At 37.7% G+C, this 63,827-nt stretch overlaps 6 protein-coding genes and 1 pseudogene across 8 annotated transcripts; 5 read left to right on the top strand and 2 right to left on the bottom strand.

The window, feature by feature from the left end:
• Positions 1-348: 348 nt before the first annotated feature.
• Positions 349-1,980, top strand: LOC122302332. Of its 2 annotated transcripts, XM_043113537.1 has the most exons (3): positions 349-469; positions 646-750; positions 880-1,980. In XM_043113537.1, the coding sequence occupies exon 3, from the start codon at positions 914-916 to the stop codon at positions 1,829-1,831; it is 918 nt and encodes a 305-aa protein (XP_042969471.1). In that variant the 5' UTR covers positions 349-469; positions 646-750; positions 880-913; the 3' UTR covers positions 1,832-1,980. The 2 variants fall into 2 exon arrangements, with proteins under 2 accessions (XP_042969471.1, XP_042969472.1); XM_043113538.1 differs by having other exon boundaries at positions 399-750.
• A 1,486-nt stretch (positions 1,981-3,466) lies between these two features.
• Positions 3,467-6,403, top strand: LOC122304809. The gene is made up of 4 exons (XM_043117073.1): positions 3,467-3,951; positions 4,137-4,469; positions 4,742-5,383; positions 5,638-6,403. Exons 1-4 carry the CDS (start codon positions 3,467-3,469, stop codon positions 6,401-6,403), a joined length of 2,226 nt encoding a protein of 741 aa, XP_042973007.1.
• Positions 6,404-14,435: 8,032 nt separating this feature from the next.
• On the top strand, positions 14,436-16,464 carry LOC122304282. The gene has a single exon (XM_043116455.1). It carries the CDS (start codon positions 14,485-14,487, stop codon positions 15,112-15,114), a length of 630 nt encoding a protein of 209 aa, XP_042972389.1. The 5' UTR covers positions 14,436-14,484; the 3' UTR covers positions 15,115-16,464.
• An 8,520-nt stretch (positions 16,465-24,984) lies between these two features.
• LOC122304283 lies at positions 24,985-27,683 on the top strand. 2 transcript variants are annotated; one of them, XM_043116456.1, is made up of 9 exons: positions 24,985-25,293; positions 25,465-25,675; positions 25,863-25,915; positions 26,401-26,437; positions 26,537-26,602; positions 26,813-26,917; positions 27,022-27,175; positions 27,294-27,373; positions 27,473-27,683. In XM_043116456.1, the coding sequence occupies exons 1-9, from the start codon at positions 25,193-25,195 to the stop codon at positions 27,536-27,538; spliced, it is 873 nt and encodes a 290-aa protein (XP_042972390.1). In that variant the 5' UTR covers positions 24,985-25,192; the 3' UTR covers positions 27,539-27,683. The 2 variants fall into 2 exon arrangements, with proteins under 2 accessions (XP_042972390.1, XP_042972391.1); XM_043116457.1 differs by having other exon boundaries at positions 24,988-25,293; positions 27,297-27,373.
• A 1,187-nt stretch (positions 27,684-28,870) lies between these two features.
• LOC122304810 lies at positions 28,871-34,623 on the bottom strand (annotated as a pseudogene).
• A 1,112-nt stretch (positions 34,624-35,735) lies between these two features.
• LOC122304811 (protein FAR1-RELATED SEQUENCE 5-like) lies at positions 35,736-37,571 on the top strand. The gene is made up of 2 exons (XM_043117074.1): positions 35,736-35,816; positions 36,831-37,571. The coding sequence occupies exons 1-2, from the start codon at positions 35,736-35,738 to the stop codon at positions 37,569-37,571; spliced, it is 822 nt and encodes a 273-aa protein (XP_042973008.1).
• A 12,587-nt stretch (positions 37,572-50,158) lies between these two features.
• On the bottom strand, positions 50,159-55,525 carry LOC122304284. Its single transcript, XM_043116458.1, has 6 exons — positions 53,579-55,525; positions 52,104-52,537; positions 51,821-51,982; positions 51,419-51,494; positions 50,723-50,878; positions 50,159-50,546 (listed from the first exon to the last, which is right to left on the bottom strand). The coding sequence occupies exons 1-6, from the start codon at positions 55,385-55,387 to the stop codon at positions 50,424-50,426; spliced, it is 2,760 nt and encodes a 919-aa protein (XP_042972392.1). The 5' UTR covers positions 55,388-55,525; the 3' UTR covers positions 50,159-50,423.
• Between the last annotated feature and the right edge of the window lie 8,302 nt (positions 55,526-63,827).

Consider the following 63,827-nt stretch of genomic DNA (forward strand, 5'->3'; position numbering starts at 1 on the left):
TATATCTATGTAGATCCGCCTAATGAACCGCCAATGTATGAACTTATTCAAAGCACAGTCAAAAAATCCTTTGGTGAAATAGACATGAGTGCCATGCCCTTTGTCCCTCGGACTGTTACGAAAATTTGATTTCCAAACAAGGAAAGTGTATTAATCAGTCTAACTGAAATTTCCATACAAAGATTCGTAACATTAATCGTGCCTTGTCATAAACAAGTTCTTACTTAAAAAATGATGTTGATGCCAACAAAGTCATTATTGTCCAGAGAGCACATTGATAAGGACAACATTATGGAACTTCCTCATTTTAGTTTGCACCTCTGGTCAGATGGTCCCTATAAATTTTCTGGGATTGAGAAGTCGTATTTGTGTGAATTTGAGGAGCCTCTTGACCCCTGCTACACTACTTGGTTGTGAAAGATCGGCTGCATATTGGAAACAAGTCCTACTTGAGAAGAATTACCTTCAGGTTTCTCTATGCTTCTTAAATCAGTTTATGGCACTAACAGACATTGCTATGAGTTATCAGACAGTCTCCATAAAGATCAGTATTATATGTTATATTGCTTTGAAAATTAGTGAAACTTTTTGCATCAGGCTTCATTTTTCTTGTTCTCCTCAGATGCTCAAACTAATTTTTTGCAGCCACAAAGTTCAATGTAAATTTTTTCAGAACGCATTGATCCTGGCCAAGTTGACTTCTCTAGAATGTTGCTATGCAGTGAAACCCCCTTTCTCCTAAGTCTTTTGGTACTGGGGCGAAAAACTTCTTTTCTTCTTTGGTTCCTATTTTGTTCTTAACTTGAAATTTCATGTATGATTTTGATGCTGGTGATAACAACAACATGAGCAATATTGAAGATTTCATTGATTTAGCAGGATCTTACTGCCTATTGGTGGAGTCCAGAATAGGATGGCTTCTTCATCTTCTTTTGTCTCTCAAGAGGAGTTCCACATATTCCATTCCATTGACCGAGAGCTCTACACCATTCTTGTGATGAACCTCTGGCGAGATCCAGTGGAGTCTATTCAAGTTATGGCCTTATGGCTTTGGTTGGAGAAATTGGGATTTGATAATGTTGTGAAGAAGATGACATCCTTGCCTTACATTTTGATCAATGAACTTGCAGACGAGGCTATAATATGCCTCAACTGCATTCACAGGAACCTAACATCTTCCTCATCCGAGAACTATGATATTCCTCTCCTTCAAGTGCTGGTGGAGAAAGAGATCTCTCTCCCGTTTTTCCTCGATGATCGGCTAAATGGCATTGCAGGAGTCGCGAAAATTGTGAACGATGTATGCATCAGAGCATTCTCAGATATAATGCAGAAAGCCATTGAAAGAAATGCTGCTCAAAGCTTAGCAGAAAGCCAGATGGTAATGCCATCTTCGATTCAGCAGTCCTTAGCTGTTCACTCAGGACTCCATCTTTTGGGTGCTGCTGGAGGCGATCTGATTCATCAGCAAACCTCAGGAAATCCTGAGATTCCAGCAGATGACAGGACCATGTTTGTTACATTCTCCAAAGGCTATCCCGTACAAGAATGGGAAGTGAGAGAGTTCATTACAAGATCATATGGAGATTGTATAGAGTCATTGCACATGCAAGAAGTGCAACCACATGAGCAAGCCTTGTTTGCTCGTATTGTTTTTCACAAGGCTTCAGCCATGGAAATGATACTCGGCGGCATCGGAAAGGTAAAATTTACCATTAATGGTAAGCATGTTTGGGCTCGAAAGTTCGTACCAAAACGTAACAAGTCCTCTTCATTGCTGCCATCGTTGATGCCATCTCATTTGCCCGCCGGCACCTCATTCCGGCCTTGAATTTTCTTTCCCTCCTGAATCTCATGTTGTCTAGTTATTAATGCATTATTGTTCGCCGTTCAAACAATAATTTTTTTTTTTGAACTAGTCCTAAACTATTTAATGCATAGAAATATGTAAATTTTCTAAATGAATAATACTCATGCTAATATATACCTATAAATTTGGTGGGAGACCTCACTTCTACTTTATAATAAAATAAATTTTACATTTTGTAATACATCACCCAATTATATCAATTTGTAAGTTTATTTTCTTAAAACTTTTGTATAGACCAAATATCTCTTTGCATCTGAAGTGTTTGGATACAAGAAATATTTCATCTTGTTTCATCTCATCTCATTTTATCATTACAAATTTTTCAAATTTTCACACAAAATATAATAAATAATTCAACATTTTCAAATCTCAAAACAATAATAATATTATAATATTCTAATAATATTTTATTCAATTTTTGACTTTCATCTTAACTCATCTCATCTCATCTCACTCATTATCCAAAAGGCATCTAAATTTGCTAAAAGTATTAGCATTTGATTTCCACAATTTTGCTTGAGCAACTTAATTTTCTATCTTCTTATTCTCATAATTTGTTTACATCCTAATAATGGAGAAGCTCACCAAATGACACCAATATTTTATATTTTGGGCCAAAACAATACTGGTAATCAAGAATCATGGTGAATAGGGAACTTTTAACTTTTTTATTTGAAATTCAATAACATTTATAGATATGTTGCGTATGAAACTTAAAACAAGTTTTTTTTTTTTTTTTTTTTTGGAATCAAATGCCTAAGTTTAGAAAACATAAAATACACCCATTAAGAGAACTAAAAGACAGTTAATTTTGAATAAAAAGTATTAATTTAACTGATATATTATTTTTAATTTAATAAATTTATCTAATGACATAATTTAATGTTTCTTTAAAAATAACAACGTTGCAGGTGAATGGCGTGGCTTTACACTACTAATCTATATTTATTAATTGTATAATAAAATAGAAAGATAATACTATAATTAAAAAATAATAAATTTGAAGTTATTTGAATTCAAACGAGCTTATAAGAGTTGAGTTGAGTTTTATATAGTTTGTATCTTTTAATAATCAATCATTAATTTTATATTAGAACAATTCATTCACAAAACAAATCGAGTCGAACTCAAATTTGATGATCAAGTTGATTCCAAGTAATTTGTTGAGTAGTCTTATTTATTTATAATCCTATTTGTTTAAGTTGAATGCATGGAGATTATTTATAATTATTATGTTGTTAAGAATGATTGGATTGTTTCAAAAAAAGTAAAAAATAATATAAGTTAGAGGGCTAATTACCAAAATAATTGTTCAAACAGAGGATGATTACGTTAATTAGATGGGTATTGTAGATCTTGAAAGCTATTTCTTTGCCCATGATTTCGATTACTTCCCCTGAAAATGTTCATTAGCTCGCTTTGCTTGGAAGAAGACAATGTAAACATGGGCAACCAAGTTTTGTGGGAAGAACTATATATATATACATATATATATATATATATATATATATATATATGCGACATTAATTTGATGCCATTGGAGTTGTTTTTGGACAAAGTAGTTTGCATAATGTGAAACAGGCACTAAACAATTGTATGTTGCTTCTGCATTTGCAAGAGCTTAATGTGGGAGATCTTAATGGGCCAATCAAAGACATTCAAGAGGAAGTTGACCTCCTTTTGCAAGAGGTGGAGCTAAAATGGTGCCAAAGGGCCAAGCAACAGTGGTTAAAATGGGGAGATAGGAATTCTAAGTTTTTTCATAAGTGTGCCTCTCACCGAAGGAAGGTCAATATGATTAATAGGATTATAGATGAGAGGGGAGTTTTGGCTACTACTTATCGGGCAGTAAGCAAGGCGTTTCAGTCTTACTATCAGAACTTGTTTACTTCTTCATCTCTTTCTTGTTGTGAGGAAATGGTGCAGGTTGTGGATAAAGTCATTACTTCTGAGATGAACAGGCAGCTGATGAAGAGATGCTCTTTGGAGGAAGTAAGACGAGCAGTCTTTGATATGAATCCTTATGGCTCTCCTGGGCCAATGGGTTCTCAGCAAGTTTCTATCAGGATAACTGGCTTGATGTGAGAGTGAAGGTGACAGCTGCAGTGCAGGAAATTTTTTATACGAGGAGTGGTTTGGCTGAGATTAATGATACTCACATTGCATTGATTCCCAAGAAGAAAAACCTTACTCTAGTCATTGAGTTTAGGCCCATTAATTTATACAATGTACTCTACAAAGTGGTCTCTAAAGTTCTGGCTAACAGACTTAAACAGTTTCTGCCTTCTATTGTTTCTCCCTCCCAGAGTGCTTTTGTACCCAGGAGATTAATAATTGATAGTATCATTGTGGCCTATGATGCGATGCATTCAATGAAAAATAGAATGAGAGGCAAGAGGGAAGGGTATATGACACTAAAGCTAGATATAAGTAAGGCCTATGACAGGATTGAGTGGGTTTTTTTGGAAGCTGTCTTACTTAAAATGGGGTTCAGTGAGGAGTGGACTGCATTGGTTTTACAGTGTGTAAGCACAGTTAATTACTCCATTATGCTTAATGGAAGACCTTTGCAAAAATTCCATCCAATGAGGGGTCTGAGGCAAGGGGATCCCTTATCCCCTTATCTCTTTATCCTTTGCTTTGAAGTGCTTGGAAAGTTGTTGGATCAAGCTGAGCAAAAAGGGCTCATTACAGGCTTTCCTTTTGCGAGAGGAAGTTTACTAGTTAATCATTTATTTTTTTGCAGATGATAGCTTGTTGTTTTGTAAGGCAAATGCTTTGGAGTGGCGTAGGCTGTGTGGTATTCTCAAAGATTATGAAAATGCTTCTGGTCAGAGACTAAACATGGACAAAAACAACTATTTATTTTAGTTGTAACACAAGGAGTGAAGCAAAGGAGGGTATTTTGGCAGCTGCAGGTCTGGTGGAAGCCAAGTCTTATGAGAAGTATCTAGGCCTTCCAGCTTATGTGGGAAAACAAAAATTGAATGCTTTTAAACCTGTTTTGGATAGCATAAGGGCAAGAATGCAAAGTTGGTCAGTGAGGTTCTTATCTCAGGCAGGGAAGGAGGTCTTGCTTAAATCTGTTGTGCAAGCTATTCCCACCTATTGTATGAGCATCTTCAAACTCCCTAAAGCAATTTTGAATGCAATTAACTCTTTAATGCATAAATTTTGGTGGGGAATGAAATGGGACAGATCTAAAGTTAAATGGATTCCTTGGAAAATTTTGGGCATATCTAAAGAAGAGGGAGGACTTGGCTATAGAGATTTTGAGAAGTTTAATGTGGCTCTCCTAGCTAAGCAAGGGTGGAGACTCTTAAAGCATTCAGATTCTCTAGCTGCAAAAGTGTTAAAGGCAAAATATTTTCATAGAACTGGTTTTATGAAGGCAAAAGTGGGTAGCAACACCTTTTACTTATGGAGGAGTTTTATTGCAGGTAGAGAGGTTTTAAGGGAAGGAATGTTCTGGTGTATTGGCAATGGTGACTCAGTCAAAATATGGCATGATAGGTGGGTTCCCAGACCAACCTCTTTTAAAGTTCAATCATCAAGGAAGGTATTGGGAGAAGATTCGAAAGTTAGTTGTTTAATTAATTAGCAAGAAGGTGGATGGAAGATACCATTAGTGCAAGAAGTTTTTGATCCAGAAGAGGCTGCAGTTATAAGTTGAATTCCTTTGAGTATAACTAATGCTAGTGACTTATTGACTTGGAGATGTACTAGTGATGGCAAGTTCTCAGTTAAGAGTGCTTACCATTTATTAGGCACAATGGAGATAGAGGATCAAGGTCAATCCTCCTATTCTGTCCAAAAGAACAAAATCTGGTCCAAACTTTGGAAGCTGGGAGTCACTATGCAGATAGAATGCTACTTTGGAGGGCTTGTCATGAGTCATTGGCCACAAAGTTTAATCTTTTTAAGAAGAGGATAGTTGATTCGTCACAATGTCCAGTCTGTAATCAAGAGCCAGAGTCTGTTATGCATGCTCTATGGTCGTGCAACTCAGTACAGGATGTGTGGGGCATGAGTTTAAGGAAATTGCAGAAAAGAACAGTTATGGATAGTACTTTTAAGGAGTTATGGATGCACTTAATTTCTGTGCTGGAAGATGATGAACTTGATGAATTTGCAGCAACTATTTACCAGATTTGGAAGAGAATGAACATCCTAGTTTTTGAAAACAAGTTTTGGGACCCAGGGAAGATAGTAGAGGCTGCCCGAAATGCTGTTTCAAAATTCAGGACAGTAAATGAGACCTCTAATGCTATTCAGGTAGGAATTAACCAAAGTGTTTCTAGCTGGAGCCGTCCACCATTGAATGTCTTCAAAGCCAATTGCGATGCGGCTGTTGATAAAGGAAGGAGTAAGATTGGAGCAGGTGTAGTGATCAGGGATTGGGAGGGAAGAGTGGTGGCTTCTTTGAGTTCACCAAAATATTTTTTTTCAGATGCTCATCTAGCAGAAACCTATGGAGTCGTGAAAGCAGTCCTTTTGTGCAAACAGTTGGGTATTAAACAGGTTATTTTTTAGGGAGATGCAAAACAGGTTGTTATGGATCTTACTAGCTCAAACCAGAAAGGGACCTCAGCAGGGATTATTTTATCAAATGTCAAAGCCTTGTTGATTCATTTTGATAGTTGGTCTGTTATTCATGTATCACGAGATTGTAATAGATTGGCTCATGATTTAGCCAAGGATGCAATTAAACTCTCTCAGGAGAGCATTGCTTTGGTGGACATTCCCTCATGTATTCATCCATTGGTTCATGTGAGTTGAATAAAGATGTCCTGTTCTCAAAAAGAAAAGGAAAGAAGTAGAAGATATTTGTGTCAGTCTTTATTAATTTATAGGTATCCTTCCATGCTTGACATGATCATTAAATTGGTATTTTGGCGGCCAATTCAAATGCTTTCAATTTCTGACTAAGTTTAATTCTTTGTTTGTCAATGCCAGTGAAGGCAATTTATTATGGACAATGTATTTGATGGGTTATTAGGTTGTTATTGCACCACTTTAGGTAACTATACTTACATTACTGCAAAAAGTGCTTTTTGGTTAAATGTTATGGATTTTAAACGTATATATAATCGTGTATAGCAAATGTTTTGGATTCAAACAGGTATAGACTTTCTCTTGCCTTATAAAGAAATTTGGAATTGATGCTTCCTTATATATAATATGAGGATTGATCTATTATGGGAATTATTTAGCTTTTTGACGATCATGTGTCATGTGCTTTATTTTTTTTTTCCCAAAGCGTCGAAGGTCATATGTTTAAGAGTCACCGTCTCTCTATTTTATTAAACTCCCTCACTTTTGACGGATGAATACCTTATACACAACTTAAACTGCAAAAATTGTAAAAATAAATAAATCAGTGCAACGTAAAACAAATCAAAAGCACTAAAAAACTGTGTAAACCTCAACCAACTTTCTTGGACTTGTCCAAATAAGGCAAGTCGCTACGATCAGTTTGAAGGATGCCCTTAAGCAAAAATGGAAGGTCCTCTTGTGAAAACTATTCTTCACTGCAGCCACTACTTCCCATCCTAGCCAGAAAATCTGCTGCCATATTTCCCTCCCTGAAAACATGTTGAAACTGGAAATTAAGCTGTGATAAAATCTCACTGATTTCCTCCCAGAAATCCTCCAAATACCATAAGCTACACTTCCCATCTTTCAACCACTTGACTACCAACAAGGAATCAAGCTCCAAAATAATGTTATCAAAACCCAAGTTACGGCATTTACATAATCCCATTAACAAAGCCCGAAGCTCTACGTGATTATTAGTTCCCCTTCCCAGGTGAGCAGCAAACGCAAATTTCATGTTTCCATGTTCATCTTGAAATATTCCACCAGCGCCTAACTCACCTGGAATTTGTAAACTACCGCCATCAATATTTAACTTAACGCATCCAGTACATGGTTTTTGCTAAGAAACTGCCATGATTCTTTCCTTTATCCTTATCTTAATCGGCAACTGCAACAACATAAGCACCTCAACGCCCCTCCGTCGTAGCCCAGAGCCATCCTTTAGTTTTAGACCAAGCCAATTAATCCAAAATTTGACAGATCTCCACAACGAACCAATGGATTCCTTTTTTCCTTCCATTCTTGCCAAACACCCCCAACACCACAACCTCCAAGTTATAATACTTGGAACAGACTAATTAGATTACCAACATGTGACGACCTCGTTGTGCGTCTAAACCAAGCCTCAACCGTTCCTCTCCATGATCTGTTAGTTACGTATGGAACACCCAGAGCACGTGAACAAAATTTCCACAGCTATCTCTCCCCCATATAATACATGATTCAAATCTTTAAAGGTCCTCTGATGACAGCACTCACACTTGGACACTATAGGAAGACCAAGACGCTTGATACGTTCATCCACACTAAGACTCTGTTAAAGAGCTTTCCACATTAATACCGAAATCTTCTTTGGTAGTGCAGCATGCCAGATCTACTCAGACCACTGTGATTTTGGAACCACCACACGAACAAGATTCCACGCACTCTTTGTCGTAAAACAACCATGCGAAGTGCCCATCCAAACCAGTTTATCCTAACCTGCTCTTGTTCCATGAACCTTTGAAACAATTAAGTCCTTATTTCCTTGCCCCACCAGATGTATTAAATAATCTATATCCCATCTATTGCCCTCCATGCATTCTTTCACAACTAAAATCGGTTATGCCACAATCCTTTGTTGGTCACATAATGGACCTGAGTCCATCCATTTGTCCCGCCAAAAAGAAAGGTTGCCTTCTCTGACCAACCATTTAGAATGCTTAAGCACAAAAGGCACTTCACGCACCACCATCTTCCAGAAACAAGTTCCCCTCGAATGAGAGACTAAAGAAATATGCTGCCCTTTCACATACTTTGATTGAAAATATCTTGTCCACAAAGAGTCTGTAGTCACCAGATTCCATGCAAACTTCAAGTGCAATGACTTTTGGACCTCATTTAAATTCCTCAAACCAATGCCCCCCTCATCAACTAGTCTACACATGTTTTCCCACCTCACCCATTTTCTTTTAGATTTACCATCAACTGAACCCCAGAAAAGGAGCTAAACAACCCGTGTAACGTTTCAATAATCAATTTCAGAGCCTTAAGGACAGCCAACAAATGCACCGGCATACTAGAAAGAACATGCTTCAATAACATCAGCCGAGCCCCTGAAGAAAGAAATTTAACTCTCCATCCTTCAATCCTTTGGCGTATCTGTTGCACCAACTCCTCAAAATAAATTCCTTTGATCCTTCCAGATATAATAGGCACCCCTAAGTACTTAGCTGGAAATTTTCCTTCCAATAAACCCGTTAGAGCCAGCAGTTCACGATGCATACGAAGTGGAATTTTCTGAGAGAAAAAAATTGAGGAATTCGATTCATTCACTTTCTGTCCCAACCACGATGCATATAAACCGAGTGTAGCTTTAATCTCCTGAACCGATTGTTTACTCCCATATGTAAATATCACCATATCATCCACATAGAGTAAATGAGAAATGAATGGCCCATTTCTTGGATAAGTAAAACCACCAACTATTCCTCCCACAAATCCTTGTTTAAGAAGCCGAGAAAAAACTTCCTCCACAAGAATGAACAAATAAGGAGAAAGGGAGTCCCCTTGGTGAAGCCCCCTACCACCCTTAAAAAATCATTTAGCCCTCCCATTCATAACCACCAAATACCATGGCGTAGTAACACATTGAAAGACCAGTTGACAAACTTTTGCAGAGAAACCGAAAGCACTTAACACATGGAATAAGAACTTCCAATCAATAGTATCATATTCCTTAGCAATATCTACTTTCATCAATATATTTCCCCCACGAACTGGCTTATTTAAATCATACACCAACTCTTGAGTTAGACTTATGTTTTCAAAAATACTTGGAACCGGGGAGGAACGCACCTTGCTCCAAAGAAATAGGATGACCCAATACTGCAGATAATCGAGCCACTAATATTTTGGAGCAAATCTTATACACCACAGAGCAAAAGCTTATAGGCCTAAATGTTTCAAAGGACGAAAGGTTTGAAACTTTAGGCACTAAAACAATAAATGAGGAAGCATAAAACCTGGGAAAAGGAGAACCCCGAAAAAAATCACAAACCGCCTCCCTCACATCAGACTTCACTAATTCCGAGCAATGTTGGAAAAACCCTAAGCCAAACCCATCAGGCCCCAGACTACTATCTACCAGAATAGAGAACAAAGCACTTTTTATTTCAAAATGTACTTCACATAGAAGTTGATTTTCCTTCTCCACCACCTCAAGCTAAATTAATGCCGATAAATCAGGAAGAGTATTTCCCGGATGCTCTTTAATGAACTCCTCAAAATACACCACAGCAGCATCATGGATAGATTTTGGAGAAGCCAATATACGGGCATCACTCAATTGCATCTCCCTAACAAGATTAGCTTTTTGAACCTGCATAGCTTTGAACAGCCCAGAGTTCACCTCACCATGCTCCGCCCAGTTAGACTTTACTTGTTGTGCCAAACAAAACTTCTCCCTTTTCAACCAAGAAGAAAGCTCAATTCTAGAAACCAACAAATCAACTTCCACCTCTTCCGAAAAACCTGATTGCAACCGAGCCTCCCCTTCTTCCACCTTTGCCTCTAGATTTTTTATATGCTCACCGGTCAAACCAAATACCTCCTTATTCCAGCTCCTAAGCACCACCTTTAATCTTTTTAATTTGCAAGCAAGTCTCCATAAACCCGTGCCACCTGCACTTCCCTGCCAAGAACTAGAGACACATCTCTAAAAATCCTCACGCAGAGTCCACATTTGCTGGAATTTAAATGGTGATGTACCATACGTTACACACGAAACCGACAAGCCCAGTAGCATTGGAGCATGATCTGTCGTCCTACGGGCAAATATTTCAACGACAATGAAGGAAATAGTTCCAAGCACCTGACACAGTATAGTGCACGATCAAGTCTAGCCCAGCTTCGTGCCATCCCACCCTGACCATTACACTAGCAGAATTTATTTCCATTAAACGGGACCTCAATCAAACCCCCATCATCAATGAAGGTACAAAAAATCCTCCATAGCACCAACCAACTGCAAATGACCACCCCCCCACCCCCCCTTACGTCTCTCCCAATCGTTTCGAATAACATTGAAATCACCAATTACAACACGTGAAAAAGGTAATGTGCTAAATGCAAGAAGCTCGGCCCAAAGAACTCGACGATCCAAATACAAGCATTTCGCATAAACCATCGAAACCACCATTGAAGAATTAATTAACAATGTAATCTGCTGACTAGAGGCCCCGATTATGTTAACTTGACACTCCTCATCCCAGAACACCCAAACCTTGCTTGACTGATCTGCATTTGAAAAACATTCATTAAAATGCAACATATGCTTCCAACGTACTAGATGATCCTCTGCCCGAAAAGGTATTGCTACCACTAATACTTTTGGTTTATACATAAACAGTAACGACCAAAGTCATTTTTTCGAGGTGCCAAGCCCCCAAACATTCCAATACATAATTGAACTAATCATAGATCCATCCTCGAGGGTGTGCTTGGAGCCCTAGACAAACTACGCAAAACTCGTCCTCTATTCGCACCCTTTGCCATAGTTTCCGAATCGAATAAACCATCCCACTCCTACCCTAAAGGAGGAAGCCCCCCTTCACCATCAGACCTCGAAGCCACTAGATCTGCACCTTCCTCAAACACACCAATCAGACCCGAAATATTCTTTAGAAAAGCTCCATGATAAAAGTTTGGCGGCAGCCCAGGTAGTGTAATCCATACCGGCACCAAGGCTGGTTCAGAGTTCTTGTTAAAATCAATTGTCCATTGAAATGGCTGATAACCAATACCATCTACATCACAAATCTCCCTTGACAATGCTTTAATAAAGTCCTCCTCATTAGATAATCTCACAAACACATGCCTAGATTTCCTCATAGCAGACACGACTGGTTGATGCGCTAGCCCCCAACGCCCATGTATGAAAGTTCAAATCCTATCCAACGATGGTCTTTGACATAAAAATTTCAAAACAACAACAAATTTAAAAGGTATAGCTGATTTTTCCAGTTCTTCCGTGGAGAATTGAACAAACACTTCACCATCTACAATTTCCAATTGCCTAAACGGAACACTCACCTCAGGGAGAGCCTGAGGGGATTGCAAAACTAAATCTGCAAACGTCTAAGACCCCCCTACCGACATTAAAGGCCCTGTTGACCCCCAACAGTAGCCATACGTGCAACCCCACAAGAAACCTTAGCAGAGAAATTTTTTTTATGCCACGTCAGCCAATCAAAAAGGTTTTCGAGCCACGACACTGGTCAAACACTTGTGTCATGTGCTTTTCGTACTTTGGCCTAATTAATTATTGATGCGGTATCTATTCTTGGTCTCTTCAATGCATATACTATATATAGCAATAAAATAGTGTCTGATATGTGCATCTTTGTTATGTTTTGAGGTTTATGTGTTGCAAATTAAGGACGAATATTGATGAATAGTTTGACATCTCTAGGATGGAAGAATTATTTGTATTGGTACTGTTATTTTCTATGGGGATTCTCATAGATCAATGGCACGACTTGTCTAGTTTCTAAGGGGCTTCTCATGTATACCTTATTTTGAAAAAGACCCCCTCACCACCAAATTTCTGATTCTCTAGATTTGATGATTTATGTTATCACTTCTTATACAAAAGAAAAGAAAGACCATTAAGAGTGAGTGGGACCATTTCCAAATCTCCCCTCCCATAACCCAAGACCCTTCTTTGCTGGGGCCACCATAGTGATCCTTTTTAGGATTGTATAATATTATGTGTGATGCATACAACATTATAAATAGGTTTCAAATGTTCGCGAGCTCCTATACTCAAACTTATATAAATATTCTTCATGTTAGCATAGACCACAACTAGCTTTCAGTTGAATGCAACTACTTGGAATTGGAAGCTTAGATTTATGAGTAACTCTTCAATCTTGCATTTGGGTGGAGGGCTGATCATGTTCTTCCAGAAATGACTGCATGGATGGGTAACTCCTTAATCTTGTATACATTTACGATGGAATAAATGTAAGAAAGAACTGTGATATGGGATTAAGAATTTTTAAGAAAACCAAGAGAAACAATTTACTAGATAATAAGTGATATATCTTCCTAATCTAATGATTCTTAGCATTACATGCAATATTGTTATTTATGCTAACTGAGCGTGAACAAACGGATGTTCTTATTGACTTGACCATGGAAGAGGTGGCACTGAGAAGAGGCAACATGAGCCTGCTTAGGCTTGTCATAACAGAGAAAGTGATAAACAACGAAGCTTTCAAAGCATCAATGGGAAAAATATGGAAGCTGTGAGGAGGTTTACAAATCAAAGGAGTGGGCAAAAACCTTTTCTTGCTTGAGTTCGAGAAAGTTGCTGACATGCAAAAGGTTAAGCAAGGAAGGCCGTGGACCTTTGATCGCCAACTTCTGTGTTTAAAGGACTATAATGGTCTAGTCTCCCCAAAGGATATGGTTTTTGAAAAAGAACCAATATGGGTACAAGTTCACAACATCCCACTGGATGGAATGACCAAGAAAGTAGGAGAACAGACAGGAAGACAGGTGGGAGAAGTCCTAGATGTTGATGTAGACGAGGAAGACGTGGGTCGGGGGCCTTACCTACGTATCAAAATCTCAATTAACATCACAAAGCCTCTAATGCATGGAGTTATGGGTTCCTTCAACGGCACCAGAGTGTGGTTACCTTTCCAGTACGAACGACTACCTTCTTTCTGTTTTAACTGTGGAATCATCAAACACGGTTCAAAAGGATGCCAAAAACCAAAATCAGAGAGATTGATGCATGGTAAGGAAGAGAGCCAATTGGCAAAACCAATTAAAAATATATTTGAATTGGGAGAATTTTTAAAAATATTTTTATTGGAGTTCGAAAGTTTTGTTACTTGCCAAAATTATGTTTGAGAATAAAATTTTTGAGAGTGTTAAGTTATCTTGGTTTTCTTTTATTGTTATGGAAATTGAGGTAAACGTTTAAACGAAAATTTATTTTTGATAATGTTTTAGAATTGAAGGAAAAATAAATTTTAAATAAATTTAAAAAATATTTTATTTTCAAATATCGCCTAAAGCAAATTAATGTTAAGGTAAATTTAGGTGTAACTTCCTTTGCCTTTTGAAATTCTCTACAATCAAATGGCTGGGATAATTTTTTTATTTACATTACTCTTTTATAATTTAATTATAAATGAGTAATGTTAGATACAATATTAAAATTAGTCTCAAATTTACTAATTTTTTTTTTTAAAATACATGAATTACATACCCTAAAACTACAAATATCATTTCTCACGTTTAAAACATCAACCAGATCATCCAAATTCCAAATTCATAATATTGTTCGAAACCCTGAGGAGGGAATTTAATAATTTATTACATCTTTTAAGGTAAAATCATGGGTCCTCCCTCGCCTAGCCGTTGTAGCCTCCAACGGCCCAATTCCACCAGCTTTATAAATTCAAAATCTCCATGGACACCCCCGATCAAGCAATTCTGACTTTACAGTATCAATCACAAAAATGGCTTCCTCTAAGCTCGGAAGCTCATGTTCCTTCTCCAGTCTTCTACTTTCCTGCTTGAATTTCACACTGTTCATCCTCTCTGCAGCCTCTCTTGCTCCCATAATACTCCTCAGGTTGCCTCCGACTTCGATGGGAATGGCATTACTCATGGTCTCTTGCATCTCAATGCTCTCCTCCTTTGCGGGCTTCTATTCTCAGCTCTCCCACTTTTGTTTCACAACCCACATCTCACTTCTGCTGGCTTCAGTTATCGGCCAATTACTCAGTATTTTGGCCTTATTTACAAAAGAAAGATCCAGCCTTTCCTCGCTCAAGTCGACAAGGGACCCCAGAGAGGCAAAGCTTTTGGTGAGGCTCGAATGTGGGGTTTTGATGGGAATGTTCTTGATGCAGTTGGTTGTGTTGGTGTTGAGCTGTGCAGTACACAGCTGTTGGGTGAGAGAATACGAGGGACTGGAGGCAGAGAGAGAGGCAACAGCAAGGAAGAGAAGTAAGAGGATTGCGAAAGTGCAGGAGGAATCCATGGTCAATTTAGCAAAAATTGCAGAGGTTAGAGCAAACGAGTTGGATGAGAAAATGAAGAACAAGTATCATGTGCAGTGGGTTAAGACTGATTTTGAAGGCTAAAATCATGTCCTAGCTGGATCGTATAAATGTGAGTTTTCTGTCCATTTTTTTGTGTTTCTGGGGATCACTATTGGTGTGGCCAATTTGAGTATGTGTTAGTGGGGATGCAACAGCTAGGGGGGCTGTTCTTTTGGGATGTGAGGGCTGTGTACCAGTTATGTACTATTGTGTCTATTGCCTCATAGTTTTAACATTTCTCTGTTCATTGCACTCTATTCCTAACCCCAAATCTTCTATTCTTTATTAGTTGAAGTTCTGACCAATTGGCAGAAGAGAATAATGAATATAAATTAGATGGTCCAATGCACATTAAATATTCGATCCAAAACTGTCCAAAAATCTTGAACATGTAATTAAACGTTGTAGAGTCCACATGATGTATCTATTTTTCTCTACATTTGAACTCAATTTGATCGGATAGATTTCTGCTCGAGTTTATATTAAGCAAAAGAAAAAGTTCTCACGTGAATTGAAGCTGAACACTTTCAAGTTTTGTCTGCCCACCACCCTCGCCAGTTGGGCCACTTCCTTATCCCAATTCATACGGTAAGGATTGAAAAGAAGGCCCAAATCCCGTTATATTGATGCAACCGAAGAAGTTGTACCAGATGAAGAAGAAGAGGATGGATATCTGTTATGCAACTACATGCGACACACAATTACATCATAAGGAAAGATGGAATTCTGGAGTCTGAAGCCAATGAACGGAAATTCAAAGTTTTGAAGAAGCTAATGGAGGGAATGAAAAAGGCAACAACTCTGGAATTAGGGGTCGCTGGGTGTCTGTCTCCATCACATTCCTAGCTCTCAGAGGACAATCTGAGTGCACATAAAACTTGGTTTCTGCATGAATGAGAGAAATCATTACTAAAAGGTGAAATAGGTTTGCGATAGCTGTATTTATGTTATAAATGGTGCTAGATATGGTAAGGTGCTGGTGTAACCATTCAACACAACCTTCGTGTCCAAAACTAAAATCCCACATCGATGAAAAGCAACAAATTTCCATACTTTATATAGCCACATAGAGGCAGAGTGGATTGCCGGGCTTGGTAACGCGAGCCTGCAACCCGAGTGGGGGCACCAAAGTGATGGGACGCTCGCATATTCTACCGGGTTGGGCTCCAGTGGCTTCTAACTGGCCTGCCCGTTCCAAGCCAAGAGTTGAGTCAGGTGGCTTGGGCTAAGGCCCTCGGGTCACGTGGTTCCTAGAGTTGGAGGGCACAGCGTGAGGCTGGTTTCACAGAGCAGCGACTACCTCCCGCTCCTGGCAGTGGAAGGACAACGGGCTAGTGCCGCTCGGACCCATCAAAGACCCGGTGGATTTGATCCTGCTGGACCATCACTTTTTTTGTTGATTTACTTCCTTTTTGTACTCCCGTGGCAATCATTCTATATTGCTAGCAATCATTTGGTTTCCAACATCATTCTAAATTGTCCTTTGCTAGTGCTGAGTAATTCTTTTCTTTGGATGATGTTCTGATTCATCAGTGTTTGATTTTTAATTTTTAGTGATGAAAAGTAATTGATACCCCAGTGACAAATAATGCTCTAGGAGTCGTAGAATTTTTACTAATGAACCGTCCATTGGATTGTCCGATCTGTGACCAAGGTGGAGAATGTGATTCCCAAGGATCAATCTATGGCATTTGGATCTGATCGTGCTTGGTTCTCTGAGATGAAGAGATCGGTGGTGGATAAGAATCTTGGTCCTCTGGTGAAGACTCTGATGACTCGGTGCATCCAGTATATAGGGTCAGAATCAGGGATTTCTTATATTTTTAACTAGAGTGCTGATCATTTGAGTGCCCGCAAAAAACTTTTCTCCTCTTCATAGAATGCCATATGGCGCTTCCAATCCACAGAAGAATGGCAAGTAAGAGATTGCTGGGTTCCTGGATCTTGGCATGTTAGGTCATGGCAGCGGAGAGGAAATTGGAACCCATGTTGAAAAACTTGCGACGAGCGAGCTTTATAGAAATGTGATCGATGAAAAATGATTTATAGTCTTTCATGACCCACATAAAGAAATCCACTTCTTCATAGTGGAATCCCAGTTATGAATAGTATCAGCTGATGCTAATCCGCAATCAAGACATCTGATGAGAACTAGCATTGCTGGTCTTGGAAAAGCAGATTGTTCCTCTCGGTCGATACCCAGGTAAATTTCTGATGTAGTCAATTCTTCGAGTAGGGGACACATGGTCCTAACTAATGCTTCCCTAACTAAAACTTCTTCTAAATTAATCCATCACATTGTCCAAAGTATCAGCGTCCATTTGTTTGCTATTCATGTGAGGTTCCAAAGGTGTTCTTTGTTAGGGAATTACACATCTGTGCACCCTTTACCCTTCTTGTTCTCTCTCTACTCCATTATTCAGCATCTCCATCACAAAACCCCAGTTTCCTATTACTTCGATTGTGGGGTAACCTGCGACCTCTTTATCATTTTTTTTTTTCGATGAAAGATGATGAATATATTATGAAACGCAGTACAAGAAAACAAAAGGCGTATTCATTGACAAAGCAAGGTTTCGGGTTTTGGACGAGTCTAAAGAGCCATCTCATTATAAAGGCTTGAAACCCAGTGGGGGTACAAGCGTCTGGACGTGTTTTTGGGAGAAATTTCAGCGAGCTTTTAGCTGTGAATTGAACCCAACAATTGATTCACATATTACTGACATCGTCACAAACTCAAAAGGATCGTCTTGAGCTTTGACTTAGGCACTCTTTCCCACATGGCTTCTTGCTTTATTTCCTATTTCGTGTGCCGATTGGAACGATTAGATAAAAACAGAGTCAGAATATTTAAAATTAAAAAATATGTTATGAAATCATTAAAAAGAGAGAGCTATAACGTGTTATAAAACTTTCAAAAGGAGAGAGAAAAAGATAGATTTCAGAAAGATTATGAAAACTTATATATTTCTTAAATGATTCAACGATATATATAGGAGTACAAATGGGATTATACTTTTTACGACTAGCATTATGCATTTTGCGGCTAGCTCACTATGCTAATACTATGCACTATATATTTTACGGCTAGCTCACTATGCTAGTACTATGCACTATGCATTTTGCAGCTAACTCACTATGCTAGCACTATGCACTATGCATTTAACGACTAGTACTATGCATTTGACGGCTAGCTAAATGTCGTCATACAATTCAATATAGTTTATAACACTTCCTCTTTGGATGACCATATTTAAAGAATATGTCTCGTTAAAACCTTACCAAGAAAAAACCCTGTGGGAAAAAACCAATGGCGAAGGAAAAAGAGTACAATATTCATGTGTATCGCCGAGTGCTCTAGGATTGCCTCATTAAAACCTTGCAAAGGAAAACCCAGTAGGATAAAACCTTAGCGAAGGAAAAAGAGTACAATTAACACAAGTCTTCAAAACATTACGTCTCCTGAAAAGTGTATGATAACAGGTCTTCGAACCTCCGCATTCTAATGTTCTGCATAATCTTCTTAAATGTTGCAGTTGGTAATGCTTTAGTGAATAAATCTGCCAGATTTTTACTTGACCGTACCTTCTTGATATCAATTTCAACTTTTTTCTCATGAATTGCAATGATATTCTTGTGTGTATCTGAAAGATAACTCGCATCTGGTACATCCAACTAACTATGGACTTGATCCATGTTGATAAAATAATCATAACTGGATCTTTCTGCTCATCACTACTCTTATGGAGTTATACTCTTCTGGAGTTCTTGTAAATAACACGGTTAGTGGAGAATTCATCAACATTAAACCGCTAACCTCATTTTTTAATAAAAACGGTGGCCAGCCTTTTAAGATCAGACAAGCACCGCGGATTTTCAACTCCTCTGTAGGTGTCAGGCGTGCTGTCAGGCACCCCAGCTGTCAAGCGTGCTGTCAGGCGCCGCAGAGTTATGAAGATATATTTCGTCTCTTTTCTCTTGCTTCACGAGAGATGTTGTATCATAATTTTCTCTATAAAAGAGATATTCAGCTCATCTTCATTCGCATCTCATCTTCTTCACTTTTTTGTAATCATACTGCATTTTTACTTTGCAATTTCTTTATGCATTCTTATCCTACAATAGGTCAACGATCTTCTCATTGCCAATATATGAGGTATTCTGCACCTCGTTCATCAGCTGTTCCTGCTTCTACCACAGGTGCTATCATGCAATATAATGATCTGACTCATAGGTCAGATAATGAAGCTATCTATGAGCTTGTGAGTCTCGGTACCCGATACTCATCATCCATTGTTGCATTTTCTCAGCGACTGCAATCCAAAACTTGTGGAGTTGACAATCTCCACGAGAATATTGCTATACTTCAGCGACTTCTTCTGGAGTCCAACATGAAGATAGAATCAATAAAGTAAGAGAATAGGAATTTAAAATCCTTGCTTAAATCTTCTTTTCGATTGCCCACCCCTTTAGATAGGGATGCCATGTAGATTCTTGAAAAACAAGAGCGTTTGAAGAATGAGGCAAAGTGCCTCAAATTTCTGTAATTCTTACTTTAAGATAATAAAATAATATTTCACAAATATTCATATTTGTGTTTTTATCTTTTGGTAGATGTTCTGTGTGCTCCCTTTTATTTCTTCTTTAATAATGCATACTTCATATCAAACCCATAATATGAATATGAAATACTAATTGTATTAAAAGATGGTATTTCATGACTAATAACATCATCCATCTTCCCCTTGAAGTCGCAAGGGTTTCAGATTTATATTTCAAATATGTGCAGTTTTCATGAGCTCTTCTGGAGCCTCAATAACATTTAAATCATATATATAAACTGTAATAATAGCTTGTTTCCATTTGCGTTTGGATTGCTTTAGATCATATAAGGATCTTTGAAACTTGATAGAATACATATTTCCAGATGTATTCATATTAGAAGCTTCAGACATTTTCTATCCTTCAGGGATTTTCATATATATATCATGATCCAATGATCTATATAAATATGTAGTTAATCATGCATATCCAAACTCTCGGTAACTTTCAAGCTAATAAAAATCTCAATATGATTTCAACCACTTTAAAATCATATCAATATTGTTTCTTCGAGAAACTAACTTGTGATTTCTATATCACATTTTCATATTAAAAGTTTCAGACTTTTTATATCATGTATATAAATATCCACTGATATTTAACAAAAATCACCTCTTTAGATGTTTAGATTTGAAGTCCATATTTATCACATTTTACTTAGTGATATCAATTTTGCAGGAATTGAGAAACTGACTCGTGATTTATATATCACATTTTTATTTTCTTTTCATAAATACCCACTGACATTCAACAAGCATCACCTCTTTAGGTGTTTGGACTATAAGTCCCGATGCATCATATTTTACTAGTGAATCAATTCTGCATGAATTGTTTCTTTCAAATTTGGCCAATATTTTACGTCATATTCTTTGACGATTCTTGATTCACTTTCATCATTATTTCTGGTAATGTCAATTGTCATCTCATATGGAAATACGTTGTCGACAACGATTTTATTTCTATCCATAATTTCTCTATTATTCATGAAATGTAACGAGATCTCGTTATTTTCAGGTACCTGTCCCTCTTCAAGGGAAGACATTTTCATGAAAAACCTTTTCAGGAGGCACTCTTCAATAGTTTATATAGGAGAATTTTATACAGAGAATTTGGATGGCTTTATTGCTTGTTTTGTGAGTATGACCTCTTCAGGAGCACCAAATTATTTGTGTCTTTCTCTTTTGAGATGCAGTACCTTTTGTATCAATAGGTCTACATGCTTTCAAACTGCTGAATTTCTTAATTGTCCTACAAGGATTTCAATCCTCACTGGGATTTTAGCAGCTAGAATATGAGACATTTTTATCTTATTGCATCCAAAATTTAATTATCATCTGAACTTCTGATTTACATATGATAATCAAGATAATATCGAATAATTTTATCTTATTTGCTTCAAGCAAATTTTTCTTTCCACTTCTGGTGATAAGACTTTATAGTAAAAGAATCTTCTGGTTCTTTTATGGACGTCCATATGAAAATCATTCGACTTATCGTAATTGATTTTGGATGATCAAGATAACCATGAAAAGATACAAATATTTTGAATCATATCACATTTTTATGCATCATAATATTTGATTCAATAATTTGTATAATATCATCTCAAAGAGAAAGCTTACAGTTTTTCCAATACGAGCTTCTGGCCCGAAAAGATATTTATTATCACGTCCAATCTCTTAGTTTCTTTGAATGAAACGCATCATTCTTTTCACTTCAGGGAATAAAATGATATAAATTCATTATCATTCACTTCAGTGAATGATATAGATCTAGTAAGACGTGACTAATGATTCTTATCAAAAGCTCATTATTTTGCTCAGTCACTGAAAGACCTGATATAAATTTAGAATACATTGTGAACGTTTGCATTTCATATTGCTACTTCAGGAGCATACTCGATATTGCTATTGCAGGAGCACATTCGAGACGTTCATTTAAATATATATTCTTTCCACAATTTCAATTATGCAACTTCAGGTACATAAATCATAATGAGCTTTTGTACAAGTATCACTCATATGAGATACTCAATAAAATTATTGATTTAGGGCGATCCTTCAGGGATGCTCCATTTCAATTCTCAGATAAATCATATCATCAATAATTTATAACAAGTATAAAAGAATAAATAAAACTTTCATTACTACAAAATATTGCAGAATATAAAAATATTTTATAATAAGATAAAGAAAATATATTAATTAAAAAGGAACACTTCCATGATCAACTCTACCATTAGAAAAAGAAATCAGAAACATCAGGGCTTGTAATATCTTCTCCATCTATAGAATCTAAAGCATATGATGGTTCAACAAAATTTGTTTTAAATTTTTTTATTTTTTCTTTTATAGAAGATTGGTATAAGTCAACCAAGTGCTTATCTGTACGACAGACACGAGCCCAATGTCCAGTCATACCACATCTATGGCATCCATCTTCATCTTTCTTTAAAAATTTGTTTTGAGGACCTTTGCTCTTCTCTGAGTTGAACCACTTCTGGTGGTACAGTGTATATCTATTATTGTCCCTTTTAGTGTGGTCACTTCTAGAACCTCCACTTCTATAGTTTTTCCTACCACATTCACGCCCTCGTTTTCTTTGAAAAGATGCACCATTCACTTCTGGGAATGATGTAAATCTAGTACCATTCACTTCAGGGAATGATATAGAACCAGTAGGACGTGACTGGTGATTTCTTAACAAAAGCTCATTATTTTGCTCAGCTAATAGAAGAAAAGATATAAGTTCAAAATATTTTTTGAACTTTCGCTCTCGATACTGCTGCTGCAGGAGCACATTGGAGGCATGAAAAGTAGTATATGTCTTCTCTAACAAGTCATCATCAGTAACTTTTTCACCACATAATTTCAATAGCGAGCTAATTTTAAAGAGTGCAGAGTTATACTCACTAACACTTTTGAAGTCTTGCAACCTCAGGTGCATCCAATCATGACGAGCTTTTGGGAAGATTACAGTTTTCTGGTGTTCATATCTCTCTCTTAAATCATTTCACAAAATAAGTGTATCTTTCATCGTTAGATACTCAGTTTTTAATTCTTCATGAAGATGGTGCCGAAAGAAAATTATTGCCTTAGCACGGTCCTGCAGGGACCCTTGATTTCATTCTTTAATTGTATCTCTCAGGTTCATCGCATCCAGATGGATCTCAGCATCAAGAATCCAAGATAAATAATTTTTCCCAGAAATGTCAAGAGCAACGAATTCTAATTTTGTAAGATTTGATATTTTTTACATATATAAATCAGGAACATAAGTATAGAGTTTTCATTAAGTAATGTAACATTTCATATTCATTTTGGAAACTACAAAAATATATTGAAAAACTTACTTGAAGTAGAGGACTACTAGCTTCAAAATCGTCAGAACTTTCGTGCTGATAACGTGTTATGAAATTATTGAAAAGAGAGAGATATAACGTGTTATAAAACTTTCAAAATGAGAGAGAAAGAGATAGAGCTCAGAGAGGTTATGAAAACTTATATATTTCTTAAATGATTTAACGATATATATAGGAGTACAAATGGGACTATACTTTTTACGACTAGCACTATGTATTTTACGACTAACTTTCTATGCTAGCACTATGCACTATATATTTTACAGCTAACTCACTATGTTAGTACTATGCATTTGACGACTAGCACTATACATTTAACGGCTAGCTAAATGTGGTCATACAATTCAAGATAGTTTATAACAAAATATTTATATTTGAACGATATTTAGATAAGAGATGCCTTCATCTAATCATCCAAACAAATCCTAAATAATTTCGTATCACAAGAACAATTGTAAATGTGTAAGAATAATAACGTTATGTGTTTTAAATATTATCATTCCAATCATACTTGATAAATGATTTATAAAAGAATTGAAATATAGCATATTGCCAAAGAGTAATGTTATATACAGTTGTAGAATTATAAATATTGCTCAATTACTTTAAAAATAAGTGAGATCTACGATTAAAAAATTAATTTTTTTTATATAAGTTCCATATTAATTTATTTATTTTTAAATAATTACATATCATTTATATAATAATGACTGTAAATATCATTTTTCATTACGAAATACTCAATATCAATGTCTGATGTTAGGTTTGATCAGAAAGGAGGGGAGGTCAGAGGTGGCTTCTAAGGATCCACTTGTTATGTCTGGCAACGAAATCCAAAACACGAAAGCCGCAACCGGTTTTGTTCCACCCAACTGTATGGAGTTTGACTTTGCGCCCCCAAATTTGTGCAGTCATTCAAAAACCACCTTCATTCTCCCACACACAAACCTTAACATGCGAATAAAAAGACAAAACACCATTTATGGTACTCATGTGCAGTGCCGGTAGTTACTGTTTCCAAAACTTAAAACGAGAGAGCTGGACGCAACCATTCATCATTATCTTTGCATTTTTTGGCCCACCTCTAATCTCTATCTTTTATGTCCAAATCCCGGCTGAGTTGATTCCACGTCCTCTTATTATGTCGATAAAACTTCACCAAATATCTCATTTGGTTTCGCAATTAAGATAAAATTGAGATTAGATATTTTATTAAAAATTAAATTAAATATTAATATAATATTTTAATATTATTTTTTATTTTAAAATTTTAAAATTTTAAATTATTTATTATATTTTATATAAAAGATTAAAAAAATTATAATAATTATATGAAATGAAATGAAATGATCAAACCAACAATTTAACTTAATAATTTTAATCATTTTACTGAAAAAATTAAAAATAAAAAAACATTCTATAATAATATGTGCAACTTTTATGAAGTGGGATGATATCACTAATATGTAGCAATCTAGTATCTCATTGCCTACTAAAATCTTTAAGCCCATTTCAATATTATTCTAATTCAAGGAAAATATAAATTTATCTATGCTTTATACTTGACATCATCCATGTTATAAAATCACTTAAAATTAATATGAAATTATATAAAATTTATATACTTTAAAACTGTATATAATATTATTCTTTATATCAATCTCTTTAATATCGTAATATCTATTAATATTAAGATTAATTATTATAAAATAAAGCTAAATATCTCAAGAAAAACATAAATATGTAGTTTTTTTTATCATTTTTTATAAAATATTTTTAAATATTCTTAACTATTAAAAAAATTTAAAAAAATATACAACTACATAATAATCACTTAATTAAAAATTCAAACGGAAATTTTGAATGGTAAGAGCGAGGTAAATATCATTTTCCCTTGTATCTAAAAAAAGAAAAAGAAAAAGATAAACAGAAATGTTCAGGTTGTCAAACTGTTTGCAGGTTCGAACATGTTTTTTCTAATTTTGTCTGAAACTGTTTGGAAAGTCCATATATTAGCTTCGGAGATAGTACCCTTTCCCTCTTATCTCTCTTTAAGTTTTATCGCCCAAATCATCGTAAAAGGGAAATCATTCTCGTTTCGTTTCAGTGTTGAAGATAAGAGTGAAAAATAATAAATCTGGAGGAATCAAAGCTGCGATGTCGACGATTTCTATTCACGGACCTGAATTCTTGACATTTTCTACCGCTGGATTTCGAAATCATAAAAAATCTCGAACAATCAAGGCCTCTTGGACGATGTGAGTTTCATACATTTCTTTGTTGCTTTCTCTCAATTTCTGAGAGTCATTTCTTTCTCTAACTCCAGACCCCAATCGTTTCTGCTCCTCTGATTATCTTATGTTTATATTTATATCTGTATGTATAGCTATAAGCTTAAGCTCTGGTGGTTTTTTCTATGTTATTCATAGGGCAAAGGATTCCAAGCCTTCTTATACAAGGAAGAAGGAAGAACTCTCTGTGCAGATTCCGAATCCAGCGACTACTCAATTCGAGTCCTCAACGCCGTCCGATCTCCGATTTGACCGGCTGCAGCCGTCGGATCAGGAACTAGATCAAGAGAAACGGCTTCAGTTCGGACAGTTCGTGGCTCGCGAGGCCGTGCTCGATGAAGAGTATTGGGTACGTGACTTATCATCACCTTGCAATTATAAGATAAAAACAGAAACCAAAATAGAAACCTTAAACCACAAAAATTAGTGAGGCGTATGTTTGTCCCTTTTTTTTGTTCCCCTAAAACTTGTATATTAAATCTTTTGTTAATAAATAAAGTGTTTATTTTGTATGTTTTTTTTTTATTCTGTGGTAGACAGCAGCATGGCTACGAGCAGAAAGTCACTGGGAAAATAAAACTTACGAAAGGTAACTTTTTCATACCTGCATAGGAGTTTAATGCCAGAAAGTCACTTTTTTTTTTTTTTGGTTGTTGGCCCCGGGAGAGGGGGGGGGGGGGAGTTGTTTGGTTTACAACCTATAATCATCGTATGTAATTAAGTTGGGAGCTGCTATGAATAAATCTGAACCATTTCATCCAAGATAATGGTTTCATTCTGGTGTTAGGAAATCTTGGACATATTACTCTGGCCCATTATGGCCTTGAAATGATACAGAAACAGACTTTACCAACCATTAGAGAAACTGAAAAATGTAGCTGAGAGGGGTTGACAATTAGGAAGAGACCAGATTTTTCGATTCTTTATCGCGTATTAAGTTTCATTCTTTGATGCCCTGCCAATGGTAGGCTATTTGGCATGAGTTCAGCCTCTAATGGGTTAACTGCATCTATGCATAAAAAGAGGAAGAATTGGAGACCAGCCACTAATTCTATCTATGCTTGCTTAACACAGATATGTCGATAACTTCAAAAGGAAATTTGCAGAGCAGGTAGGACAGATCACCTTACTGTTTAAATTGTTTGATATAACTTCAATTACATATAATTTATGCATGAAGTTCTTTAAAGGTTACTTTTTTGTTGTATAGGAGTTTAATGCCATAAAAAGGCGATGCAGAGGGCAAAACGGGCAGAAATGCATGTGCATTGTCACGGTATGAAACCAATCCGCTAAGATCATAGCCTTTGGTTTGATTTAGTTTGTATCTTGGTTGAATGCCACTGGTTCGGGTGAGTTGAACTGGTTGGTAAAAAAAACCTTCTCTCAGTTTCTCTTTATTATGATGGGAAAAAAGATTATGGAATCATTACTTGTGTGATTAGATTAAGCTCCTCATGCAGTGTTCTGCTATCAAATTCTTCAGGTTAAAAAGGAAGTGAGGAATGTAAAACGCACTGTACTGAAAAGTGTTGTTGGAACCCTTGATTTGAGCTTCCGGTACTTGTTGCATGGAGAGACTTTTCCTGGGGTAGAATTATGTTTTGTTTAAATTAGCAGCTTCAATCCTTTGTGTTTACCCTGTCTAATCCAATCCTTTGGACAAACTTGCAATGGATTTAATTTCTGTCACAGGAAAGGGTGAAAACTCCACTCTTCTGCAGCATCAACAAAACTGACCCAAATAGATATGGTTATATAGCAAACTTATGCGTGGCCAAATCAGCACGTCGCCAGGGTATTGCAAGCATCATGTTGCATTTTGCCATTGAATCAGCCAAATCTGATGGTAATACGAAAGTCGAGGCATACATCTTTCATTGACACCCTAAGAGATGTAAAAACTCTGATGTGGAACACATGATTGAAATAGGAAAATTTTCTCTTCTGATCTGTTCTTTTTGCAGCAGGCGTGGAACAGGTATATGTGCATGTGCATAGAAGCAACATACCTGCACAAGGACTTTATCAAAAGACCGGTTTTGAGGTAATGGCAATGCAATTACTAAATGTACTTCTGGCTTCATTTCGTGAGTTTTTGTTTCTTTAGATGTAGAGCTGAAACAGCTTTTATATTCTTGATCAGATGGTCGAAGTGGCAAGCCCTCAATTGTTAGAAGATCAAACTTACTTGCTTTGTTTCAAGACATAGAAACTCAATCATACTAAATCTCTCTCTCTCTCTCTCTCTCTCTCTCTGTATGACGATAAAAAAATTAATGCACACAAGTTTGTAAAATATTTATATTTACAGGCATTCCAGCAATGAAATGGTGATTTTCCGAGTTCTTCTTTAATAATGATTGAAAATATCAATATACACTCATTTTTCCTTCTGTTTTTTCAAACTTGGTGGTAAACCAGACATGATGGTGATAGCTCATTCCAATGTGCGCGGCCCATTGGAGCACTGATATTGGACTAGTCGAATGCCTTTTTACCCCCCTGCCGAAATTTCGTCAGAATTAGGGCAGTAAATAAATAGATAATACTACTAGAGACTGGTTAGGTCTAAATTGAGAAAAATACTATTCATCTCCCTTATGTGTTATCAAATGATTGAAAAACAAATAAATAATAAATAGTTTTCCACTCTTTGGTATTACATCAGGAATAATGATCAAAAGGAGGGTAAAAAATAGCACTACTCATTTATTCATAAGCGATCTGTGAATTAAACTATATAATTCGTATAAAACTTAGTTCGACTTATAAACAAAATCATAAAATATAATTTAAATAATCTATTTTTTATAATTAAATAACTCAAAACAGCTTGCTTTTGAATGAAAATTAAATCAACAAACTTTGACCACTTAGAACTTTGTTCAAAATTGTCTTGTTTACACCCTGACTAGAACACCCAAAATCACCTCAGGCTGACTAATAATTGCTGCATTGATTTTTGAGTTGTTTTCGAAATGTATCTACCAGCTGCAGTAAGGACAAGTTGACTTTTAGGATTTATTTAAATGGAGTAGAAAAATATTTATAAAACTGGGATAAGTCCTTAGAAAAAAGTGAGCATCTAAAAGAAAGAATAAAGAAAAATACAAATGAAGTACAGACGGTTTAGAGAGTGAGATGTACTAGTTGCAATAACAAGACGCGGACCTAGAAGAATTGACGGTAGAAAATAGAACAAAAGGGAAGACCAAAGAAATAAAAAAGGATTTTGGCAGCCAATAAGATTGAATAAAGACTATTGCAACTACGAGAAACTTTTACATAACATCAGTAATATACATATATCCATTGTGTTGTGGAGATGTTTGTCACTCATGAGCGCTCTGTATGAGCCTGCAACAAGAGAACCGAGAGGCCTTGAAGGGGTATGGAAATGCTTCCGATGCTAAAATCAGAATTTCCTTCCGACCTTATTTGACCCTCAAGGGAGGTGTTTGAAATGTCCCTGCCATTATGGGACCCACTGGATCCCTTATTAGTGGATGATGACCTAGCAAGTCAGAATGGTGGTGAGCAGCCCGCAGTCTATTTGGGGCCTTGTTGGAGGCCCAATCCCTTGGGCTTGGGGGCCTTTGGACCGTGTAGGTGGGCCTGCCGAATAGGAGGGGATTTAGGCCTCCCCACCTTGGACCCTTAGTATAATACTTTTTGGTATATGTTGTGCCAAAAATGCACAAAAATCAATATCAATGTGGAATCACCAAGTTTCACTAAATAGGTTCTTCCTCCAAAATTATGTGTTCATGCAGCATCCTAGCATTTGTAAGCCGCCCAAAAAGGCCGAGATACTGAACCTGACATAAGTCTATGGAATCTCTGATTCACCTCAACCTGACTATGGCCAGGCATCTTTTTCATTTCTTTTACTGGCATCAGGTTTTTCAACCTCACTACATCTTCACATCTACCAGCTTCAGCATATATATTCGACATAAAGACATAAAAAGTAAGGGTGTTTATCCGGATCCAGATCTAGATATCCGATCATAACCGGATCCGGATCCAAATTTAAAAAATGGGCGATTATCCGCTTGGATACAATCCGAATTCATTCCAGGCAGATACCAGATTCAATCCTGATATCCGGGTTGTAACCCGGATATCTAGATTTTTTACTTTGTTTTTTTTTTTGTTAGCTTAAAACTCAGATATCCGGGTTATAACCTAGATTCAATCAGGGTTTTGTAATAATTTTTTTTAAAAAGAAAAAAAACTTTGTAACTCTAAAAAAAAATTATAGCACTTTTTTAAAAAAAATAAAAAATCTAATATCATGTTCAAATTGCCCAATTTTTTTTTAATAATTTAAACACTTTAAAGTTTTTTTAAAAAATAAATTGATGAATAATATAAATGCAAAATGGTAATATTGTTGTTACATAACAATGCAAAACATAAATTTAGAAAGAAAAAAATAAATAATAATACATCACAATTAATTAAACTAATACAACGTCACTACTCTTAACCGATAAAAAAAAAACAATGTCACTACTCTTCATATCTTCAATCCAGATTTGGGGTAAGCTGCACAATTAGACTAGATATTTCACCATCAAATTGATTAGTAATTGCAGCAACTATAATAGAACCATACCATAGCATCGAAATGCATTCCATAAGCTTATTAGAACAAAGAGAAAAGCATTGCAGACCATCTAATTTGCAAGACAAAATGATAAATACCGTGATTTAAGATACCTCTCTTAATCCTCCTAGACATGTCAACCAAAACAAAATTCAGACTTCACTCCTTATTTCCTATTGAAAGTGTAACATATTTTGCAAAAGCTAAAAAGAATGTCTTCTTTCAGTTAGAAATTGCTTGTGAACATGGGAGTTTCATTACATCATTTAGTGCCACAAAAATAACAAAATAGAAACTCAAGAGACCTGTATAGTGTTGAATTCAGTCAAACAAAAGTTAAGAAAAACTCATTTAGTGGGGAGGGTGGACCAATTATAGAAAACAGAAAAGACAAGAATGAAGGGCACAAAACACAGGATAAACAGAGCAATTCAAGAAGAAAGAAGGGAAAACATTGTTATACACAATAGGCTGATCTAATCTTGAAAACATTAAATAATATCCTCAGTCGAAGTAAATAGTGAAAGTTGTGATAAAAAAGTTGATCAAGATATTGTGTCATGTGTTAAAAATGAATATTGGATAGCACATTAATCCAAATCACGTACTTCATGAACAGCCTCTCTTAACACTCAAATGCTCCTACCCCTTACCGGTCTTTAGAATCCATATGAAAGCCATTGAACCATAATCAAGAAAAAAAAAAATCTAGATCTCAAATTTCCTTACCCAGATCTATTTAATGTTTCCATAATCATGTCATTCTCTAGATGAAAAGAAAAAATTGTGAGAATTGATTCGTGGACCACGTACAAAACCCAATCTAAGCTCCACAAAGTATTGATTTCATGCAAGATGTTCTCGATACAATCAATTAATTAATTCGTTCACTAAATGAAATATATATAGTGATATTTTCATAAATATACACCAGACTTTTCATATGACTCCAAAACTAAATAATTGACAGATTGGGAATGGTAATACTACAGAGTTAGAATAGGGAAAGATGGATAGATCACCTGGTTGAAGAAAATTATTGGGCATCCTCTTTTGAAGCCGACCTAAAAATATAAGCTTCAAAATCCTACCATGCTCAAAGAGTAAACAAGAAGATTAGAAGATAAATAGAGAACCAGAAGTAGAGAGAAACTGGTGCATCCTATATGTTAGTTATGAAGAAACCCAAACAAGTAACCCACCATGAGAGACTAATAAAACCCAAAACCTACAATAAAAAAGGGAAGGAAAAAACAGAAACTTAGATTTGAGATTGAATAAACACGGGTAGCATACCAACAAATCTGAAACCAAAAAGCAGATCTATAAACATAGAAACTTAGATCTACAAGCACATAAACTCAGATCTACAAACACATAAACTTAGATCTAGCCAAAGTGGGAAACAGAGGAAATACCCACTAAATTCATATGATATTAGTACATTCTGATGGCATAAATGACTACAGACTCAACATTTCAAAAGATAAAATCAATATATTCAACCATAAAGTTACTTACACCTTAAACCCCATGATGTCCTTTGAGTGCGATTGAATTAGAATAACTCCTTTTTCAAGTGAAGGAATTAAAAAAGAATAGAGAGTGGTGGTTGGTTCTTTGGAGCCTTTTGTGTGGGGTATGCATCCTTAAAAGCAAGACAAACCTAAAGAAGAGGGTAACTAAGAGCAAGGAACCCTTACAGTCGTGAACCCCTCCAAGATTCATCTTTATGAGCTAGTCGTCAACGAACCTGGACACCGTGCCATGATGGGTCTGTGTTGATGACACTAAAGAGAGGGTGAGATGATCGAGACTGAAGAGAGGGAGAAAATGGCTTAAGGTTTTGGCCAGAGAGAGCGAGGAATCGAGGATGTCACTTGGAGGTTGGGATGAAAAGTGTTTCGGCTTGACCTAATCAGTAATTTTGTTTAAATAGTGCGGTGTGGTCAGAGATAACAGCATGGCCAAACCAGATCCGTGTCCAAATCCGGGCGGTTACAAATTTATCTTAACCGCATAGTATTAACCGCCCGGATCTTCCGGATATGCGGTTTTCAGGCCAGACCTGATAAAAATCTGGTCCGGATGCACAGCCTTAATAAAAAGTTACAAGTTTAGGGTCCAATTGAAACAACTTGTCTGTCACAAGCTCAGCTAGATCGACGTCGCTGTGTTTTCTGCAAGCACCAAGCAAAGCTCCCCAAACACTCGCATTTGGCTCAACTGGCATCCGCTCAAGAAACTCATAAGCCTCTTTCAAGCAAGCAGCTCAACCAAGAAGATCAACCATGCAAGCACACTGTTCTAAACCAGGCACGATTGAGTACTCTTTTGTCATGCTTTCAAAATGTTTCCTCCTTCTACTAGACCCGAATGCCTACAAGCAGTCAAAACTGCGGTGAAGGTGAAGCTATTTGGTGTAATTACCCGTTCTTTCATTTGTGAGAAGAGTTTGAGAGCATCATCTCCATGGCCATGAGATGCACAAGCCACTACTATTGAACTCCAGGACACCGTAATTGCATGAGGCAGTCTCTTGAAAACATCCTTGGCCAAATCTATGTTTCCGCACTTTGCATACATATCAATAAATGCATTCGTTACATAAACATTAGTTTCAAAACCTTTAATTCTAACCAGCTCGTGCAACCATATTCCAGTACTCAGTGTTCCCAAACTAGCACAGGCTGTAATAATACTGACCATTGTGATATAGTCATAATCAACCTTTTTGTTGATCATCCTACGAAAGACCTTTACTGCATTCCTGCAGGCATTATTTTGTTCATAAGCAGCAATCATTGCATTCCATGAGACCAAGTTTCTTACCACCATCTTGTCAAACAAAGATCTCAACAAATCAGCACTCTCACACTTGCGTAAAATGCAAAAAAAGCATTCGTCAGTGAAATATCCGAGTCCACTCCCACTTTGATTCCACAACCATGAATCAGCGTTCCCAAATCCAAAAATTCCACACTCACACAGGCAGGAAGAATGCTCTCAAGCGTAACTACATTAGGCTGGGTCCTTGAAGCCACCATCTCCCTGAAGACAATCAACCCTTTTTAAAAAATGTCATTCTGCACATAGCCTGCAATCATCACTATCCAAGAAACTACATTCCTCACAAACATATCCCCAAAAACGACCTCTGAATTTAAAGTCTGCCCACTTTGAGCATACATGCTGAACAAACCCAATCTTAGTTATGTTACAATGCACTTCTTTTCCTTCTATCAAAGCCAAGAGCACGCCGCAAGACCTAACCACAAAAGGGAAGGTATAATTATTGGGTAACACCCCAGTCTGATGCATGGTTCTATAAAGAGCTATGGCTTCTCGACAAGGACCCTGATCAGTATATCCCCTAATCAAGGTGTTCCAAACAAAAACATCCCTCTCGATCATTGTCTCAAACAACTTTCGTACATATTCCATGGTGTAAGCTACGCTAGAGGCCAAAGTAAGGAGCTTTGTAGAGAGGAGGAGGTTTTTGTGAGACCCATTAGTTAGAATCAAAGCGTGGATTCTTATGAATTCTGATAAAGATGAATAAGAATTCGAAAGGTAGTTGAATGGGAGGGAGTGAGTTAATATGGAAATGCAATGGTACAGAGGCAACGGGCTCCATTTTTCTCAAGATTTTACCAATAGAGTTAACAGACGGAGTTGCACTACAGGAAAGCCCTATGTAGTGCACGAAATGCACACGTGGATAAGTTAAGTTAAAGAAAGAAAAATTGTAAAACAAAAAATTTCATAATCATTCGCATTCGCCCTCCCTCCCGCACGAGATTCGAGTCCCTTTTCATTCGTGTTGCCCTCCTCCTACAGTACTAAGAAGCCTATTGCCTAAATGAAGGTAAGTGTTGGGAGCATCTAGAAATTTGCCACACTATTGATTGGTTTTAATCTATATTAAACTATCATTTGTTTTTAGAATTGATTTGAGCGTGCAATGTGTTGCTCAAGTAGTGAAATAATAGTTAAATGCATCTAAAGTTATTGAATTGTTAGTCATTGGCAGGTTAAACCTAAAAACGTGATTGTGTTATTTTTTAAGATAGTGTTTTTCATATTGCTTTTAGTAATTTTGCAAAAATAACAGAGTTCTGAGATGAGCTTTGAAGCATCAGTTTGCTGTTAGTTTTTATCAATAAAAAAGGTTAAGAAATCCCTGAAATTGGCCTTGAGAAATTTCCTTAGAGACCGCAGTCAAATCTCTCTTAGACAATTTTTTTTACAGAAAGCCCTAGAATTTCCATCAATTGGAGAATAAACTTTCAAACAGTCGCATAAAGCAATGAAACTCCTTTTAGATTATTTAAAATTAAAAAAATTAAAATTAAAAAAAAAAAAAAAAAACCTTCTATCGCATGCTCTCTTACAAGGAGAAAGAAAAGAAGAATAAAAAGGAGAGTGGTATTTGGTAGAACAACGAATGAAAACAAAGGGTTCAACCTAACTAAGGGTAGAATAGACATTTCATGTATGATAACATAAAGGTTTTACAATCCACGCTTAATGACCGGCGTGCTTTATAGAAATTCTCTTAGTAGAATTAGGATCGACTAATCGAGGTGGCTGCTACAAGATAAAAATCCTATGTTGTACATCAAGATTGGAGAGCAGTAGTGCTACGTACAAAAAAACGTGTGTAACCATCGCACACCCATGCTAAGGTGGCCTTGGCAGATGTTTAGTATATTATTAAAAAAAACAAACAAAAACAAAAGAAAGGGGGAAATTAAAATAGAAGTAAGCTTTCTTCTTCTTTTCAGTCTCTGGTCTCTCCTCAACACAGCAACCCATTTTCTGATTTTTCCTTCATCTCCCCCAAATCTCTTCCTCTACCTTTTGGCCGGTTTCCTCTACGCTGACGGTGTCTTCTACACACGACATTATCCTCTGTGCGCGACTATCTCAGATAGTGTTTGCTGAGTTCTGAGATAACAAATTCGTGTATCCTATGTTTCAGGATATCTAGATTTCTCTTTTTCTGTATCCAACAATCCACATTATGCATTTGCTTTTGTTTATACTAGATAAAGTTATTAACAAATACAACAGAACCTTGGACCCGACTTCATGAACTAATGGTTCTCAGGTAGTGTTTGTTTCCTACAACATATCTCTATTAATTGGTCTTCGCTCAAAATGAATATATTTAAAATTTTGTTAAGTTTTAATGTCGATGTATCTATCAATCTCAAAAATAGTGTTTGAACCAGATTTCAGTAAAGTCGTTATTTCTAGGCAAAGGATGATTCTTCCACTATTTTTTTGTTCAGAATTTGATTGGTCAAGAATTCATTACAGTACAATATAAATATGAAGAAATATTTGTTTAAATATTTCAATCAACTATTCCTAATCATTATTTGATGCTTTTATCTAATTTATTGAATAAAATTATTATATATTTTTCAAGAAGGATACAAGAAATAGCTTAAACTCGCCAAACAAACTCTTAACTTCCATATGGGGGGAAGATCTTATTTCTAGAGGCAATTCCTTAAACAATGGATGAGCTTATTATGGCCATATAATTATTGACTTTTAGTATAAATGTTAATAATCGAGTGGTAATTGGAAGTGAAAACTTTTATCAGTTGAAAAATAAAAAATAAAAAACTAAAATGCATGTTCTTAATTTATTAAAGTCTTTTTCTTTCTTGATGTTATATATCGTTTGAGGAATTTCATTTAATTGGGAGGCTTGTTTTTTTTCTTTTTTGGTTCTCCTATAAGTTCTTATTTGTTCAAAATATTAGTAAATACCATGTAGATGGAGAAAGGGAAAGGGAAAGAGCATGCATCTCCTATAACACCTCTTGGCACAAATCCATCAATTTATCCATCAGCTCAGGTATGTGGAGTATTCTCACCTCTTTCAATTTTTTTACTCATTATCATGACATGGTTGTTGACATTTTAGGTGATACCAAGATCATTTTATACATATTTGTCAACACCTCCTAGCACAAATGCATCTATCATCCAACAACCTAGGTACTTTGAATATTAATTTGACACCATAGTTTTATTAATGTCTATATTTATTACTAAATCTTTAGTTAATTTTCATTATTGATCTATATGTTAGGTGATACCAATATCCTTTTATCTAGATTTCTCAAGCCATATGCATGGGGGTCGTGCACCAATGCCACATGCTTTATTACCACCTTTCTTACCTTGTCGTAATGCCAACCCATGTTCATGGACTTGTCAGGTGATGAATTCATTTTTTAAGTAGGGTGTGTATTTTTAAAAATGCTTCTATCGATTTAAATATTGGTTTTTATTGTTGTAAACTGCAAGAAAATCTTATGCTAGAATTTCAGTCATCAACTCCCCCTTCTTTGATTGGTATTCCATCTACAAGCTCCAGCCATGTTGAAGAAATTCAAGAGCCCACACCTGACTCGAGGGAGGTTGAAATCTTGTCTGCATCCTCTGAATCTAAAGATGACAATGAGGCCAAGATAGAAATACAATGCATAATGAGGGGGCTGATATTATTGAGGAGCTGAAGGTGGGGACGGTCTTCAAATCTCAAGACGAGTTAATTTCTTATTATAAAGGCTATGGGAAACAATGCGGTTTTGAGATAATGACATAAATGAGTCATAGGTTTGAGGATGGGAGCCTCATATATATCATGCTTTGTTGTTCTCGTGGTGGGAAGGCATGGAACCGGACGACAAATATTGCGAGGCCACGTCCGATGTCATAGACTGACTATAAGACAAAGATAAATGCTAAGTTCATGGATGGAGTGTTCAAGTTGTTGAGTGTTCACAATTCCCACAATCATGGCCTAGGTCCATAAAAGTCGAGATTCTTTAGCTGCAATAGAGAAGTGAGCGAGTGTGTTCAGAGAGTGTTAGATACAAATGATGAGGCTGGAATTAGACTAAACAAGAGTTTTGCAGCACTTGTGCAAGAAGTGGGTGGGTTTGAGAACTTGTCATTCAATGAGAAAAATTGTCATAATTATATTGATAAGGAACGCTACCTTCAACTTGGGAAAAGTGGCGCTAAAGCCATCCTTCAGTATTTTGCTAGGATGCAATACAAAAATGATGGATTCTTTTCAAACATCGACCACGATGATGATGGGAGGTTGAAGAATGTCTTATGGGCAGATGCACGAAGTAGGACAGCTTACAAATATTTTGGTGATGTTGTGACATTCGACATGACATACCTGGCAAATAGGTATGGGATGCCGTTTGCACCGTTTGTTGGTATAAACCACCATCATCAGTCAATCTTTTTTGGGATAGGATTGATTTCTAACGAGGATACGGAAATATTTGCATGGTTGTTTCAGACTTGGCTAAACTGTATAGATGGGGAAGCTCCAAAGGCCATTATCACAGATCAAGATAGAGCTATGAAGAATGCGATTGCTCTCGTCTTTCCCAATATAGGACACAGATATTGTTTGTGGTATATACTAAAAAAAGTACCTGAGAAACTTGGTTCACATCATGCATACAAAACTGGGTTGAAAACTAATTTGCTGAAGTGTGTGTATGACTCTCAAACCATAGGGGAGTTTGAAAACAATTGGGATGTGTTAATTACCATGTATAACTTGCAGGAAAATGCTTAGTTGTAGAGTTTATATGCTGAGCATTCGTATTGGGTACCAGTATTCTTGAAAGAAATCTTCTGGGTTGGGATGAGTACAACCCAACGAAACGAGAGCATGAATGCTTTCTTCGATGGCTACGTACATTCAAGGACAAACTTAATGCATTGCGAAAGAAGATTAAAAATGAAAATTGAGTGAACTTCCATTTATTCAACGTCACAATTCCTGTCGTCTCGATCTTTCCACTTGAAAAGATATTTCAGAACATATGCACTAATACTAAATTTAGAGAACTTCAAAAAGAGATAATAGGGATGCTTGGTGTTCTTTCAACTCTATACCGGAAAGATGATGTAATCGCAACGTACCATGTAGAAGATGAAGTTGTTGTTGATGATTTCATCAAAGAGGTGACCCAAACGATGTACTTCAATGAGGCTGAATGTGCTGTGAAGAGTTCATGCGCACTGCTCAAAATGAGAGGGATATTGTGTAGACATATATTGGCTATTATGAGAGTTAACAAAATGAAAAAGGTGCTAGAAAAATACATATTATATCGATAGAGAAAAGACATAAAGGACATACACTCATACTTGAAGCTCTTATGACTAAGTTGATGCGAGGCTAGAAGTGAGTAGATATTCACATATCATCAAGGTATGCTACGACATTGCCAAAAATGCAAAGTCATCTAATGAGAATGCCGGGGATATGATACATAAGTTACATGCAATAAACATTGGCTACCTCACCAACAAATTGCCCCTTCAAACTTGTTCCAACGTTGCAGTTACAACTGTCAATATCACTATAGAGGGAAGTTCAAAAAAAGTACTAAGTCCCCTTCCAGTGAGAGGGAGAGGTAGACCGCCATTTCTCAAACAGAAAGCAATGATTGAGCGGGTCAGACCGGCAATAAAGAAGGCTACTCAACAGGGAAAACGTAAACAGATCAACTTAGTACTCCATTATGATAATTTCAGCTTTATCTATCTTGTGTAATTGTTTGTTAGACTTTACTTATTTTTAATGATTTATAGCCACATGGAGGAGAAACATGCAGAAATTTATTTGGACATGCAGATATTAGGACTCAAGAGAGTGCTCACATTCAGGTATCATACGTTTTTAATGATTTATAGCCGCATGGTGAGTTAGAGTGTTTGATATGCATTAAAGTAATCTAGATTTTCTTTCTTTTCTATTGTTAGCAGCCATTGATTTACTTATGTCTTTCTTTAAATTAATCTACTGTTTTGTATATATTATTAGCAACCACAAAATACTACAAAGATGTTGGAATTTAGTGGAACCCAGTTTGGTTTTGCAGTAAATGAGACTCAAGAAAGTGTAATTTTTTTTTGAACTTGGTCACTCTCTTTCAAGTGAATTATATAGTTACATGTAATTATTTAATGGTTCACAGGTACATATTGGGGTAGATTGAGTTGGAACTGTTGTCTGGGACACAACCCTGGTTATAAGGGCTGTTGTAGTTGGTGAAAAATGGGTTGAGGAATATTTTTTTGTAATGTTAAAATTTTTTGATGGGTAGTGGAGCTTGCTATGGCGTTGATGGGGTGGGTTGGCCTTTTTTGTGTGGCATTTTCACAATGCATTTTGTTGCATTTTCACCATGCAATTTTATGCTTTGGTTGCTTACTAAAGATTGGACATTTATTTTCTTGAATTTATGGATCTCGCAATCATTTTCTTGTTAGATTATTTTACAAAGGATATATCAATGTTCTAGATGGAATCCAGTTTTGGTTTATTATTTGACTGAAGTTAAGTAAGATAATAATGCACAGTTGTTTGGTTTTTGTAGGAATTGGTTTTTGTGTGGCATTTTCACCATGCATTTTGTTGCATTTTCACCATGCAATTTTATGCTTTGGTTGCCTACTAAAGGTTGGATATTTATTTTCTTGAATTTATGTCAATTGCAATCATTTTCTTGTTAGATTATTTTGCAAGGGATATATTAATGTTTTTGTTGGTATCCAGTTTTGGTTTATTATTTGACTAAAGTTAAGTAAGATAATAATGCACGATTGTTCTTTTTTTTGCATGAATTGGTGAAGAAATATTCTGAATTTATCAACTTCCTCATCTTTATCTGGTCAACCAAGGAGATTGATGTAGAGGTTCCAGTTGATGAAGATGAATCAGTCCCTTAATGGATGTTTCTGTGTATATACATACATATCAATATATATATTTTTTTGTCATGGATGGATGTATGTATTAAAGGTTTCTAGGCTTGGATGTCTTTCTTTTGGAGACTGCCCAAATTATAACATTTTATTTATGAATATATAATGGTTGATACAAAGGGTACTTTAATTTTTTGTCTTATGAATATATGAAGTTTGATACAGAAGAGGGATCCTACTGAAGCTTGTAGCACTGCTCATGTCTTATTGTCTTCTTATTCATGCCATCAAAACTTGCATGAAGGGGTAAATAAAATTATACTACCACAAATAAAATAATTGCTAAAATGCTCAAGTAGAATTGCTAAAATGCTTTACAAAATCCAGTTGGATAAGCCCCTTCAACATTACAGTGCTAATATGTAAAGTTCTACCATATATAGAGTTCCTAGCTACATACACAAAGTTACAACATACTAAGGTCACTATGGTGACTACATACACATGGATCTAGTATATACATTTTTGGAACTTTTGTCCAACTATATTAACAATATATCAAGCTGCCTTGATCAGTGGGTATTCACTATGATTGTACAAAATACAATAAAATTAAAATGAAAATCACACAATAGATATGAAAAGGCGTGCATTCATGTCGGATATTTGCTTGTTGCTTTTGAATATCCAGTCGGTCATTGTGGACTTCCAACTCCCTCTTCAAAATCTCTTCATCTCTTCTTCAAAGCTCTTGCTCATTTCTTAACCTCTAAATCTCTATCTTCATACATTCTATTTCTATTTTCTCATTGATATCTGCTCATTTGAAATAGTTGCAATGTGGTAATCCCTAAAAAAACCAAAAAATTAAGTATGTAAATCAAAGAAATAAACCACATGTATGTAAAATAAACAAACTTTCTAAAATACTTTCCACTTGTTTATTATACTTTGGACACCCAAAGAATAATCATCCCGGATTTGTTATCATATTTGAAGTTCTAAGTTAAGCGGATTGGCCACAAATACATATTGGGTTGTTCGCCAAAGTATGGTTAACAAGAGAAGATGAAGAAGTTGTCGTTGACATCCTATCAGCTAAAGAATCAAAATCAATATGGTGAAGAGGTTTGTGATGCCAATGTCAGTAGCAAGAAAAAAAAAATTGAAAAATCAGTAGCAAGGAGAGGTTTGTGATTCCAATATCATACTTGCAAGACATTATAAACTATATATCTCAAAATATGAATTCTGACATTATATCAACTATGAATTTTTGAGTTTATATCTCAAAACCAACAAGTTGTTGACTGAAAATTTTCTATGAATACAGGAGGAATGGCAGATCATGAGGCCTGATCTCTAAACAAATTGAATGATCCAATGTAAAAAGATCATGTGAGGTTTCCAGTACATATCTTACCAAAATTTTATATGCACATCATAAACTATATATAGCTAATAAGGGGAGTCAGGCCAAAGTAATGGCCTTGAATACGTATTAGTAATTTACAAAGCAAAGCACCAACCATCATACTTAATTACTTAATCTGCATTAACATATTTAAAATAAGATCAGGGGATGGAGCACCAATTATCTGTGCAAAAGGAAAAGCCTCTAAATCATGACTTTCCATTATAAGTACTGCCAGATTAATATATGTAAAAGGGTAGGACAAAGAACCATTTTCAAATAAATCATTGGCTAAAAAAAGACTTGAATTGTTTGCTAAAATAGGGACTTCTTCAGGCCTGCTCCATCATAACTTCTAGGGTTGTCATAACTTTCATAATTAATTACTTCATGATCAGTAATGATGAACACCTAATATCAAAAGGAAAATCTACTCCAATATCTTCTAATTTTGGTCTAAAAACTAAAAATTACGCAAATGATTATGTTTGCCACCTTTGGTCTTCACTCAGTCTATTTTTTATAATTTTTTATTTTCTTCTTCGTCAGCTCACATACAAAAGCAAACACAAAGAATGTATCTATTTTTCTTAGGCCTCTGCATCCATTTATTTTGTTCTTATAAATATGTAAATATTTTTTCTTTTTTAAGTTTCATTAGTCTAATGTGAGAAATAAATATCTTATCAATGGAGAAATAGAGAGCTAGAGAGAGGCAAAGGAGAGGGATCCTCACCTGAGAATGTGCCATTGAGTGCTAACCGCACCGCATGAGGCGTGACATAGAGGAGAGCAGAGCTCGGCCTGGGCTCTACAATAGGGGGCTTCTAGACGACGAAAACTCCTAGGGAATAGACAAAACAATTGCAGTTAGGATTTTCTTGAAAGGGATTTGGGAGAATGGTGTGAAATGGATGAAGGAGAAGAGAAATCTAAGAAAAATATATGAAGGGGAAGAGGAAGGAGAAGGGTGTGGGAGGAGAAGGAGAAGGGGAAGGAAAAGGGGAAGGGTGCAGGAGGGGGAGGGGAAGGGGAAGGGGAAGGGAGGAGATAAGGGGAAGGGAGGAGATGAGATACGGAATGGGTAATGTTTATTAAACACAGTTTTAATTAATAAATCCAAAAATTTTGAGATGCCATTTATTTGAATTTGCTGCTACGTCACCTCAAACCGCACCATTTCATTAAGGAATATAAGACTGACTTTTTGACTTGCCACATCGGATTGGTGTGCTGTGGTTGCATCGGGCTGGTTACGATTAGAATTTTCCAAAAACTAAAGGAGTAGGAAAATTAGTCTCACATATGCATCAAATCAGCAGTCCAAAATAAGCCACGATTTGTTATGGTTACTACAAAGATCAATCACAATGGGTCTCAAGATTGCTTGGGTCAAAGACACGTGTGCAGAGGATACTGGTCAACATGGCACTTAGGTGTTATTTATGTCTTGTATTAAATCATCTACTTCACATTTTGAGTTTTTCTTTTCTTTTTTAATAATACTTGTTTTATTAGAAAAATAAAATCATCACTCAAGCATAGGAACAACCACAATTACATGAAAAAACCAACCAAAGACCCAACCCCACAAAAATGTTTTTTTGATAAATAAATAATTTTATTAATCAAGAATGGCAACGCCTGAATTACAACTCTAATGCCCCACCTAAGTAGGTGCATTAGAGGCTAGAAAGTCCCGAAGGGCCATACCATTAAAATCAACAGCTATGGCCCAACTACAAAGAGTTCTAAAAAAATAAAAGTTTAAGCTCCTCTATAGATCTTTCTTGGTCTTCAAACGTCCATTCATTGCGCTCTCGTCACAAACTCCACACGATGCAAATCGGAATCATCTTCCACATAGCTTTAATCGGCCGCCTTCCTCTTATGCTTGGCCAACTAGCCAATGCTGCCTCAACCGTTCTTGGCATCACCCATACCATTGCTGAGAGAGCAAACACCTTGTTCCATAAAGTCCTGGCTACCCCACAATGTAACAGAAGGTGATCGACTGACTCTCCTCCACTTTTGCACATACAACACCAGTCTGCAATGATAATCCTTCTTTTCCTTAGATTATCAGTGGTAAGAATCTTACCCAACACTGTTGTCCAAACGAAAAATGAGGCTTTTGGAGGTGCATTGTGACGCCATATCTTCCTCCACGGGAAAAGAGAAGTAGACTCTGGGGTGAGAACCTTATAGAAAGATTTAACCGAGAAAATACCTTTTCTTGTTGGCTTCCACCACATGACATCTTCTTGCTAGCTGTCTAGATTTATGAAGTATATAAAGCTGTAAAAATCTGCAATGCTACTCATCTCCCAATCCTGTAGCGCCCTACCGAAATGAATATTCCAAACAATCCATCCCTCCATCACCTCCATAGCATCCGCCACTGAAATATTCTTTGCACTCGCCAGTTGGAAGAGAGATGGATACACATCTTTTAAGGCCCGACAATCACACCACACATCGCTCCAAAATTTAATCATGGATCCTGTACCCACCTGAAACTTAACAAAACGGTTAAACACCTCCCAGCCTCTTCTAATGTTTTTCCACAACCCAACTCCATAAGCCCCCTTACTTCTCTCATGCTCCACTCTCCCCATAAGCCGCCATACTTTTTTTCTATAACCATTTTCCATAGGGCGTCTGGTTCTCTAGGGTATCTCCATAACCATTTGCCTAATAGTGCCCGATTAAACACCCTTAGATTTCTAACACCCAAACCTCCCCCCTGGATTGACTTACATACCTGTTTCCACTTGACCAAGTGAAACTTGAACTCATCTCTCAAGCCTCCCCAACAAAAATTTCGTTGAAGCTTCTCAATACGGACTGCTACACTTGCTAGAATTGGAAAAAGAGATAAGAAATATGTGGGTAGATTAGATAGTGTGCTTTTTATCAAGGTGATCATACCGCCTTTAGACAAGTACATTCTTTTCCACCCTGCCAGTCGCCGCTCAATTTTCTCAAACACCATATCCCATATAGAAGTCGCCCTTGAAGAACTCCCCAAAGGCAGTCCCAGATAGGTCATAGGAAGAGAAGCAAGCTTAAAACCCAGCGTTCATGCCAATAGGCGGGTGTTTGGAACTGACCCAATTGGCACCAATTCTGATTTATCCAGATTCACCTTCAACCCAGAGACAGCCTAAAAATAGAATAGTACGACCTTTAGCGCTTGAACCTGCCTATGCTCAGCTTCACACATGATCAGTGTATCATCTGCAAATAATAAGTGGGAAATATCAATGATGCCCCTACTTAGGGTTCCAATAGGGAAACCTGCAATAACACCATTCACAACCAGTGCCGATATCATCCTGCTTAGCGCCTCCATGGCCATGACAAACAGCAAAGGAGATAATGGATCCCCTTGTCTCAAACCATGTGAACTCTGGAAAAATCCCACTGAGGTTCCGTTCAATAGTACCGAAAAGTTTGCCGAAGAAATACACCAACGAATCCAGGCCCTCCACCGCTCCCCAAAACCACACCTCCTTAATAAGTGTAAAAGGAAATCCTAGTTAACATGATCATACGCCTTCTCCATATCAAGTTTGCACATGATTCCTGTTTTCCTAGCGTTTAGTCGACTGTCGAGGCATTCATTGGCAATTAACACTGCATCTAGGATCTGTCTTCCTTTAACAAAAGCATTTTGGGGTTGAGTAACAATCTTACCCATCACCTCACTTAGTCTATTCGCAAGTACCTTGGATATTATCTTATACACCCCACTCACTAGACTGATAGGCCTAAAATCTTTAATCTCCATCGCTCCCACCTTCTTAGGTATCAAAGCTAAGAAAGTAGCGTTAAGGCTTTTTTCAAATCTTCCCACCCTGAAGAACTCCTGGAAGACTTTCATTAGATCTTCCTTAATAACACCCCAACAGTCTTGGAAGAAACCCATAGGGAATCCATCTGGTCCTTGTGCCTTGTCTTTAGCCATTTTCCTCACAACTTCATAGATCTCTCTCTCTTCAAATTCCCTTTCAATGTGATGCGTCACTCAAACCAATGGTATTAAAATCCAGCCCATTCAGAGGAGGCCGCCATCCTGCCTGTTCCTTTAGCAGGTTCTCATAATATCCCACAACATGATTGTGGATTTCCTGTTCATCTCTGCACTCCATTCCATCCACCTTCAACATCTCAATGTTGTTATTTCTCCTATGTGAGTTTGCTATTCTGTGGAAAAAGCCCGTGCACCGATCCCCTTCCCTCAACCATAATGCTCTTGATTTTTGACGCCGCGACACCTCCTCTAATAAGATCAACCTTTCAATTTCTGCACCCAGCTCAGCCTTTCTATCTTTTTCTGCCTGTGTGAGGTGTTGTACCTCTTGAAGTCTCTCAATTGCTTGAAGTTCCGCCAGCTTTGCTTTTTTAGTTTCCCCTACATTGCCAAACGATTCCAAGTTCCAAGTTTGGATATCCTTTTTAAGAGCTTTCAATTTTGCCACAAAAATGAACTCAGGGTTCCTTGAAACTGATAGGAGGACCACCATTGTTTAACCTTATCCACGAAACCTTTTGATTTTAGCCACATATTCTCAAATTTAAACGGCCGACGACCCTTCCGAATACCTCCACTGTCTATCATAATTGGCCAATGGTCCGAGCCAATACGGGCTAGCCTCTTCTACCAACCTTCGGAAAGTGACTTTCCCATTCTGGTGAAATGAGAAAACGATCCAGTCGGGACTAGGACTGATTATTCGACCAGGTAGCGGTACCCCCAGCTATAGGTAGGTTTGCCAAATTCAAGGCAAAAATGCACTCTGAGAAAGCCTCCATTGCTGGTCGTAATCTTCTGCTTTCCTATGCTTCACTTGGGAATCTCACGACATTGAAATCTGCCCCTATACACTAGGGGAGATCCCACACACTGTGAATCCCAGCAAGTTCATCCCATAGCAAGTTTCTTTCAGAATCTGAATTGGCACCATAAACACCTGCAAAAGCCCAACGATAGTTATCGGCTATACTCTGAAATGAGCATGCCACCGTATAATTACCAGTAAATTCCTCCACCCTTTCTACCACACGTCTGTCCCACAAAACCACAATTCCTCCTGAAGCTCCATTAGAGGCCAAATAAGCCCAATCTACATGTACACCACTCTATAAACTTCGCACTATTTCTCTATCCATATATTTCAATTTAGTTTCTTGCAAACACACAATATCCGCTTTCCATTCCCTAATCATATTTCTAATCTGCAGGCGCTTATCCCCCTCATTAAGCCCATGAATGTTCCATGACAAAATTTTTGGTTTTATGGAGGAACATTCTGCCCCTTCCCTTTTACCCTACCCCTACTAGCGCTGCCCTCCATGTTCATCAACCAAGTCAATCTTTGGAGTTCCCGATGCTTTTTTTATTTTCCTTTATCCTTTTCTTTGTGCCCTGCTTCAATGGCTGTAAACAACGCCATAAACTGCTCCTCATACCCATCACACTCAAGCCCCACTATTTTTTGAATTTCTTTCACTTTATGATAAACCCAATCTATTACATTCGGTTGGGGAGGGAGACAGAAATTTAATGGGGTAGGTTCCTCCAATCTACTTAGCAGAATTTCTTGACTGACTCCATCCAGAGCAATATCATCCAAACCCACCTGTTTTTCTTCATTAGAAAGCACAAAATCACCCTCCACGAAGTAACTACAATCATCGTGCCCCTCTCCTTCCGCTTCCTCAAACTCCGAATCACTGCCTGATTGGATTATGAGCTCCATACCATCTTCCCCATTGTTTCTAGAGGAGATCGGCGTTTTCTGGCCATTACACAGAGAGAAAATGTTTCCTTCACTCATCGGTGTTGAATGGTGTTGAAACGATGTTGGGCTGGGTACGTCTGTAGTCGCCGTGACCTTGCCGGAGTGTCCCCCTATTCCCGTCGGCAGCTTCTGTGGACTCGCCGGCGTCATCTGACTCGACTACGTGCACAGAACACGAGTTGGTGTCTCGGTACATTAAATACCCCTAAGTCTCCCCAAACCAACATCCTCCCAAAAAAATTCCAAAGTCCCGCCATTAGCATCAAGTTTAGCCAAAAAATCAGCTATCAAATTAGCCTCTCTAAACACATGTTTAAACTTAACATTAAGATTTCTAACAAGGCTTTGAGCTTCCTCCAAAAAATTTCAAAGATACCAATAATTACAAATACCTGAAACAAATCATCCCACTATAACACTGGAATCTGACTCTACCACAAAATTTCTCAAATCGAGCTGATTGCACAGCCAAAGACCATCTAGCATAGCTTGACATTTAGCAATAGTTTTAGTGGTTTGACCATAACTATGAACAAAATCACCCAAAACATGACCAAAATCATCTCTAACAATTACCCCCCTCTCTTGAAAATCCTAGGATTACCACAAGAACCCTTATCAACATTGATTTGTAGCATTCCAGACTCCAACAACGCCCACGCAATATATCTTGGCATTCTACCATCCAAAGTGACCATAAGACTATTTAATTCTCTCAAAACCGATACATCATAGGAATCTAATTTTTTGAACTTCCACATCATGCCCGAAGACTCCAAAATAAAACCTTTTACCATTTGTCCAATCAAAATTCAAACACTCCATAAGAGCATCACAACAAGATCTCCAAAGAGCTCAAGAAATAAAAATAGGAATGACACCACGAAACCAATGCACCTGTGAAGATTGCGACGCTTGGCACCACCAGATATTCATCACCCTTGTCCAAACCCAAGTAGAAGGCAAATGGATCCTAAAAGTTGCTGCAAAAAAATCCCAAACCTTCCTTGGTCCCTCCCCATCACAAAAAATATGATCCAACGACTCAACTTGAGAAGAAAGACAACAATGACAATTCGAAACAATCAGAATGCCAAGTTGTTTAATCACCTCATCCATTGGAATATCATTATGCCATGCACGCCAACATAAGAAAGACATTTTCTTAGGTACATCAGCTTGCCATAACCATTTCTTCCAAGGACAAATACTATCATGAGCTCCAACAATATTCCAAGCTGATTAAGTAGTAAATATGCCATCTACAGAATGTTTCCATATCAGACCCTCGTGAATTCGAACATGTGATATCAAAATTCTATTCACAGTTTCCTCATCCACCAGCTATCGTAACATTGGAACATTGCACTATGCACCTTCAAATATATCTCTAACCTGAAGTTCCTTATCCCTACCACCCATTGCCGATCAATAATAGCTTCATTTCCCAGTTAGTTATCAAACCATAAACTCAAAGATCTATCTCAAACCAACCATCTTGAGATACTTAAAACCAAAGGGAGAGCCTGAATGACCCCTCGCCAAAACCAAGACCCCCTTGGTCCTTCACCCACCGAAACTAAGGGAGAACTTCCCATGTATGTGGACCGAAAAAAATCGAACCAAAGAAAACCACCCTTCAACAATTTTCAAGCAAATTTCATGAATAATGAAATTTGTAACTCGGACAATTCAAGAATACCAAGGCCCCCCTCCTCTACTGGCAAACAAATATTCCTCCAAGAAACCCATTTATGTTTCTTAGTCTCATCACTTGAGCTCCAAAGAAAATTCGAGAAAATAGTTTTCGACTTCCCCAAAATTCCTTTAGGCAGATTCATCACCGACAATAAATGAATGGGCATACTACTAATCACATACTTGATAAGAATAATTTTACTACCAAAAAATAATAACTTCCTCTTCCAACTGGCCAACTTTATTTGCGCCCTTACCAACAATGGCTCAAACAATCTTAAAGTAATACGCCCAACATGTAACAGAATACCTAAATATGTGCAAGCCGTGAACCCTCTATAAAACCCAAAATCCATTTCAATTCCACTTTCTGACCCCATGAATATTAGAAGAAAAGAAGATGGAGGATTTTTGAGGATTTACTAGCTGTCCCGAGATATCTTCATATTTTTTATTCACCCCCCTCAAATTTCAAATGGAAACTTCAAGATATCTTCACATTCAGAGTTAACATCAGTTCCAGTACTCCATCTCCATGCTAAATCCATCATCCATGATCAATTTTCCTCTCTTCTTTTCTTCTCTGCTCTCTAATCTCCAACGCTTGAGACATCTAATTCCCATAAATAAAAACTCAGTTCTTCATCCAGCACAACACCAACTCCACTCCTTCAATCCTCTCAGATACCAAATCATCCTCGACCTGTCTCTTCTCTCAAGACGTGTTCTGGGGTTATCAATGCCGGGGGCATTCTCATCCCCTTTTGCTTCTTCCTTCAATATCTCCGTACCAACAACCTCTATTCTCCAACTACGCAAACATTCTCTCCCATTTTTATATCATCGTTAGCTGCAAATATGTTTTGTAAGTTGTAATTAGGAGTTCAGTGACTTTGTTAACGGAGCACTTAAAGCTGCATACAAACACAAGCGAAAGTCTACATTTCAGTGCAATACATAAATAATTCTTCATTTCATTTCTTCTCTCTTATAAATTGGTATTTAAGAGTTTTACATGTTAAGGAAAACGGCATATAAACATCCTCATTGGTCTTGAATGGAATGCAGTTTAACCTGAAAGATCAAGTCCAGCTTGCTAAAACCGATCGAAATCCAACTACCGAAGAGATCAATGTTCTGTCTAGAACACGGTAGCAGCATGTCGTCCAAGATGGCCTGACTTTCAAAAATGCTATCATTCTCATCCCTTCAACGTTAACAGAACTGAAGAGGTTAAGTAGCACACCGCATTAATGTTAGGTTCTCATCTGAAAAAATTTGAAGAATGTATACATTTTATGCCTGTACCATCTTGGGGAGGTTTTAATGTTTTAAAATTTTAGTAACAAGACAAGTTACCAACATCCGTTGCAGATTTGTAGAAAGGGTCTTTCCAGAACATTTGGGACCCAATAATTTTCTCTGCTTTACGTAGGAGGCAATCTCAGAAAGTTTTGATAACCAACCGTGAATCTCCAATGAAGCTTCCTGCCATTTCAGTCCGAGGGAATTGCTAAACAAGGCATCTTACTGGAATCATGTTAATGCTTCTATTATAAATATTTCCAGTTGAGTTAAGTCGCGCATAGTACATTGCTGCAACCAATTTACAAAAGCAAGCAACAAGGCTGAAAAAAAGAGAAGTTTCTGAGGGAGAGGAGATTTCAAAGTCAGTCATATATGGTGAATATTGTGGGTAACAGGGGTTGTATTCTATTTGTTCCTAGCCACTGTATGATGTTAAGAATAGCATGTCTGACGATCCTAACTGAGATCACATTGGAGAAGACACTCAGGAATAACGCAACGGACATTGATGATCAGGCACCTTGACGTGATCTAATACCGAAGACATCTTCAAGCCGACAATTTGTACATCTGGATTCGAGTGGCCTTCCAGAAAAACATTGGTAATCTGTCAAAAAAGAAAGCGCCATTACATCTTAAAACCCGTTTTAGGAAAACTATCTGAATTCATGTAATTTTAACCTTATGTAAAATTTCAAAAGAGGCATAAGAGTGGTTAGAAAACCGGCCATAATTTTCAAAGACTTTGCATCCCCATCCAGGAGTGGAGTAAAAAACAGATACCTGAGTACATCCAAACAGTTTGAGCACCCTCAGTGACAAGCAGCTGTCTACAATGAAACCAATAGCCTCATCTGTCAAATTCCGGCACCAAGATAGATCCAGAGTATGCAACATTCTCGATCGCCTGGCAAGTGATATTGCTGTGTTGTGGCTAACCTGAATAAAGACACAGAAGACCCAAATCAGAAAAAAGAAAACATCATTTACCATAAAAGACCGGTCACCCGTTCAACCCAAGGGCTAGAATTTAACCAAGTGGCAGGGAGATTATCATAATCTAAATTGGCCAAAGAGACACCTGAAGCATAAAAATCAGGTACAATCATTCCTCACACAAACAGCAATAGGTCTGTCTCATGCAAGCCATAGAAGAACCACAGAATAAGCACGTCTACATATAATCCACTGTCCCTTTTTTCTTACTTGGCGGTATAAGGTATAAAATGAATCTACAACTTTTGTACATTTTAAAACATTTAAACTTCTAAAATTTTTTAAAATAATATATATTTTTGTTATGAGTAAAATAATAATTTTTTTTAAAAAAATTATATATCTTGTTTTTAATTAATTATCGTATATTGTTCCTGTGTAATGTACGGGTCTGCAACTAGTTTCAGTCACTTTTGAAGTCTCTTTTCAAGGGTGGCCACCCATGTGTTCCTGTGTGTATGAGAAAGAGAGAGAGAGAATAACCTTCTTGACATTGTTCACCGAAAGTTCTTTTAAAAACTCTCCAGAGGTTTCCAGATATGCAGCAATAGCTTCATCGCTGTCACGCAGAAAAGATTACTCAGTTAATTCATCACAGAAACAATGTCAAGCATCACCCACAGCATCTTTCGATCAGCAATTCCAGCTACAGTAGATTTTACTTCTTGACTTTTTCAAACATATGTACTAGCCGGACACAAGTATAAAGTATTCAACATGCCAATAGATTCTACATGTATCCAGAAAGCAATATACTACAATATTAAAACGTAAATTTTTTATTAGCATCTCCTGTATCTAGCAAAAAATATATTCATTGTGATGATGTAGCATTCTGCTTTGTTGAAAATCAAAAGCACTAACATAAACTAAAACTGTTATAACCTGAATGGATTACGGCAGAGTTTTAATGTTTGAATTCCTTGACAGCCATTTGCAAGATATCCAAGGGCGGAATCTGTCAATTTGCACAAGTTGACAAGATCAATTGCACATAATCCCGGACAGGATTCAGCAATGACTTTCAAGGAAGAATCTGTCAATTTTCTGCACAAAATTGAAACACAAAGCAGAATTAAAATAGCGATAGTGACATAAACATATTCTCTGAAACTAAATGAAAGATGATCATCCCTTAAGGAATTAGAGGTGTGTTAAAGAGACATACACACAATCTGTCAAAACAAGCTCCTTCATATTGTGACCACGAGCCCTAATAAATTCCTTGATAAAATGATCACAAACATCTGGAATACCAGCGACTGATAATACTTGTAATTGCTCAAGCTTCTTCAATGCCGGTAGGATAAGCATTGCGTCAATGCTTTGACAATCAGTAAGATACAATTCCCTCAGAACTGATCCCAATGTGTTAGCCAAAGTGTCAATACTGGAGGAGCTAAGGAGGGAACACTGACTGAGATTTAAAGATCTTAGTGCAGGGGCAGAAGAAACAATTGCACTTAGGCCAACATCTGAAAGACGACATGCACCACTGAGGGATAAAGTAGTTAATGCAGGCAAGCTATTTGATGAGCAAGCTAAGGTAGAAAGTAATATATAATCTGGTATACAGCGCCCACAATGGTCAAGTTGTAACACCTGATTGCACAAAAAGAATACATTTGGTGTGGTCAAATGATAAGGATGTTAGTCCCTCAAAATTAATATAAACTGATTACAAATAAACAAAAGCAATAAACTCCAGAGGAATATCATCCTTGTAGAAGTGACATTGCAAAACTAGGATTGCAAACACCAACTTATCACTATATGAGCCCAAACAAACATCGAGTTTGGATTCAGGGTAGTATGGATAAGACTAATGAAATGAAGTTTGGAATCATTAGTTCTAAAGTGCAAAAGAAAACACTACAAAAAACAAAAGCCAATATTAAGTTCAACTACTGATTCAAGAGCTGCTTATTTCCAATTACTTCATTTGATCAACCTCAAATGGAGATTTTGATGTGAGAACTCAATTGAGGAAAATATGGAAAAACATAAAATGCATATAAAGAACTAATATTTTGATAGGATATAAAAATAAAAAATAAAAATAAATCAAAGTATTGGGACACCATAATAGCAAAACATTTCTCATCAACTAAATTAATTAAGTTAAACCAATTGCACCAACAACTTTTTCTAGAGGAAACAAAGATTTGTTAATATAACCATGTGATGGAATGAAAACATATGCATCAAAAAAGAGATGACAAACAGAATCAAGCGAATGGATTATGATCCAGTGAGTTCTTTAATATACAATAGCCTTGAGCATAATCATATAATGTAGCACATGACCATCCTAAACTTCGTGGTTATGAATCAATTGCATGATCATTCAATGCAAAATCACCGTTAGTTGGACACACACGTGGGTTTCAAGTATCCCGCAAACTCGTATTCCAAAACCGTGCCACAAAATAATATGAGCAAACGTCCAGATGAGCATTTAATTTTGAAACTCCAACAATACTGAACCTTAAAGAAACTTAGCATTCTTCCACTTACCAGACCTCTATTCTATCACAATGAGGAGCAAAAGCCCCGTTACACATATTAGGGATGGAATTCAAGTAATAATATAACTGAGCGTTCGAGATAATTGCAAGCACATCATAAGGCAAATTAACATACCGTTAGGTTGCTGGTGTCACAACTGTGAAAAGATTTTGTAAACTGTTCCTCCGTTAGCCATGAACAATCCCTCACGCGAACCTCTGTCGGTGATCCACGAATAAGAAGCTCAAAACAATGACTATTCATTCTCCGCGAATCGCATAGCAATTGACTGAGTGTGTGCTTCAAAGCATCAGGAACACATTCAAGTGAAGCAATTGCTTCAACATTCTCGGCAAGAACTGCCAAGCATTGTTCTTTCAGCGAGGGAACCAGCCGCTTTTGGCGATTTTGGCTATACTTAGGAACCCATATAAATGGTGGGCACTTGCTCTTCTCCAAAGAGGAATTCTCCACTCGCTGACTCTTAGTTGCTCGATCTTTGATGATGCTCATGGCAGTAGAGAAGGGACCAGGCCAATCTTCAAGGTCCCGCTCCTCTTCAGCCTCAGAAGACACATGGTTCTCGTCTTCCTCTTGAGGAGAATAAATAGCAAATCGAGAAGCATTTTCCTTGGCTACTTCATAGAAACGGTTCATGTAACCCCTTCGGCTTGATTCACTCTCTCTTGTCTCGGCCTTCCAATCTTTGGTTTGACCCAACGATGCTGCATTATTTACCAAATCAACAAGACCCGATGCCACATCTTCAACTGAATTTCTGGACTCGGATTCCAACCCCGATTCCACTTTCTCGTCACCGTTCAGTAACAAAGAACCATCAATTTCTACGGCCTTCCCTTTTTCTTCTCTGCCGAATCTCCTCCCCTTCACAGCATTCTTCTCAATGAAAACACTCCCCTCACCAGCACCGTTTAATTTTTTATTCCCCTTCTCATTTTCTGCACTCAATAGTCTCTCATAAACCGGCTTAGAACCATCATTCTTGACCACATCGTCACTAAAATTGACACCAATTGATACTAAATCATCCTGGACCAACTTTCCTTTCCCCTTTTCCTCTCTCTTAAGCTTCCTTTCATGCTCAACGATATGGTTCTCAACAGCAATTGGTGCTCTCTCAGATTCTCCCTTATTGTCAACCAACTTATCACAACCAGGACCACTAAAAACCCCACCCTCTCCTCTCTTCGCAACTCTCTTCCCCGACCGCAAATTTATACAAACTTTACTCTCTCCATCCTCCTCCACATGTTCCAAATCTAACGCGTCACCGTCAATACCCAATTTCCTCTTATTCCCTTTCGCCAGCTTTGAACCCAGCCCAGCTTCGTCGGAACCCATTAAACCCTTGTCCTCTTTCCAACCAGACTCGTTTCCATTCAATCCACGAACCCTGTCCACGCAAGAACCCATTGCCAAATTGGAAACCCCTGCTTTCTCTGCCAAAACCCTCGAGTCCCGGGAGATCGAATCCAATTCCAATTCGGATTTAAACTTGTCCAACAAACTAGAAAGACCCCCATCAATTCCCCTCATACTCTCTCCTTCCCCCGGTTTCCCACTCGAGCAGGCGTCGACATCGCCCGACAAGTTCTTTCTTTTGCGGCTGCGACTGTGGGGGGGAAAAATCGAATCCGAACGAGGGCCCTCGCCGGAACCCGATTTCGAAGCGAGACGGAGACTCCGACGACGGACGATCCCGGAATGGGTTTTAGAATCTGAGCCCAACCCGAGAGATACCGGGTTAAGGTTTGTTGGTCGAGAAGAAGGGGTGTTGGAGGACATAGGCGGGGTAAGAGATTGGGAAGCGGAGGATTCGTGGGTTCGGGAGGGAGTAGAGGGCTCGATCTTGAGGCTTGATCTCGGGGATATGGATTTTGTGGGTTTAATCGGGACTATTTTTTGAGACCGCGAAACCGTCATTTGATACTGTCGCACACACAGATAGAGAGATATCAGACTTGAAAGAGAGTGAAATGGAGATGATAAAGGCGCGGAAAAGATGCGAGGGGTTTGGGACACAAACTTCTCGTGCAAGCTGACTGCAATGCTCACAATTTCCCGCCAGAGTATAATATTAATATATCTTTTATCATTTGGAATTGTGGGCAATCAGCCATTATCCTATCTTTTAGTAATAGAGTCCGATTCATTTGATAAAAAAATTTAAAATTTAAAATTAAAATTTTTAAAATTATATTTTATCATATCAATAAAATAAAATACATATTTAACTTTTAAGTAAAATACATACCCTTGGAGTCAAGATAGAGTGATCACATGGGCCAAGGGAAGCAGAATGAGGAAGGACAGTTAGATTGACCAACGGGCCAAGTTTGGGGGGGGTTGCGTTGACTGCCTAGGGCTTTGAGCACTGCCCGGCCCTCGAGTACCTATCAGCATGGGTGAGTGTGAAGGAACCCTTCAATCTCTGACACTATTTCATCAACAGACCAACCATGAAAGACATCAAGATGGCCATATCAAATAGAAAAATGTGCCGTATTAATGGTGCCTCTACCAAAGCACACAACATTTATGGCAATCCAGTCCTAGCCAAGCGATGCATTAATGGTGTCGCCGCTAAGGAACGCCGCATTAATGAGACTGGACCAAGAATCATGATGAGGACAAGGGACCCTCCTCGGACGCCAATATAAATACCAATCCACGGGTAGGAGAAAAGCTCTCTGACTCCCACTACTCATTACTTTAGTATTTTATTTGTCGCCTTCTCAGAATCCTTACTAACTTTAGCATCAGAGGCTCCCCAGTCCCCAGGCCACCATTCCCTAGATTCAACCTCCCTAAAGTTTTATAGGCCCATTACTAAAGACCCAAGTCCTTGGAACCTGGCTCAAGGGCATACAAAACAGAATATTAACAGTGACGATGTCTGTGGGATCCTTATAAAGATCCTTGTAGATCTTATGTGTACTTCGTGCACTCAAGACGACTTGTTCTAGGCTCCTCAGGCGCCAGGAGTGACAAGGCCTAGAAAACATTAAGGCATTCCCACAAGGAGAGGAGACTTTGGAAAAGTCAACAAGGGATTTGTCAAGGGTGGTTTTGAGTATCACGATATAAACCACCTACCTGGTAGTTAGGGGTGACGGCAATGCCTCCCTACAGGAGGAGAAGTCCAAGACAAACAAGCACTCAAGAGTCTAGACCCGAATGAGCCATTGAAACTCGTTCATTGGGACCAAAACAGGCCAAAAGCAACTGCAAGGATTGGAAGCAAGATGACATGGGAAACGCATGATGCCCTAAGGCAACTCCTTGTCAAACATCGGGATGTCTTTGCCTAGGGACATGAGGACATGCCCGGGATCGATCCTAAGATCATTCAACACTACTTGAACACGGACCCGAAGGCCAAAGGAGTCCACTAGAATCATCAAAATTTCAGCGCAGAAAAAAACATCGTCATTGTGGAGGAGGTCGACAATATATTACCAAAGGAGTTTATTCGCGAAGCTCATTATCCCGAATGGCTATCTAATGTGGTATTGGTAAAGAAGCCCAGCAGCAAATGGAGGATGTATGTCGACTTCACTAACCTCAACAAGGCATGTCTGAAGGACAACTTCCCACTTCCTTGCATTGACCTTATCGTTGACTCCACGGCCGGTCACCTTATGTTAAGTTTTATGGATGTGTACTCTGGATACAACCAAATCTGCATGAAGCCCGAGGACGAGGAAAAGACCCCGTTCATTACCGACCGTGGTCTGTACTACTACACAGCCATGCCTTTCAGATTGAATAATGCAGGAGCCACATACCAGTGGCTGGTCAATCGCATGTTCAAAAGCCAGATAGACTGTAATATGGAAGTCTACTTAGACGATTTGTTAGTCAAAAGTGGAACCACAAAGCAGCATTTGAGTGACTTGAGGAGGATTTCGCCATACGAAGGTAAACTAGAAGAAACTAAACCCGATGAAGTGCACCTTCGGTGTGGGGTCAAGAAAGTTCTTAGGGTTCATGGTGTCCAAGTGTGGCATCGAAGCCAATCTCGAGAAGGCAAGAACCATCCTCGATATGAGCTAGCCTCGAAGCATTGACGAGGTACAGAAATTGGCGAGATGAGTAGTGGCTCTTAACCAGTTCGTATCCAAGTCCACTGACAAGTGTCTACCCTTATTTGAAGTCTTGCGAAAGGCACAAATATGGGATCAAGAGTGTGACGTTGCCTCTGCGACTCTCAAACAATACCTCGCCAGTCCTCCACTACTCAACCAACCCTAGTGCAAGGAGACGCTGATATTATATTTATCAGTCTCCCCCCAAGCGGTATCCTTTGCGCTGATGCACGAGGAGGATGGGCTACAAAAGTTTGTTTACTACACTAGTTGAGTGTACCACAGAGCCGAAGCTAGATACCATCGTATAGAGCAACTTGCATTTGCCCTGATAGTCACCACGGGCAAGCCACGCCCTTACTTTCAAACTCACCCAATGAAGGTTTTTATGGAAGATCCCCTCAAGAAGATACTACAATAACCAGGCACCTCGAGTCAACTTATGAACTGGTCGATGGAGTTAAGCGAGTTTGACATCGAATATGCAACACGCACTGCTGTTGAAGGGCAAGTCTTGGCAGAATTTGTCGCTGAGTTTACTGGCATTCCTGGTGAAACTGAGCAAGACCCTCGACAAAGCCCTAGTAAATCTTCATTGATAGGTTGTCTTGCCGAGCTGGAGGAGGGCAGGGGATGCATATCATCACGCCAGGAATGAGAGGAGCATAATTACGCCATTAAGTTAGCGTTCAAGACCATGAACAATGAGGCCAAGTATGAAGCTTTGTTGTCAGGACTAACTGTTGCCAGAACGTTAGGTGCCACAAAAGTAAAGGTACGCGCTAACTCCCAAGTGGTGGTCAATCAGGTGTGGGGAGAATTTGCTGTGAAGAGTGACAAGCTGAAGAAGTATCTGGCATGGGTAAAAGCCGAGTGCTCCCACTTCAAGTATTTCTAAATTCAACAAATACCAAGGGCCAAGAATCAAAAGGCTGATAAATTGGCAAATGCGGCGTTTGGGCAAGAGAGCACACGATAACGTGAACAGTCGAGATACTCGCGGTAGGAGTCAACGTGATGGAGGTACTACATGAAGCTCCCGACTCGGCAAGGAACATCATCAAGTAGCTGGACAATAATGAGCTACCCGAGGATCAACAAGAAGCTAGAAAGATTAGAGCAGAGCGGCGGGGTACACACTGATCGAAGGGATTCTGTGCAGAAAAGGACACTTAGCCCCCTTCTTGAGATGCATTTCCTCAAAATAAGCCCAGTACGTGTTGTTAAAGATGCATGAGGGGACGTGCGGCAACCATTCGTATGGAAGAGCACTAGGAAGAGTGATGAGGGTGAGATACTACCGGCCCCATGCTCTCCGAGATGCTGAGGAATATGCTCAGAAGTGTTAGAGGTGTCAAGAATATGCCAAAGTGCCCCACTATTTGCCTAAAGAGCTAACATCCGTCACCTCACCATGGCCCTTTGCACAATGGGGGATTGATCTGGTCAATCCCCTTCCACTAGGCAAAGGAAGCATGAAGTTCGTGGTCGTGGCCATGGATTACTTTACCAAGTGGGTCGAGGCGGAAGCCTTAGCAACCATCGCGGCCAACAACATTACGTTTTTCCTGTGGAAAATGATAATTTGCCTATTCGACATCCCACACACCATCATATCAGATAACGGAAGGCAATTTGATTCAGAGCACTACTGAGGCTGGTGCTGGGAGTTGGGAATCGAATTTTGGTATTCATCCCCGGGCCATCCTCAATCCAACGATCAAGTAGAAGCCACCAATAAAACACTAATAGCAATACTCAAGAAACGGCTTAATGAGCAAAAAGGTGCATGGGCAGAAGAACTTCCAGGGGTACTATAGGCATATCATGTAACAATAAGAATGCCCATAGGAGAAACGCCCTTTACCCTTGCCTATGGTCACGAGGTGATGCCTCTAGTGGAGATTGCGATCCCTACATACTGAGTGCAGCACTTTGATTGGTTTTCTAATGACAGGAAGCTTGAAGAGAAACTGGAACTATTGGAAAAAGTCAGGTTGGAGGCCAAAATCAAGACAGCAGTAAACAAACGAATAGCAGAGCAGTGCTTTAACAAGCGGGTGCGCCCGAGGACATTCACAGTCGAGGATATTGTGCTCAAAGAAATAGGAATGCCGACGCAAGATGAGGGAAAGATAGGACCCCAGTAAGAGGGCCCATATGTGGTCACAGCCACCAATCACCTAGGCTCAGGGATTCACAAAGGAACAAACTGTTGCATCCCTGGAACGATAAGCACCTAAGTAAATTTTATTGCTAAAGTCAATTTAGTAACTATAAGGTTGTACTTCAATGAATTCCTTGTGGGATCCTTGAAGAAAGAAACTGTGTTTCAATGTTCAATTTTATGAACGTAACCTCTGCTGATGTGACCTCTTTGATGAAGGTGTTTTCAGAGATTTACCTTCCTCGTAAGCATCAACAGGCGGGAGCGGGTTCAGTCTCAAAATATCTGGATAACCTATCGGGACCAGCCCCCAGGCCCATTACTAAAGACTTGAGTCCCTGGAACCTGGCCCAAAGGCATACTAAACACAACGTTAACAATATCCTTTTTATTGTTTCTCTCTTTTCTTTTTTGAAAAATATGTCATTCATCTTTTTATAGTTTCCCTTAATTTCAAAATATTTAATATGATCTACGGGAAAAAAACATTGAAAATCATTCTCACATCCACCAAAAAAAGCTAATGAGCTATTGCTTTTGATTGCCAAAGATATAAAGATTAGACCCGGTTTGGATACAAAATTTTTCTTAACTCATCTTATTTAATTATTTTAATTTTTCTAAATTTACATACAAAATATAATAAATAATTCAACTTTTTTAAATTTCAAAATAATATTAAATTTCCTCAACATCCATGACATCTTTAGTAAGTTTAATAACATCTTTAGCAAGATTATGAGCAACATAGTTTGCCTCACATCCAACATGTTGACCTAACCAACTTGAGAAACATTTCAACTAGACTCTAATGTCCTCTAGTAGAAGCCCAAATTGACTCCAGTCAGTGCATTGATCACTTGAAGTGCATCACCTTCCACAATGAGATTTCTTAGGCCAAGATGTTGACAAAATTTAGTAGATACCATCAATGCATAAGTTTCAGCCAGCATAGCAGATGCATGCATCTCTCTACATGCTCAAAAGGTGCCTATTACCTATCCTTTAGAATCCCTGACTATAGCCTCGATGCCAATTTTGCTCTATGGTTTATCAACTCCAGCACCCGAATCTTGTTTCTAAAAACCTGCTGGAGGTTTCTTCGACAATCGAACCACTTGAGGGGAAGCTGGTGATGATGTTTTCAGAGAGACCTGAGTACTCCTAAAGGCTTGAACCTCCCCCCTTGCCTTATTAGTGAGAATGGGTGGGTGAAACCTTTGTTATGTATTAGTGAATTCCTTCTCAACTAAATCAACCTTGCAGTCAAGGCTACCTCATCCAACTCATCAGCAATCAGTTTTTGCCCATATCTCTAGAAATGACTCAGATTGCATAGTCATTTTCCGAAGTTTATGCAACTACTACTCCAAACATCCATAGAAGCCCCACAATTCCATAAAGCATGGCTGCAAATTCAACAAATCTTTTACATATGGGGCAAGCATCACCTTCAAGTATTTTCCTCTTGAACATATTTGATAATCAATAAAACATTCTTATAGGCTCTCCACATGAATAGCATCACTACATTTGGAGTCTTTACTTTTCAAACTTATTTCCAAGCCTCATGTAGGTACTACCGAGCAGAGGGACATCCCTCAGATCTAGAAGAAACATCCATATGCAAATTGTAGGCACTTTTAACTAGAATAATCCGTTTTTTTTAAAGTTCCAAACAAGTTTATCCTCCTTACCTCCTAAGCTGATTGGGATACTTTTAATAAAGTCTACGTCCTTGAAGAGAACAAACTACATAGTATACTTTCCTTCCACCTTTTAAGATCATCATCAATCAAAGCATCTACTGTTGTATCAGCATCCAAACTAGCAATTGGGGACTGAATCATATAAGTAGAAGTTCTTGGGATCCATTTTTCCTTCCATACTTTTACAATTTCACCATTGCCAATCCTCCAAATCAGGCCTTCTTTCATAAGTTGTCTTCCTTCAATTAGACTTCTCCGAATTAAAGAAGGTCTGCATCCTGTTTTACCATATAAAAATTAGTAGCACTAAAGCTATCTCAAGTGCAGGAGGATGTCGTGTAATAATTAGGAATAAATTCCTAGATCGTCTCCTCAGGGAAAGTTGCTTAAAAATCAAACTCGTTGAAAAGGGTGAAAAACTTCACAAAGAGAAAATAAAATGATGGTATGTGCAATGGATGGAAAAGGGTACTAGTCATGGACTAGATTCATGTTTTTAGATTTTGATTGTCGGATTGGAATGTAAAGGACTAATAAATTAAACTCAAAAATTAATAAAACTAGATTAAGAATTAAACTAAATTAGGAAGTAATTGATAAAACATGCACTGAAAATTGAAAAGCCCTAAATTCAATGTTCTAGGGTTCATCATTATATTCAAATCACAAATTCTCAAATTAAACCACCGTAATTGTAATCACTACTAAAATGAAAGTTTAACGAAACGATAAAAATAAATAACACAAATTAAATGAATAACAAATAAATTACTCAAATGTCTAAATCAAAATTCTATAAAATAATTCAGAAACTCAAAACTGAAATGAAATAGCAAGTGGGGAATTGAAAAGATCAAGCCAGTTGAATGGAGATGAAGATTCGAAGCGGTGGAGGAGGCTGAGCTGCAGTGGCAATTGGACCCCTCAAGGAGTTCTTCAATCTGCTGCAGTGTGAGTGAATGATCCAGTGGAAATTGTGTAGCTGCGTGAATGATCGATTGAATGAATCCTCCTCTCCGAATCTGAACGAAAATCAAAGAAAAAATGAATTCTAAGTGTTTCTCTACTCAAAACTGAGTTTTCCAGCCCAAGTGTCGTCCTAAGATGTAAAGAAAACAAATATATACTCTGACGGCGGAATAAACCCTGATCAGTAGAAATGCGATATTCGCTCGAGCGGAGTGTCGAGCGAACATCGAGCGTTCGACTCTGCCTAAGTTCGCTCGAGCGGCCTGTCGAGCGAACATCGAGCGTTCGACTCTGCCTGAATTCGCTCGAGCGGCCAAATGCCTCCGCTCGAGCGATCTCTTTTCCCGCAACTCGCTCGAGCCCACTATCGAGCGGAAGTCGAGCGTTTGAATCTGCCTGACTTCGCTCGAGCGGCCAGAAGCCGCCGCTCGAGCGAATTATGCCTTAATCCATATTAATCAACAGTTGATAAAATTAGAGCAGAAATCCATGCTTTTAATCAATTAAAACCACAACTTTGATTTATTCATTTTTCCATATAAAACCAATGATAAAGTAATGAAAGAATTAATATATATTGGTTCCAAAAGCATTAAAAATGTAATAATTCAGCTCAATCACACCCCCCAACTAGCATTTTGCTAATCCTTGAGCAAAATAGTGAAAATTAATTGAGATGAATATTGCATAAAGATCAAAATTCAAACAAAAACAATCAAACACTATTCTGAATTCTCACAAAAGTGACACGTTACTACTCAACCCCCAAGGGTTATACCCACCAAGACTATCTCAGCAATATTTCACATAGAATTAAGGCAAATGTCTCAGAACTCAAATGTGTGTGTGGAGCTAGACTGGTTGTATGTTCCTCATTACTAGCCATGCTTTGCCATAGGATTTTTCAACCTTAAGATTAATCATTGCTGATTCTGACTACCTCAAAGCCCAAGGGTCTAACAGTTTTCACGCCAACTCTATTTTTAAAGATTGAACACTCAACCCCCAAAGTCTTGGGTAACTGTTTCTAGCCCTTTTTACTTAGGAAAGTTCACTAAGTTGCCTTTATTCCTTTTCTCTCTCTCTTTTTTTTTTTTTTTTCTTCTTTTCTTTTCATTCTAATCTTTTCAAATCCTTTTTCTTTTTTTTCTTTTTTTGGCATGGCTCGGTAGTCCTGCAGTTTACTTCTCCAGTGTTAAATCAATGAATGGTAAATAAGGAACACTACAAGCGTAAGCATGTGCAAAATATTCTTCAAAATTTGCATTTCGTTCTACAAAAATTTTATCAAGTTTCATCTCAATAAGCATAACATTTCGGTGTTTCAAGCCACATATCAACAAAATATGATGCATCAAAAATCATGCTCTATGTTTAAGCTTGAAAATAAATCTTCACAAATGATCCCGCTCAACTACTCCATCAGGATA

Source organism: Carya illinoinensis, chromosome 3 (genome assembly GCF_018687715.1).
Source record: "Carya illinoinensis cultivar Pawnee chromosome 3, C.illinoinensisPawnee_v1, whole genome shotgun sequence".
In the NCBI taxonomy this organism is placed as follows: Eukaryota; Viridiplantae; Streptophyta; class Magnoliopsida; order Fagales; family Juglandaceae; genus Carya; species Carya illinoinensis.

Excerpts from the sequence above, each read along its gene's own strand:
- LOC122304809 (XM_043117073.1), top strand. The coding sequence starts at position 3,467 with ATGTTGCTTCTGCATTTGCAAGAGCTTAATGTGGGAGATCTTAATGGG. Across the intron at positions 4,470-4,741 it reads CATCCAATGAGGGGTCTGAG|TTGTAACACAAGGAGTGAAG; the intron begins GCAAGGGGATCC and ends TATTTATTTTAG. Across the intron at positions 5,384-5,637 it reads GTCAAAATATGGCATGATAG|GCACAATGGAGATAGAGGAT; the intron begins GTGGGTTCCCAG and ends ACCATTTATTAG.
- LOC122304282 (XM_043116455.1), top strand. The coding sequence starts at position 14,485 with ATGGCTTCCTCTAAGCTCGGAAGCTCATGTTCCTTCTCCAGTCTTCTA.
- LOC122304283 (XM_043116456.1), top strand. The coding sequence starts at position 25,193 with ATGTCGACGATTTCTATTCACGGACCTGAATTCTTGACATTTTCTACC. Across the intron at positions 25,294-25,464 it reads ATCAAGGCCTCTTGGACGAT|GGCAAAGGATTCCAAGCCTT; the intron begins GTGAGTTTCATA and ends TGTTATTCATAG. Across the intron at positions 25,676-25,862 it reads TGCTCGATGAAGAGTATTGG|ACAGCAGCATGGCTACGAGC; the intron begins GTACGTGACTTA and ends ATTCTGTGGTAG.
- LOC122304284 (XM_043116458.1), bottom strand. The coding sequence starts at position 55,387 with ATGACGGTTTCGCGGTCTCAAAAAATAGTCCCGATTAAACCCACAAAA. Across the intron at positions 52,538-53,578 it reads GTGACACCAGCAACCTAACG|GTGTTACAACTTGACCATTG; the intron begins GTATGTTAATTT and ends TTGTGCAATCAG. Across the intron at positions 51,983-52,103 it reads CTTGTTTTGACAGATTGTGT|AAAATTGACAGATTCTTCCT; the intron begins GTATGTCTCTTT and ends AATTTTGTGCAG.
- LOC122304811 (XM_043117074.1), top strand. The coding sequence starts at position 35,736 with ATGGAGAAAGGGAAAGGGAAAGAGCATGCATCTCCTATAACACCTCTT. Across the intron at positions 35,817-36,830 it reads CAATTTATCCATCAGCTCAG|AGAGTGTTAGATACAAATGA; the intron begins GTATGTGGAGTA and ends GAGTGTGTTCAG.
- LOC122302332 (XM_043113537.1), top strand. The coding sequence starts at position 914 with ATGGCTTCTTCATCTTCTTTTGTCTCTCAAGAGGAGTTCCACATATTC.